Raw genomic sequence first — 72,089 nt, 5'->3', positions numbered from 1 at the left:
CAATAGGAATCAGTGGGTGTCTATGGTTTGCATATTAGAGTCAGAAATCCCTAATCATCTCAAATATGTTCATTATAGTGACTCTTTGGTCACCTTTAAAGCTATTGTAAGTTTCAAAAATCTATTATTCAAAACCCCATTTTGCTCTTTCCTTTGAATTTTGATTGCAGCTGAGTTTTATTAGCTTTTGTTTTTGAACATTGGTGAAGGAATACAATGCTACTATTGATTTCTACTGGGCACCATTGTTAGTTGAATCAAACTGTGACGATCCATCGTATCATCGTGTGGAAGAGCGCATAGTGAGAGTCAATATAGAGAAACATGCCAGAATTTGGCAAGATGCTGATGTGCTTGTTTTTAATTCCTATCTATGGTGGAGATTGAATTTGAAGGTTCTGTGAGTACATCTTTGCAACCTTTGGCCATTCATAAGAAACTATGTTCCTTAATTCTAGAACTTTAGGCATAAGGTGCTTCTTAATTATGATTAGGATTTTGTAATTTCAGGTGGGGATCTTTTGAAAGTGCAAATGCAAAGTATGAACATTTGGGGATGCTGCGTACATACGAGCTGGGGCTTCAAACATGGGCAGATTGGTTGGGTACTCATGTTAACCGCACCAAGACTAGAGTTTTCTTTGTTAGCTTGGCACCAACTCACAACAGGTATATAATATTGCTTCATCCGGTCCCAAATATTAGTCGATTAGCAAACTGAATTTGTTTCAACACATTAACAAGAAGTTACTGTATTAGTACTTTTTTCTCCAATTTACTCTTGCAATTCGAATTAGTGCATTGATAAATAAGTGTTGCATATTGGGAGATAAATGGTAGTTTAGACAACTACCTTACAACTAAACCTATTAACTAGTATCTTTCTTGACGGGTGTGCTAAAATCACTAGTCCATAAGCAGCATAATCGACTCATCGTTTTTACAAATGCCTTGGCTATTTCTAAAGAACCATTCCAACTTTAGCTCCCCCATCAACCCTTTCAAATAGTATATATTAATTGCATCTTTGAATGCATCAATATTTAACTTAGAACATGACAGCAGACTGTCTTATTCATACAGTTTCCTTTTTTTTTTTCTAAGCTGAACCGAGGGTGGTGGGATGGAAAGTCCAAGAAAATAAGAATAAATTAGTTGGAGTGATGTCAAGCCCCATTTAGGAACAAGTCTTTTGTGTTATGATATCATGTCATGAATCATCTTTTACTCTTGACTTCGGGTTTAAATACAACTAGTTGAATCTTAACTTTCAAATACTTTAGGGGTTTACACAAACTGACTAATAGTAGTACTAATTCACTATGGAAACATTTCAAACATAAAATGGCAGGGCAGAAGATTGGGGGAAAGCAAATGGTCAGAATTGCTACAGTGAAACAGAGCCAATTTCTAATGCAGAGTATTGGGGATCAGAATCAGATCCTGAAATGATGAGATTAGTGGAAGTAGCAATCAAGAAATTGAAAGAGAAGAGTGGTCTCAAAATAGATTTGTTGAACATTACTCAACTTTCTGAATATAGAAAGGAAGCCCATTCATCTATCTATAGAAAGCACTGGGATCCTCTGACAAAAGAACAGTTGGCAAATCCTAGTACTTATGCAGACTGTATACATTGGTGCCTTCCTGGTGTTCCTGATGTTTGGAATCACTTTTTATATGTATACCTTCTTTACTTGTGACCCATACAGAACGAGACTAATTGTTACAACAATAGTAAAAATGTAGAATTAGTTTATTCTTGAAAGGACTGAATGACTATCTCATTCCTTGGCTAAAATGATAAACCATGCTGTTGAAGGGAAAAAGCCTATACATGTTTATACCAAATCAATGAATGCAAGATGTATTTGCTTTTGTGCTCACTTTAATTTGTGACTTTTATAGCTAAATGGATCAGTTTGGTATAAATAGCGAGTGAGTAAGTTTTTTATTGTTGTTGTTAAGCACTCACGACTCAACAATGGATAGAGAGTACGCATTCCACATTTCATTTGAAACACTTACTGAGAAACAATCTGTGAATTGTCAAAGGTCTGTGTATTAATGATCTATATAATATTCAAATCAGCTTATGGATGGCTTATTTGTTATCCATGTTTGGCATTGTATGTTTTTCCAACATAGAAAACATATCGAATGTTTTAGATTCGTTTTTAAATAAGAGAATGGAATCTGCAGATTAGTATATAGATGAGAAAACATAACCCCTCTTCCCTTTTCTGGGTCTCTTGTAGTTTACATATAGTATTGTATTTAATGAATTGAATAATTCACAATCCATGTGTCAATTATCCGAAGAATGACACCATTGTTATTTCGGGAGTCAAATAATTTTTCTTTCAGTACAGAATTTTTTAAACCTTTTCAACTATAAAAATTGTGATTTGTAGTATATATTTCATGTAATTCTTAAATCTGTTTAAACTTTAGAAGAGCTAAGAAATCAAAGTACGAATTCATACAAAAAATAAATTGATGTGAAATTGCTAAAGCAAAAGACTGTTTTAGTGAAGTACGATTGTTGAGATGTGTTAAAGACTTAAAGTAAAGTACTCTAACTCTCAAATTGTTTTATAATAACACAGATGCAAAGCTTATTAAAACAATAAAATGTCAAAATTTACACTTGCATGTTGAAAATTAAATCGACGCGAGGTAGCTAGTGTAAACAGGAAGATTGTCTTGTACTTGTCCATCAGAAGTGATGGAAAATCTGGGACGCCATGTCTGGTCATTGTTCGACCTAATAGGACTCAAAATGCAGACACGTTAGCATTTTCTTATCATACCAAAGACCATTATCTTCTACTTCTGCCTAATTAATTAATTAGTTAATCCGATGGTCAATCCCAGCATGCTTTCTTTTATTTATTTACTGTTTAATTTGTATGCATCGATAGTATAAAATTAATTTATTTACATAACCAGATTACTAATAAAATATTACAAATAAATCTTTGTGATACCCATAAATTAGTAAAGATAAAAATAATACTAACTGATTTGCTATCTGTATACGATGAAATCGGAGGGTCCAATTTCTCGTCATTAAGGCGCTTCGGGAGATCACCTCGACGACTCGAGGCCGCGGCCGAGTATCCTCCCTCGAGGGTCGGCGACACTCGACCTCGGGGTAGTAATGATCACAGCTATAGTAGAAATGGAGAGTTCCCAAGGTATACGGCTAGGACTGACAGAGCCTAGTGGACTACTCTAAACCCGAATCAGGGCGTCATCCAGCTGTCCCATCTCCATATCTTTTTAATTAATGCATTTTGTACTATGTTGGGATTCCCTCGTATATAAAGGGGATCTTTGTCATTTTGTAAGGGCTTGTTGCTTCAGTTGCTCCATACGGAATATACAAGAACATTCTCTCTACTCTCTAACATATTCTCTTGATATTATTGCTTCCATTTACTATCTTCATTATTGTTTATCATTTATTGTTTATCATTGGCTATAAAGAGCCTTCATTGAATTTATTATAACTGTTAGTCATACTTCGACTACCTTCGATAGCTCCCAGTCGAGCTCCGGAATCGACCTCGAGGCCCCCGAATCGACAAGCTTGAGACCCCGATTGTTAGCCTATCGGTTTGGTTATCACCTTATTCCTAACTCTTATCTCGTCTCTAAGTCTCACACATAGCATCATCTGCTTAACAACTAGCATAAAAATAGATCACGTATTTTTAGAGTCCCATAATCAAATTTAATTGTTATTACCATTTTCACGGTAAATAGTTTAGCGCCCACCGTGGGCTAAAAATAATAGTTATTATTTGCTTGCTGGTTTCACTACATAACGCAAGTTATCTTTCACGCTTTTTCTTTTCCAAGATCTTCGATTTTAGGTCGAAATGTCTAACTCAGTGAACGGAGGTGAAAATGACAATCTTGAAGACCACGGAGAAAACGATGTGGGTGTTTCAGGTGTTGGTGTGCCACCACGAAACCCTGTGAATGTACCAAAATCAATCCCCGTGGATGCGGTCTCGCGCGGCGCCTAATAGGTTGAAATAAGCTCACATACCAACAGGAGTATACACCAAGGAGATCTATAAGAAGCTCAGAAAACCCCAACCAGGGAAGAACAGGAGGTTATCCTTCATGTTATTTTTAAAATGTTGTAGGCACAACAGCTGGCTATTGCTCAGCTGCAAAGTCACCAGAAAACTCCCAGCACAGTAGCACCAGGGACAGCTCCCCCGACCGAATAGGTACCAAAGATATCGAGCAATAACGGGTCGATAGCCGACCCTGTCATCGTAAAGATGATTGAGGATCTCACAAGAAGGATCGAATCGAGCGAGAAAATGATCGAAGCCAACAATAAGAAGGTCGAGACTTACAACTCCAGGGTCGACCAAATTCTAGGGGCGCCCCCGATCTTGAAAGGTGTAGACTCAAAGAAGTTTGTACAGAAGGCGTTCCCACAGGAAGCGGCCTCGAAATGCATTCCGAAGAAGTTCAGAATGCCAGACCTTCAGAAATATAACGGTACCTCGAACCCCAATGAGCACGTTACTGCTTACACCTGTGCAGTAAAGGGCAACGACCTGAAGGACGATGAGATCGAGTTCGTCCTGCTGAAAAAGTTCGGAGAAACACTTTCTAAAGGGGCAATGATGCGGTATCATAACTTGGCCCCAAACTCTATAGACTCATTTGCCATGTTAGCAGATTCCTTCATAAAGGCACACGCCGGAGCCATCAAGGTGGCCACAAGGAAATCTGACGTCTTCAAAATCAATCAAAGGGAGAACGAGATGTTGCGAGAATTTGTATCTCGCTTTCAAATAGAACGAATGGAACTACCACCGGTCTTTGATGATTGGGCGGTACAGGCCTCACTCAAGGTCTGAATGAGCGAAGCTCAGTGGCTTCGAAGCAGCTGAAAGAGAATCTGGTCGAATATCCCGCCGTGACCTGGTTGGACGTCCACAACCGATACCAGTCAAAAATCAGGGTCGAAGATGACCACCTGGGAGCCCCCCTCCCCCTCACCCCGAGCTTAGTATACCCAAGCAGGCTCCTGGTGAAGGAGCCAAAGCCAAAAAAAGAAAGATATCAGCCATACACCGAAGACAGAAGGACTGCCCCGAGGCACAACCCACCTCATAACGATCGAAGGATAGACCGATCTTAGAATCCTCGGGGACTCATCAAAAGAGCCGGGTTCGATAGGAATGCAGGGCCAACAGGGGCACCTCGCTTATCAGTATACAACTTCAATGTCAATGTATCGGACATCGTGTTTGCCATCAGTAAAATCAGAGACGCCAGATGGCCCAGGCCTGTACAATCGTGTCACGCCCAAAAATCTGAGGAGCGCGACCGGCGCTCAACCGAGTAAACCCGACTGAGCAAGCCTGATAGGTTTCATTCTACCCAAACAACTTAATGATTAAATAGGAAATGGACTCCTTTAATCAGATTTAGTAAGTATTTCATTAACAACTTCCATTAGCAACTTAAATCATAATTATCAAAATATTACAAGTTTTATAAATCCTTGCCAAACATCAATATTTCTATTTAAATTCCAACACCCGACACTACCCACAACCTGTCTACGGAGCCTCTAAATACAACTGAAGAATAATACGGAAATGCCGGCAACAATTCACAAACAACACAACAACAACAACAACAACAACAACAACAATTCACAAAGAACAACAACAACAATTCACAAAGAATTTCTATAGCTATCAATACTATTTCCATCATATTCAACAACTCATATGCATTTTATGTCACCGCGATAATTGCCAATACAAGCCATATATGTTATTACCACAGTTGTTCCAACTGTATCATTTACGATTTCCTTCCATCATTTGTTTCTCAACTCTTACCACATAACATATCCACAATCAGACATTTGGTTTATTGCCAATTACGTACACCATTATATCGGGAGACTTAACCACGAACAATTAAATCATACCAATCACAAGAATTCCACAAATAATCCACGTAGATATCACATACCAAATATTCGTACACCGAACAAAATGACTTTACAAAGGTCAAAGTTAGTCATACATACCTCGTTCGAGCTTTCCTTAAGTTACTACGACGTTTCGAAAATTCTAGCAATCCCAATCTACTTGAGACATAACAAAATTAACAAATTCTAGCAATCCCAATCTACTTGAGACATAACAAAATTAACACAAATTAGGAAGGTATTCATGGTTTCAGCTCATTTGAGCTTTTTATCAAACACTAGTTGAGCATCTTGATTTTAAATTCCTTTTACAAGATTTTCTTCTTTCCCCAACCCAATCTTTACTTATTTATATTCATCAACCTTCCCACAAACCTAATTTGTACATGCATATATACATAATACTATTACCCCAAGAATCATACCCCAATAACCCACCTCACAATCTCTACAATACCAACACAACCTAGGTTAGGCACCTATGACTTCCAATCCCCATCCCATGAGTTACAATACTTAATCCACACTCAGATTTCCATAATAACTCCATATATGTAAGTCTAAGGTGTAGGATTACCTCTTGTAGACCAAATCTTGAAAGACAAATTTGGGGTGTTCTTGAGATTTTGAAGAAACCCTATGAAACCCAATCAAAATCATGTTGTAACTAGTGATTGAGAAGTGAAATCACCATGAAAACACACTTAAAAACTCACCTTAGGTGTGCAATTGGATGCCTTGGTCGAGTTGGGGGTGTAGAGGAAGCCCTAAGCTTGATAAATGACTCAAATTCTCTTATTTCCGGTCTTTAGAATATTTAAAAACCTTCCAGGCGCGCGAGCTCGCGCTATGTTCGCGCGCGCGAGGTAGAATACTCAGCATAATGCTCGACTTCGCGCTAGAGACACCTTCCCGGTAAAATGGTCATACCTTTCCGTATACACCTCCAAATGACGAACGGTTTATTGAGTTGGAAACTAGACTCAAAGGGATTTAATTTGATAGGTTATGCATCACACAAATCCTTATATAACTGGAGATATGATCGTTCAAAGTGAGGTCTTGTGCGCACTCATTTACAGATTTCGTCTAATATGAAACTTAACTAACTTGGCTTAGACTTAGGCCTCTCCTTAGACCCCAATTTACCTCTAATATGAATTATATGCTTATTAACATATCCAATTGATACCCATTATATCATGAATCCTCATTTGCACATAAAATGAAATAATTAGCCTACCTTGGCACGACGAAATCTCAAATTACTTGGAAAAATTTTCCGGGGCTTTACATTCTCCCCCCCCCCTTAGGATCATTCGTCCTCGAATGAGGATCAAGATTCACTCATTAGTCATCCTTATATAACTTCTGCTTTTTCGCATTATGAAATATATCAACAGCCCCGAATTTGGCTAACTCCTTAAATTTTCGAAAATTTCGGCAGAGTTCCCTTTGTAACTAGGCCTATCCACCTGTCAGAGAATCACCCAAAACCATCCTAAAAACTCATCCATAGCTCGACAAAACACCATAATGTATATATCAATGACAAGAATCTCAGCATTACAAACACTACTTTATCACAATGATACCTGGGCATGGACTGCACATTTTTAAATCATATCACCTAGAAGGTACCTTTCAAATCAAAACCAACTACTATGCAATCAAGAGAAAATATTTTATTCTCACAACACTCTCGGCCCTCAATGGCCTCTCATATCAACAGACTTCGCTAGAACACATTCACGAGAGTAATTTCGAGCCCTAAACTTACTTAACAAGGATAACAATTAGATATTTCGCATAAGCTAACCATCCACTAACTTCACCTTCAATAATTTCCACCGGAATGAAACACAATGATATCCACCTACCTTCTTAGACATAGACATATGAATCCACAAGATATATGGCAGACAATTATGGGAACACTTCATACTCCTAGTGCGGCCTAATGTGGAATACACTTATGCAATCTTTATTCTCACATAACATCTTCAGGGGAAAATATTGAGAATAACCTGCTCACCCTCCAAACTCTAAATCCCTAGGCGAACACTCACACTAAACCCATGATGACCTTCAGCAATTACTCTAAGATGTGCTATTATAAACTGACCATAAAAATACATATCAAATATATATGTGATCACACTGCGAAGCTTCCTATTTGACTTGTATGATCTTACAATACCCAATGGACCTAATATAATGAGGAACAATAGAGTTCAAGATTAGGCTGGAGCTATTCAGGAATCCATTAATGAACTGAGTAGAGTTTTTTTTTTGAGGTTATATGCTAAGGGACACGAAAGTTACGACTAATAATGCTAACATGGTTAATTACTGTGACGAAGTCAATTATTACACAAATGAGGCATAGGTGTAAGTAATACATTGGTAATAGGAATCATTAAGGAGGAATATTCAAGTACATGACCCAGTCGTTTCCTAGGGTGAAGGGAAAATCAATTCATTCTCTGGTACCTTGAATGCGATATAGGATTCAAAATACATGAAGTGGAATTACACTCTTGACGTTAGCTGACACAAGGAATCTATGTCGTAAGCCCATGAGAATGAAAATGAAGTTGAACACTTATGAGATTGCCATATTTCAAACAGCTTAACCCATCCTGATAGTTGATCCTATATGATAGAACTAAAGATACGACAACTTGTCTTCCAAATCAATATGCTCATGATATGTGCAAAAATCTGAGGGCATCTAATCTCACCCCTCTTTCACGAGTAAAACCACATAGCTCGGACATCTAAATGTTGGGATGAAATCATGTACTGGTTAGAGGCATTTTAATAGTAAACATGATGCCCCGGGGAGAAAGACAAATGACACTCTTATTCACCCAAGGAGGTGTAATACCAAGGGTAGCAAAACTCCCCTCTCATGACAATGATATAGTCAATTATTCTAGAGGTCGAGTGAGAAGAAAGCCACATAACCCATCCAATCCGACCCATTTAAGACTTTAGAAAAAGGTATACACTTTGATTTGAAATTATGGCAATTAAATCTCGAACTTTAAGGAAAATCATTACTCACTTTTTTTTTGAAATCCAAGAGACAAGCCCTCGTAGTCCTAGAAAATCGTCAACAATGGCAATAAAGTACTTAAAACCATTACGAGTTGGTATGAAACAAGGCCTCAAAGTGCCCACATGGATAAGTTCGAATGAATAAGACGTCTTAATGCATTTATCGAGGAGAAGTAACCTGGGTTATCTAGTCACATGGATAAGCAGAGCAGGTAAATGGTTGTTAGAAGAACACCTACAAAGAATACCAACAATAATTACTTATTCCAACTAAAGGAATATGCCCCCTTCCTTAATGCTACCAGACTTCCTCTTTGATGCCATGAAACATAAATGAATTTTACAATGAGAGTTAATCAGATGAAATAGATATTAGTGTAGCAAATGTATAGCTCTGGAATTATAAAATCCAATTATGTTTAGCAAATCTACTTCATAATGAAGCACTACAACACACTTCCACACAACCAGCTATTGCAAACCACTTTGGGAGATGCTATAAGACTTAACGGAGAGAAAGGCTTTGACATATAAATGTGTTACTAGGTGTATTTCTCCTTTGTCAACCCAAAACCTAAAGGCGGGAGTTAGACTGATAAGCAGATCGTTGGACTAGCACAAGTGTAGATAATCCATTATCGGAAAGAGATCATTCAATTTCAGTAATTGCGGTATGCTATCAACCCTTGATGAACTTGAAGTGATATGAGATCCTAATGAGATAGTATAGAATAATCATTGAGGGTTTGCAGATGTTCATAATGAGTTCTTCATGGATTTTAACTTGAGAACTACCCATATGCTAATGAAATACAGAAGAATATGAGAAATAGACGTTGTGCTATAATAACCCCCAAATGTGTGCTTGGTCTTGACGGAGAGCCTAGTAAGGGTCCTTACGAGATAGAAAGTGTTACAATGACTCATAGAAGGATATGTTCTCTCATGGTTATCGAACAAGTGTAGGGAAACTGGCACAATGAATTCACTAACTAAAGAACACAATGAACATATGTTATGGAGGTGTAAGGAGAAGGTAAACATTTGTTATGAGATGGACATGCTTCTGCTATATTAACTCCCAACTGCAATATACGACCATGCCATGAGCAACCACAATACTAGGACAAAATGAGCTACTTACTACGGCACGTCCCAAGTGGACATGAAAGTTATGGCGACACATGATCTTCCTATGACGTGGATATGAGGATCTCAAATTTCAGAGAGACTTTATGCACACGGTGACCATTTCGATTGACATGCACTCACGTGAGGTGTTAAGGTATGCTCTTATGTTACCAGGCAGTGAGAAGTTTTCATGATGATATTCACAAGAGAGTAGATTGACTGTTCAAACCATATAAGCCATATACATAACTGAGTAAAAGAGTGACTCGAGCAGGATCGCAACGCTGGGACGCTTTGCATGGAACTTGACACCACATAGGTAAACTATACGACAGTGCAAATATAGGCACAAATGAGTAGATTTTGTCCATTTAAATAAAAGATTCTATAAGAAATTCATCGGATATAGTCCCTTGGTGAGAATTTAGGAAAAGCAAGTGGGAAGTATCAATCTTAGAGTTATAACTCAATTCAAGGGCATAATTATAGAACTTAATTCCACAAGAATGTAAATAAGAGAATTCATAATAGAGTGGATTCACGAATAGTGCGTCTCGTTCAAAGAGTCGATACACGCAATGTTTTGTTATTCAACACCTTGTTAAGACCATGTTTATGAGAACTCTTCAATATGGATGTACATATACAATGAGTAGAAATTTTCATTTGACTCCCTTAATGACGTTAGGTTGATAGGGCAATAGCTTAATCGATACCCATCGACTCCACATCCCTAACGTACGTAGGTAACATACTGATATACTATATGATCTGATGGTGAAGAGACATCAATAGGGACAAGGACAGTCCCCTCTTAGCGATATGTTTTACCAATCCGTCCATAACTCAATACATTCTCCTACAAGTCCTTGGGCAATCCACTCGGACTCAATGGTGGGATCAATCCCTCTTTTCATGCTTCTAATTCGCGGATTATGGTATCAAGGTTACCAATCTTGAGAATAAGACTTAGAGAGGAATTCAGCTCTCTAACTTGAGATCTATCGCACGATTGGAGTATCAAAGAAGGGTGAAATTCCTAAATGTCCGAATAGCCTCCAACTTATAGATGTGGTCGACAACACACCGATAAGAAGGACTCTACTAGACACGGCTCCGAGACATCCTAGGACACTTTAAACCTTAGGTTCTGATACCAAGTTTGTCACACCCCAAAATCTGAAGAGCGCGATCGGCGCTCAACCGAGTAAACCCGACTGAGCAAGCCTGATAGGTTTCATTCTACCCAAACAACTTCATGATTAAATAGGAAATGGACTCCTTTAATCAGATTTAGTAAGTATTTCATTAACAACTTCCATTAGCAACTTAAATCATAATTATCAAAATATTACAAGTTTCATAAATCCTTGCCAAACATCAATATTTCTATTTAAATTCCAACACCCGACACTACCCACAACCTGTCTACGGAGCCTCTAAATACAACTGAAGAATAATACGGAAATGTCGGCAACAAGGCTCCGATTGTACCTTACACAAATACCAAAATAAAACTCCGGGAAGAAAAGCGGCATGAGCCACGCAGGGCCCCGAGAGGAAAGGGGCTCACCAATACAACTGACGAAAAGTGGAGGAGGTGCTACTACCGATGGACTGGAGTACCTGCTATGGATCCACCTACAATCATAACATGAATGTAGCGCCCCCGGCAAAAGGGACGTCAGCACATTTGAATTGTACTAGTATGTATGAACAAACTTGCCCTAAGTAAACTCAAACCATACACAAGTAACAAGTAGTAATGGAACCAACAATCAAATAAACATGAAAGAAAACCATCAAGCCAAACAAGTTACAATCTCTCCATTTCCCTTTCAACATTTTCACATCAATGATTTCACAACTTTCTCATATTTTCATTTCAATAGTGATTTCGATCACGTTTCCACCCTTATTACCTCGGCCACCCTTATCACCACAACCCACACCTTATTACTTCGTGTTGCGGCGCGCAACCCGATCCCATCGAACAATCACAATTCACAAACAACACAACAACAACAACAACAATTCTCAAAGAATTTCTATAGCCATCAATACTATTTTCATCATATTCAACAACTCATATGCATTTTATTTCACCGCGATAATTGCCAATACAAGCCATATATGTTATTACCACAGTTGTTCCAACTGCATCATTTACGATTTCCTTCCATCATTTGTTTCCCAACTATTACCACATAACACATTCACAATCACACATTTGGTTTATTGCCAATTACGTACACTATTATATCGGGAGACTTAACCACGAACAATCAAATCATACCAATCACAAAAATTCCACAAATAATCCACATAGATATCACATACCAAATATTCGTACACCAAACAAAATGACTTTACAAAGGTCAAAGTTAGCCATACATACCTCATTCGAGATTTCCTTAAGTTACTACGACGTTTCGAAAATTCTAGCAATCCCAATCTACTTGAGACATAACAAAATTAACACAAATTAGGAAGGTATTCATGGTTTTAGCTCATTTGAGCATTTTATCAAACACTAGTTGAGCATCTTGATTTTAAATTCCTTTTACAAGTTTTTCTTCTTTCCCAAACCCAATCTTTACTTATTTATATTCATCAACCTTCCCACAAACCTAATTTGTACATGCATGTATACATAATACTATTACCCCAAGAATCATACCCCAATAACCCACCTCACATTCTCTACAATACTAACACAACCTAGATTAGGCACCTATGACTTCCAATCCTCATCCCATGAGTTACAATACTTAATCCACACTCAGATTTCCATAATAACTCCATATATGTAAGTCTAAGGTGTAGGATTACCTCTTATAGACCAAATCTTGAAAGACAAATTTGGGGTGTTCTTGAGATTTTGAAGAAACCCTATGAAACCCAATCAAAATCATGTTGTAACTAGTGATTGAGAAGTGAAATCACCATGAAAACACACATAAAAACTCACCTTAGGTGTGCAATTGGATGCCTTGGTCGAGTTGGGGGTGTAGAGGAAGCCCTAAGCTTGAGAAATGACTCAAATTCTCTTATTTACGGTCTTTAGGATATTTAAAAACCTTCCAGGCTCGCGAGCTCACGCTATGTTCGTGCGCGGGAGGTAGAATACTTAGCATAATGCGCGACTTCGCGCTAATGTTCGCGCTAGAGACACCTGCCCAGTAAAATGATCATACCTTTCCGTATACACCTCCAATTAATGAACGGTTTGTTGAGTTGGAAACTAGACTCAAAGGGCTTTAATTGGATAGGTTATGAATCACACAACTCCTTATAGAACTGGAGATATGATCGTTCAAAGTGAGGTCTTGTGCGCACTCATTTACAGATTTCGTCTAATATGAAACTTTTCTAACTTGGCTTAGACTTAGGCCTCTCCTTAGACCCCAATTTACCTCTAATATGAATTATATGCTTATTAACATATCCAATTGATACCCATTATATCATGAATCCTCATTTGCACACAAAATGAAATAATTAGCCTACCTTGGCACGATGAAATCTCAAATTACTTGGAAAAATTTTCCAGGGCTTTACAAATCAGATCCTTCACAAAGGAACCATAACTTAGTGTGTGAATTTCACAACACACACGGACACAGGACCAAGGATTGTTGGCAACTCCGGGAGGAAGTGGCCCAGTTACTCGACAATGATCACCTTCGGGAATTCCTCAGCAACAGAGCCAAAAATCAATTTCGAGAAAGAGAAACAACCAAAAAGAACAAAGCGGACGAGCCGCAACATGTCATCCACACGATCTTTTGAGACAATTGCCGCTAGACGAAACACCAAAGTCTCCACCGGCAAAAGGGACTAAGAAATAAACCAATGATAAGATAGCAACATGAGACACGCCCTCGGCTATATCCGAATAAAGGACTGTACCGCGTCCTCCAAACGAATGTCGAGGTTCAAAAGCACCATCACCACTAAGGTATAACCATCTCCCTGTTCATTTTATATTTCATGCTAACCTTTGTTCAGGCGCCAGACCGAAGCAGTCAAAACGCTAACCCATCTCGAAGACCTTAAGGTTTTAAAGCATCTGTTGTACTCTTTTCCTTCGGCCAAGTTTTTATCCCGAAAAGGGTTTTACCAGCAAGATTTTTAACGAGGCAACATCTATATGCTACCTAAAGAAGACTCAACAAATATTCAAGGTTTCTTTTGCAATCAACCTCGAACTCTGGGGGGCATCCCCCAGGAAATCCATCCACTCGGAAAGACCAAGAAATGCCAAATGTGGTCCCAATAGGAAAATGATGTATCAAGCCAAACGGTCGAACGAACTGTGTCCGTATATCCGGGCCTCCGACGGCAAAAACATGTACACTTGTACCAAGTAATCAAAGAATATATTTTATCTAAGCATTTCACACTCCAGAAGGAAGCTCGGCCTTTTTTGCAAAAAACTGGTCCAAAGCCAAAAGACGACCCGAACACACGGGGACTGGCATCAACAACTCACAAGCACGATCCTCGAGTTGGAGCTTTGAGCTCGTAAGCCCCCAATGAGGCAATAGTGAGATCACATTACGGCTCCAAATCCAGAAGATAACCCGAACACTCGGGGACTAGCATCTAAAATTCAAATGACCTCCGGGTCGAAAATTCCGAAATTGTAAGCCCTCAATGAGGCAATACCAAGTTTGCAAGTAATGGCTCCCGAGTTAAGAAACCCTTGACGACTCGGGGACTGCCGTCAAGCGCCACCTCCATTGACTCATCAAAACCCGAGGTCTTAAGGCCACACGCGGGCAGTCTCAATCTTGTAAGACCTACATAAGGCAACAACAATAACTGTAAGACCTCAAAGGCATGTAAAACTTGTAAGACCTTACTAAAGGCATAAACCCGATCTCAAAGTTTCGGCTATATATCGAACTGGTAAGACCCCTAAAAAGGCATACCCTCGATATAGATGCCGAAACTACTTCATTCGGGACTTAAAGGCTCTTGACGAACACAAATGACTCCGGTCATAAGGTTGTACCAGCCAAACAAACGCAACTCGGGGACGCCCGACCGTCGCTACAAAATCACAGGCCTTCAATTACTTCGAATCTACTTCGAAAAGAGCCGGTTAAATAGGCTACCCTCAACATAGGCAAAAGAGCTTCGACCATGTCAGCTCCAAATAACAGGCTTTGAGATACTTAGCCTTCGATCCAAACCTCCCGATGTGCTCGATTATCGCCATAGAACGACTCATAATCGAGGTTTTTTATCGAACCGTCGAAAAGTCAGGCAAAAATTATTTCAAAAAGTCCTTAACGAGGAAAAAATAAAGCCAATAAAAGGTCGCTTCGACCCAAGGTGTAAAAGCCATTATCTCCAGCCCACACTAAAAGGCCACATCGGCCCAAAACGTAAGAGTCATTGTCGCCAACCCACACAAATCCAAAACTTGAGGGTCGAATGAGCTCGAGTCGAAACCCGACTCGGAGACTGAACCCAAAATAGTTAATTAAATATGCCTAAGAGCAAAGAGTAAGATCCATTGTCGCCAACTTGATAAGCCTCAGGGCCACACATATAAAAGGTCGCTTCGACCCAAGGTGTAGAGCTATTGTCGCCAGCCCGCACAAATACAAAACTTGAGGGTCGAATGAGCTCGAGTCGAAACCCGAACTGTAGAGTGAACCCAAAATAGTTAACTAAAAAGGTCGCATCGACCAAATGCGTAAGAGCCTACGGGCCGGCCTAATGAGCCCAGGGCCATATCACGAGTCTAAGGATTTCTACCAATTCAAAGGCCAATTGATCTGGCTAAAATCTCAGCAAACAGAAACTCAAAAGATACAAAATTGCGAGGTTTCCCCCTTATACATACATGTAATAAAATACAAGCTCCATTTATAGCATACTATGAAAGTTCTATACATAGAGACAAGAAAGTAAACAAAAGTCCCCCTTGGGGACAATGGCACGATGGCCCCATCCTCGCCATCTTCAGCATCAGACAAAAGGTACTTGGCATCGTACTCCTCTGCCTTGGCTTGCTTGATCTCTTCCGAAAGATCGAAACCTCATGGCATGAATTTCCTTAAGAGTTTCCCACTGAGATTTGCACTTCATGTACTCTTTACTACTACTCGCACGACCAAGGGTTCTCCTTAGCTTAGCTCTAGCAGCGGCAACACTCTTCAAATTGGCCGCCACTTTCTAGCTTGCCCTAGTGCCACTCATTACAGCCTCGGCTCGGGCATTCACCACCTCGTCCTTCACCTTCGAAAGCTCGGACTCGAGCCTTGAGATCATATTTGCTCGGACAGAATCGTTCGCACAAGCACTCGGACTTGCATCTTGAGGGCAGAAGCCTTAGCCAAAGAACTCTCTTTGGCTGCAACTTGGGCATCTGCATGAGCCCGTAGCTCGTTAAACTCACGTTTGGCTCGGCCAACTTCACACCAAAGTCGTTCCAGCTCCTCCGTTTTACTCTCCAACTGAAATATCGAAACATTAATCTCCAAAAATGAAAGGAGGAGCATACGTCACCATGAACTACCGGATACCTGTCTTTCAAAGCGGCTCTCGCAACTCTGGCTTCGATCCGCCTCACACCGCAGGGATACCAGCTCGCTTTCCTTTCCAGTGCAAAGAAGCTTACAAGATTTCTCCCTATCCGAAGCTTTCTGCAACATATCCTCATAGTGAAGCCGAGCCGCTGAGCCTCGCCAAAGGCCGAGCCAATGTCCGATGGCTTAATGTCCCCCGAAGCGCCTTTGGTATGAAAAGAAGGAGGCACCACGTGCTCCTCTCCCTTCGAAGTACCCTCAGCAGAAACGGGGTATGTCCTTTCGAAAACCAAGGCCTCCGATATCGAATGATCGGTCGAATCACCTATTTTGAACAGCTAAGAAGGACTTGCCCCGCTGCGAGCCTCCTCACACCCCGGAGACCCTTTTCGTTTATCATCGACCCTCGACCCCGAGGTCGACAGTCTCTCCTCCTCCCCCAGAGGGCACGGCCTCATCTCGAAAAAATCTCTAATATCTGCGGCGGCTAAGTTAGTATGCTAAAAACAAAAATACTATTTTGGGGAAATAAGCCACCAAGCGCCTACCATGATGTTTTGACTCCCATCTCCCCTTGTATAGGTATCTCCACCTGTACTTATCATAGGTCAAACAAGCTGCCAGCTTATGAGACCACCCATCCAAATCAGGGACCTCATTCGGCAACCAAGGAGTCGCTACAAAAAATGAAACAGAAAAAGGGCGTTGTGGAGCCTGCCTCTAGACAAAGTGTTAAAAATACAGGTATGACACTTACGTGTGAAATTCCATTTCTCAGGAAATGGCAGAAACTCTCCAGGAATGATATCGATCGTCCAGCTCGAACAAATCGACTCATCAATCATCAGTCCTCGTTCTCTTCGCCGTCAACGGCAGGAGACCGGGTGGATCGACACTACAAAGTAATCAAACCCCGATAACGCAGCGGCCGATATAACCTCACGAGATGACTGAGGGTAAATTCGAGCTCGCCCTTATCTGCAAAGTACCTTATTGTCTGCGCTATCTTCCAAAGGGATGGGTGAGCCTGTGCCAAAGTAACCTGGTGTCTCCGACAGAACTCAAGCATGACCCAACTGGGGGGACCCGATGTAAAGGGACGCGTATACACACTCAAATATCCCTCGACGTGCGTCATGATGCTCTCCTCAGAGGAAGGTACTTGCAATATCACTTCTTCTCCCCATCCACAGTCTTTTCTGATCATTTCGAGGTGTTCCTCCCCTACTGATGAGATGAACCTCGACGCATGCTGCCGATGTCTTTGAACGTTGGGAGGTCTCTCCAACATAAAGTCTCTCCTCGAGACAAAGCATCTTGAGGCTGGCTCACCAGGCATCGGCGGTGTACCACCAACGGGACGCGGAATAGAGGCAGAACTCCCCTCTCCTTGATGGGCAGATGTCGACGTAGCAGTCATGGCTACGATTAAATAAGAGGAAGAGGATATAGATTTGGGCAAAGATTTTGAGTTGAAGCGACGGGAGAACTAGCACAAAACACCAAGTTCTATGGAAGAAATAGTTACTCAGAGCAGCAGAATCTCCATTGGAGAAGCAAGTGAATGAATATATAGGGGCAAAGCAGCGGCTGCTCGCCTACCCAGAGAGCCAATTAATTATGGTCATGATAACGTCACCTTTTCCTTGGGAAATGTACTGACAGGACTACCCCGGGGGTCCCTTTATCAGATCATACGAATGCTGCTATCCCACGAAAGTCGAAAGGCATCAAGACCTTGAAGGTTTCTTGATATCACAAGCACCGGCCCCAAAGAAGCTGTCGATCTAACTTTCAGACAGGACCCAATTTCGGGGTCCCGATCGTTCCAAATATGGGCTCCAAAGAGCTAATATTAAAATTCAAAGGTTAACTCCGCAAGAGGGGAGGGATATAAAGAATGGAAAGACTTGGGGCAGAAAAACCCTTTTGCATTAACAAAAATAAATTTACTAGGGGCGTCTTTACAAGACTCATTCCCCCGGGAGTACATACACGGAAAGAAAAAAGAAAAAGAGCAAAGCAACACAAGGTCTACTCTTCATTGCCACTATCCTCTGAACCATCTCCAGGATCCTCATCTGGAGCGATCAAGAGCACCGACTTTCTCTCCAATTCTTGGGCCTCCTCAATCTCGATTGAAACATCGACACCTCTGGCTCTGACCCCTCCAAGGCTTCCCTCCTCGCCTTCGCTCTAGCATGGTCGATAGCCCAAGCCAGTTTCAGATTGGCCTCTATCGATATATTACGGGCTATTTGATTCGCCGTGGCTGCGTCCTGCAGATAAGTAGCAACTTTTCCTTGGATCTCGGACTTGGCCGCAATCAGCACAACAACCTCCTTTCGAGCATTTTGGAGAAGATCATGGGTCGATACCAACTCCGAAGCTGCTAGCCCATTTCATTCCCTCAGCCCGAGGATCTCCACATTCATCTGCCCGATCAGCGAATCCCTTTGCCCGATCTACAAGGGGAAAGATAAGCTAGTTAGTATCGGCTTATGGGAACAAAGGTAAAATTCACGCATGGCAAATACCTGCTCAGCAAGATCAGCTTTTTCTCGGAGTGCTCCCTCCAAATCAGCCATGAGCTCGCCTGACTCTTTCTCCTTTCGAGCAGAGTAAGCCTCCGACTTTCGCAGTCCCAAGGTCAGCCTCTCAAGCTCCATTTCACGGCATGAAAGCTCCCCATGAAGCCTGGAGAGGGCATGATCATACATCTCCATACACTATGGAAAAACAAAAGAGTTAGAAGAATGAAGAAAAATGCTCGAGACTAAAGGAAATATGCATAAAATAGCTATCACCTGCTACTGGAACCTCTCCACTGCCTTGACGGCGTCGGGAGTGTCAAGATCGATGTTCTCGCTAACATCATCAAGAATGTTGCCAAGCGCTCCTCCCCCCTTTAGAGGACCCCCGACTTTGGGGGTATTCGCATCCCTTAGCTCCCTTGACGAGAATTGAGGGCCCGAACTGAAATCACCTATGTCATAGATGTCCCCGATAGGCAATTCCTGTCCTTGAAAAGCTCCGGGTCCCGACCCTTCAGGACCAGCAACAACGGTCCCCCCAGCGAAAACTACACCAAATCCGGTCATGGGATCTGAGACCACATTGACACCATCCTAGAAGGTCTTCGATGCACGGGGCTGACCTGAATCGGCCGTTCCCAATTCGGCAACCTCCTGCCAAGGTGCCTGTGAGGCTCCCGCGCCCGACCTTATTCTCCATACCAACCGGCACTCGCCCTCGTCACCATCCTCATCCTCAACGTCGAGGCTTGCTTTGGAAGTTGAATCTGAGGTCCTAATAATGGCTCGAGGCTCGCGTGACTTAAGTTTCTTTGCCACGGGAGGATCGACAACCGCCTTACCTTTCCTTTTCTTTCCCTTGGCAGGCTCTGAAGTCTCCATCTCGCCGCCAGGGGTGACCTCATCCACATCTCTCGCCGAGGCCTACACGAGCACAGTGACCGTAACTTATCAGTATAAAGGATACGGGGAGAAACATAAGGCTAAGACATAGGTGGCAAGGAAATTTTACCATGATTCTTGGCCACACACCGCTTTTTATCCAGGTCGGGCCAAGACTGAACAAGATATGGGAACGAGGTGTCCAACCGTTCGATCCATCCCAGCATATCCGAGACCTCTTCGGGATACTAAGCGGTAGCTGCAGAAACCAAAAAGAGGTCATTTTTCCAGAAGAAAGGAAAGAAAATCACAAAACATGTTCGAGGGAAAAAATGTTTACGCTGTGCGTTCCACTTCTTCAGGAAAGGCATCCTCCCGGTCGGAATGATGTCCGAGGTTTTCACCCAGATGAACCTACTCATCCACCCTCGATCCTTGTCCTCGTCGGTGTTCGAGAAAAATAATTTTTTGGATCGGTGGTGAAGCCTAATCAAACCTCGATAAAATCGAGGGTTGTACAACCTAATCAAATGGTTGAGGGTAAAGGTCCCGCCCTCAACCCCATTGGAGAAATGGCGAAGCATCAAGATTATCCTCTAGAAATAAGGATAGATTTGACCGAGCGTCACTTGGTATTTGTCACAAAAATCGAGGATAATCGCATCTATCTCCGGGGGAGGAGATTTAGAAGGATCGACAGGACCCAAAGTGAATGGGTAAGTATATACATGAAAACCAGCCTTGTAATCCGTTATGTTCTCATCGGGCTTGGAATCTCCACCTCCACTGCCTCCCTCCATCGGCAGTCTTTCTTCACCTTCCCTATATTGGTCATGATACTAATATACCAGGACACGTGTTCACATCGGCCTGGTGCGGATGAGGTTTTATCGATGATAAAGTCCTTCGACATGGCAAGCTCGGTGGGAGTACATTGTCCCAATGTGGGTATCACTTTGGGTTTCCCTTTAGATGTTTGATATGAAAAGGCAGCCTCGTCTTTCCGAGGAACCATCTTGGAGGTTCTAGCCATGATGATGATGAAATTTCTCTAAGAAAGTAAGAAGAAAGGATGTGAAAGGGGATGGGTTTGGCTTTGCAAATTTGAAGATGTTGAGAAAGTAAGAATTATCAAACGATTGGTGCATTTATAAGAGCTGAATGGGCAGAGGAAGGGACGAACTAATAGCGGTTCATGGGCTTCTCGATAGTCGCATTTGACGGCGAACATTGTGCGGTTTTTTGGGCATGGCATTTAATGCTCTGATAGGCTAACGTCACGACGATGATGCCCTCATAATAGAAGCTCAAAATCGTTTCCTATCACTTCATTCTAGGAAACGCGGGGACTATCTATATACGGTGAAATCATAGGGTCCAATTTCTCATCATTAAGGCACTTTGAGAGATCACCTCGACGACTCGAGGCCGCAGCCGAATATCCTCCCTCGAGGGTCGTCGACACTCGACCTTAGGGCAGTAATGATCACAGCTATAGTAGAAATGGGGAGTTCCCAAGGTACACGGCTAGGACTGACAGAGCCTAGTGGACTACTCTAAACTTGAATCAGGGTGTCATCCGGCTGTTCCATCTCCATATCTTCGTAATTAATGCATTTTGTGCTATGTTGGAATTCCCCTCGTATATAAAGGGGATCCTTGTCATTTTGTAAGGACTAGTTACTTCAGTTGCTCCATACGAAGTATACAAGAACATTCTCTCTACTCTCTAACATATTCTCTTGATATTATTGCTTCCATTTACTATCTTCATTATTGTTCATCATTTATTGCTTATCATTGGCTATAAAGAGCCTTCATTGAATTTATTATAACTGTTAGTCATACTTCGACTACCTTCAATAGCTCTCAGCCGAGCTCCGGAATCGACCTCGAGGCCCCAGAATCGACAAAGCTCGAGGCCCCAATAATTAACCTACCGGTTTGGTTATCACCTTACTCCTTACCCTCATCTCGTCTCTAAATCTCACACATAGTATCATCTGTTTAACAACTAGCATAAAAATAGATCACGTATTTTTAGAGTCCCAAAATCAAATTTAATTATTATTACCATTTTCACGGTAAACACTATCACATGTTAAAATTCACTAGAAATTTCATATACTACTACAACTAGATATTTGTACTGAATGAACAAGCAAATTGAACTAGGAAAACAGGGAAGGGAATGGTAAAAGCGTTTTACTATTAAGCAGCAGTCTTTTGTCAAGATATATGAGTCATAGCAGCTGATTAATAAAAAAGAATATCTACTAGCAAGAATTCTACCCAAGACTCAGTCTTAGGTGTTTTCCTCCCAACTTAGTCCATAAAAATTCATCCAAATTTGATTATTATAATATATACATGTAATGTGACCCATTGGGTAAGCAAATGTCATACTATAAGCGAAACTTACATGGACGGGGTTGGTTCGACTTTAAACAAAACCAAACCAAATCAATTGTATCAGTTTGGATTAATTCGGTTTTATCGGATTTTTCGAGTTTTTGTTATATATTTAGTAACAAATTGATAAATATATGATCTATTAAAATATTCTTATAGAAGAATTTTCTTAGTAACACATGATAGTTATTCTTTAATAGCCTGACAATAATTTTAAGGTTAACCGAATTTAATAATTAAAAATAATAATTAAATAAAAAAATTAATATGATACCTATATATAATGATATGTTCTATTTAATTTTAAATTATCGAAATACCATTTCAAATTCGAAAAAGATATAAGAATTTAATAGATCTTGACATATGAATATGGAAGAACAAAGAGATTGACAATTTCATTAACACTTGATAAGAAAGTGATCATACAACCCATTATTTAAGGTCAATAAATATGGAGCACTTCATATTCTATTAAAATTTATATTCCGCAAGAGAATCCCAAATATTTTTAGATATTTCTTTAAAGAAAATTCTATATAAAATCTTAATAGTATATATAAAAATTATATATTTATATGTCGGGTTAGGTTCGAATTTTTTTACTCAATACCAAATTAAATCAAACCAAACCTAGTCGGGTTTTTTAATCGGTTTGGTTTGACATTTCAGTTTGGTGCGGTTTCCCGGTACGGTTTGTACCGTAAGTGTAAGTGGAAGTGTTGGAATTAAGCAGCCATATTGGTATTTAATTACTAATTCCCTGTAAAACTCAGTTTGAAAAGTCTGCACACCCCTTCACTCTGCTCCCTATAAATAGCAACCTTCTCATCACTCCCAAAACACACAACTTTCATATATATCGCACTGAATTTTGTAGTATAATTAGAAAGAACGAAGTTTTGGGCAGTGGTTTTATTTTGTGTCTTGTCTGTAACAGGAGCATTGGCACAAGATGTTGGTGCTCTTGTTAGTAAAGACATGTTTGAGAGACTGCTACTGCACCGCAACGATGCCAATTGTGCTAAAGGATTCTATACTTACGATGCATTCATAGCTGCTGCTAGGTCCTTTGGAGCTTTTGGAACTACTGGAGACCCAATACTCCTAAGAAGGAAATTGCTGCATTTTTGGCTCAAACTTCTCATGAAACTACTGGTATTTCTTCATATGCATTAGTATGACAACCTTTAGTTATAAATTAATCTTACACAAGATATATACTAATGTTATGTTGATAAATAGGGGGGTGGGCAACAGCTCCGGATGGTCCATATTCATGGGGATACTGCTTCAAGCAGGAACAAGGCAACCCTCCAGATTACTGTGTCGCAAATCAACAATGGCCTTGTGCTCCCGGTAAAAAATACTTCGGTCGAGGTCCCATGCAAATATCCTAGTAAGTACTCTAGTTTTAATTTGTTAATTTAGCAGATTACCTACCTTATTTTTTAAGTTCTTGATCAATTGTTACGCTATTCGCAGAAAATCATTTATACTGTAGGGTGTAGGCTAACTCAATGAGAGAACTTAACACTATCAATCTATATTTTACTTAACATTTTGCATGGTTACCAACCTTATTTTTCAAGTTGCTAACATTTTGAAATTTTCAGTTATAGAATCCTAATACTACAAGAAAAGTGCTAATTACATGGGATTTTATTCTTATATAATACCTGCGGATTTTCATGGGAAACATTAGAATTCCTAAATTTAAAATATTTTACCTGTTTAACCAAAAAGTGGAATTTCGGTTAAACAAATTGGTTCCATTACCGGGAATCTAATAATCTATTCTTTTTTAGTTTAACTTTCCTTGTTGCATCAATCTTGTCGAACAATAATGACAACATTCAAGGAAACCAAGAAAACCAATAACTTCAGGGAAATTTACAGGATAATTACACCCCGGTCCCTTCTCCACAAAGCTCTACTCGGCGGTCTCGAGAAGGCACTCCTGATGGATCTCATGCAAATGAAAACGCTCAATTTGAAAATGTTGAAGCTATCGATGAAGCTTTGGAAAAATTAATTGCTAAACAGGTCAATAAAGCTCTTGAGGCTTTTGCTAGCCAGTTACCAGCTGCACCACCCACACCCACTCCAAATAACAACACTTTGGAGAACCCTCGCTCTGAGTTTGTTAATTTAGGTAGTGATGGAATTCCCAGCGAATCACAAGAGGGAGTACCAGGTAACTTAGTCAATTCTGATTTACAAAATTTGGTACTAACATTGCAGAAACAGCTCAAGGAGCAAAGTGACCGCATAGAGAAAATACTCGGGGTGCCGCCCATAATCAAAGGGATAGATATGGATAAATATTCGCAACAATCCTGGAAGCCAAGTGCTGCTCCCCTCCCAATTCCAAGAAAATTCAAAATGCCCGATATTCCAAAATACGATGGAACAACTGATCCACGAGACCACGTGACTGCATTCACAACAGGCGTAAAAGGCAACGACTTGACCAAACAGGAGATCAAATCAGTATTGGTCAAGAAATTCGGTGAAACACTCACTAAGGGTGCATTAACATGGTATTCTCTTTTACCCGAAAATTCTATAAATTCTTTTGTTGAGCTTGCAGATTCTTTCGTCAAAGCACACTCGGGAGCTCAAAAAGTCGGGAAAAAAATAGAAGATATTTTCAAAATCAAGCAAGAGGACTCAGAATTGCTTAGAGAATTCGTGGACAGATTCCAACGTGAAAGAATGAAATTACCGCGTGTACCTGACAATTGGGCAGATATAGCCTTCACAAGTAATTTGAATGAAAAAAACTCGGAAGCTACGAGGCGATTCAAGGAAAGTCTTTGTGAATTCCCAGCTACAACATGGAATGATGTTTACAACAGGTATATCACGAAGCTGAGGATAGAGAAAGATATTATCTCACGGTCTCAAAAAGAAGAAAAGGTAAGTTCGAGACGGGCGAAAATCGAAAAAAGGTCCTGTAAAAATAGGTACGAACCATACAAGGGACCAGCGGGAAAAGACTCACGGTCAAAACAGGACAATCAAAGGTACGATCACAGGTCGAGGAATAGAGAGTCGGGCTCGTCAACAAGATTTGGGAATGATTGAAACACGCGTGAGTCACGAGATGGTGATAGAAACTTGAAGGCGAGGTTTGGCGGTTATAATTTCAATGTGAGCACTTCCGAGCTCGTAGCTGTTTTGAGAAGCATGGGTGACAAGGTATGATGGCCAAAAGAGATGAGATCGAATCCAAACAGGCGCAATCCTGTTGGTGCAAATTTCACAACGATCACGGGCATAAAACGGCAGACTGTAGGTTTTTACAAAGTGAAGTTGGTCATTTATTAAAATAGAGTTATCTCACCGAATTATTCAGTAAGAAAGGAAAGCAAGCATACATGAAGAATAGGCAGGAGCCCTTAAACTACCTTCTCCCAAAAGGACCATCAAAGATATAAGTGGAGGTGAAGACATTAATGGTGTAATGTACACAACAGCCAATAAAATTTCCAAAGTCATAATTACCCGAGGGAAGCGAGTGCGACATGTCTTAGAGGAAGAAAGCATTACGTTTGATGATGCAGATGCGGATGACGTATTATCTCCTTATAACGATGCACTGGTAATATCTCTACTTGTACATGATACTAATGTTAAATGAGTTTTGATTGATTCAGGTAATTCCGTGAACATTATTCTGTTAAGAGTATTACGTGAGATGCAAGCTGAAGATAAATTAATACCAAAGGCTCATACTCTATCTGGATTCAACAATTCCAGTGTCGTGATGAAAGGAGGGGTAATACTGACTACATTCGCAGAAAGAGTTGTCAAAGATACAAAGTTTCAGGTAGTAGATATGGACATGGCTAACAATATGATCCTTGGGAGACCACAGATCCACGAGATGGATGCCGTTCCGTCAACCTTGCATCAAGTTGTTAAATTTCCATCACCATGGGGAATAAGTCAAATTCGTGGGGACTAACGTAAATCCAGGAACATCAACTCTGTAGCTGATTCAAGTACGAGAAACAAAGAAAAATAGCAATCACAAAATCCAGTTGAGGGTACCACAACACAAACCTCAACTGAACAAGGGCGAACAAACGTGGACTCAAGGCCATATACCATTCAAGAACCAGAGGAAAATGAAAATATCAAGACAACAATTGAAGAACTAGAGGTTGTGGTGTTATTTGCACAATGGCCTGATAGGAAAGTTTACATAGGGGCCAATCTAAGCCAGGACATGAAAGGTAAGTTGATTGAATTTTTGAAAACTAGCGTGAATTTTTTTTCTTGGTCCCACTCTGATATGACAGGAATACCACCGGAGGTAATGACTCACAAATTAAATGAAGACCCATCGTATCCTCCTGTCAAACAAAAGAAGAGAAAGCAAGGAACTTTCAAAAATTAGGCGATTCAAGATGAGGTTCAAAAATTACTAAAGATTGGGTCTATCCGTGAGGTAAAGTATCCTAATTGGTTAGCCAATACTGTTGTGGTACCGAAGAAGAATGGTAAGTGGCGAGTTTGTGTAGATTACACAGACCTTAACAAAGCCTGTCCTAAAGATTCTTTTCCACTACCGCATATAGATCAACTAATTGATGCTACTGCAAGACATGAATTATTAAGTTTTTTAGATGAGTATTCAGGATACAATCAGATCAAAATGGATCCGATAGATGAAAAAAAAACTTCCTTCATAACTGACAGGGGGACAAACTATTATAAAGTAATGCCTTTTTGTCTCAAAAATGCTGGTGCAATATATCAAAGACTAGTGACTCAAATGTTTCAAGAACATTTGGGGAAAACTATGGAAGTCTATATAGATGACATGCTCGTCAAAACTCAACATTCAAGGGATCATATATCACACTTGTCTGTTGCATTTCAGATTTTGCGAAAATTTACTATGAAATTAAATCCTGAGAAGTGTGCATTGGTGTTGCATCAAGTAAGTTTTTAGGTTTTCTTGTCTCTAACTGTAGTATTGAAGTGAATCCCACACAGATTAAGGCCATTGAAGAAATCCCTGATGTACTTACAAGTAAAAAAGAAGTGCAAAGGTTGACAGGAAGAATTACAACCTTGGGAAGATTCATTTTTAAATCATCAGAAAAGTGCTTTAAATTCTTTTTAGCTCTTAAAAAGCAAGATCATTTCGAATGGAATGAGGAATGTCAACAAGAACTCAAAAATTTGAAGACATACTTATCAAATCAGCCACTGCTCGCAAAACCAAAGGTTGGGGAAAGACTGCTCATCTACATTGTTGTCTCAGAAGTAGCGGTAAGTGCTATTTTAGTCCGAGAGGACCAAGGTAAACAATCTCCGATCTATTATGTCAGCAAATCTTTTTTAGATGCGGAGACGCGGTATCCTCAATTAGAAAAGCTTGCACTTGCATTAATCATGGCATCTAGAAAATTAAGGCCTTATTTTCAATATCATCCTATTGCTATTGTAACTGCTTATCGATTACACAATATATTACACAAGCATGATTTGCCAGGTAGGTTAGCCAAGTGGGCTATAGAATTAAGTGAATATGATATCACATACCAACCTAGAACTGCTATAAAATCTCAAGCGTTAGCTGCTTTCGTGGCTGATTTTAGCCAAGGGTTGCAATTAGAAGCAGAAAAAGAATTGCAGGTGCTCAACGGAGCTAACCCAGGAATTTGGACCTTATTTGCTGATGGTTCATCTAACATAAAGGGTGCAGGCTTAGGGATCGTTTTGGTGCCACCTATGGGTGAAACCATTCGACAAGCCATTAAAAGTCATTCTATAACTAACAATGAGGTAGAGTACGAGGCAGTGATTGCAGGTTTAGAACTGGCACGAGAACTTGGAATTAATCATATTGTAATCAAGAGTGATTCGCAGCTCATTGTTAACCAAATGCTGGGGGCTTATACCGCCAGGGAAGCACGAATGCAACAATATTTAGAGAAGGTACGGGATCTAATCAGGCAATTCCAAACCTGGAAGGTTACGCTAATACCAAGAGATGAAAATGTTGAGGCGGATGCCATAGCTAATCTCGCATTTGCAGCAGACGTGGCAAGCAATGAAAATGCTTCAGTAATACATTTGTTTCATTCAGTGCTCGATCCAGATAAAAATAAGGTAAATTTTAATAACCTAACCTAGGATTGGAGGAACGAGATTGTTGCCTTTTTGCAGAATGGAATCGTTCATGAAGACAAGAGGAAAGCTCACGCGCTTCAAAAAAAGGCTGCTCGATATTGCTTAAAGCAAGGCAATCTTTATTAGAAAATGTTCGGTGGTCCCTTAGCAAGATGCCTCGGACCTTCTCAGACAGAATACATGATGAGAGAAATACACGAGGGGCATTGTGGGAATCACGCAGGAGGAAGATCACTGGTAAGAACCCTAATCAGGCCAGGTTATTATTGACCCAAAATGGAAGAAGAAGCGGAAAGTTTCGTGGCTAAATGTGATAAATGCCAAAGGTACGGTAATAATATGCATAGACCTGTAGAGTTGCTATATCCGGTCACTGCACCGTGGTCGTTTATGAAATGGGGGATAGATATCGTGGGTCCACTACCACAAGCAAAAGGACAGGTAAAATTTTTGCTCGTACTCACTGACTATTTTACTAAATGAGTAGAAGCAGGAGCATTCAAACAAGTGCGTGAAAAAAAAGTTAAAGATTTCATTTGGCGGAATATCATATGCCAATTTGGTGTACCAAAGGAAATCATATGCGACAATGGCCCTCAATTTATAGGCATGCAAATCACAAAGTTCTTTCAAAGTTGACAGATCAAAAGAATTACATCCACACCTTATCATCCAGTGGGTAATGGGCAAGCTGAGTTAACAAACAAAATCATTATCAATAATTTAAAGAAACGTTTAGAGGAGTCCAAAGGTAATTGTCCAGAAGTGTTACCTGGTGTTTTATGGGCATACCGCACAACAGCAAAAACAAGTACAAGAGAAACACCATTTTCATTGGTTTACGAAGCTGAAGCTTTAATTCCAGTAGAGATAGGAGAGCCAAGTACAAGATTTACACAAGCGTCAGATGAGTCTAATAACGAAGAAATGCGCATAAATCTTGATATACTTGAAGGGAAAAGGGAAGCTGCACTAATAAGAATGGCAGCACAAAAGCAGGTCATAGAACGATACTACAACCGAAAAGCACGCCTAAGATTCTTTAAAATTGGGGACTTTGTGCTTAAAAAGGTTTTCAATCTATGAAGGCAGCTAATGCAGGGAAATTAAGTCTAACATGGGAAGGACCCTATAGGATTTATGATATTGCAGGTAAAGGAGCATACGAGCTGGAAACAAAGGATAGCAAGATACTACCTTCACATTGGAATGTTGTTCACCTGAAGAGATACTATTTCTAAGGAATACCCACGGTTAGGTATCCGTATTTTAAAATTTAATTTTTGAATTGTTAAATTTTACTAATGATTTTAAATGATATGCAAAAAGCTAGCCCGTACTAAATGATGAGTCACGACCTGCAAGGCACGTGGAATAAATTAAACTTCCCGGTCTAGGGTTACAATTATTTTGATAGAAATTCAAACGGGCTAAGCAGTCTTCATCTATAATCGCACCTCCGAGTCCCATATGTTTTTTCCTTTTCAGGGAAAGGACCAAATGAGATGAACAATCAAGTGCTCGAGGCTTCATACTTCAACGCTCAAACACGTGGAGGACTATATAATATACACATGCATGTGTATAAAAAAGGCAAAGAAGATTGGGAAATAATCAAAGATCAAGCCTGAAAAGTTCACTCAATGAATGAGTCAAGTACAGAGCAAAGTCACGATCTAAGCCTAAAGAAAGACCTTACCATAGCTAGGGTAAAGGCAATGTATTGAAACGGGTTATAAATAAAAACCTCGTGTTTATTTTTTCTTTTAAATCCGTTATGAGGAAAACAGTTACGAGAAAGTTATAGATGTAATTCAAATACATGTAAAGTGTTATTCAAAACTAGACAAAGTTCAAATAAAAACTTGTCAAAGTTATTTCAAGAAACATGTGTATCCCTATTTCTTTTATCGTATATTAACACCGTTATGAAGTTGAGACGTCTTCTTCATTAAGTGTCGAATATAAAAGGGCCCTCTTTTATAAAATTCATGATTAATTTAAGTATTCATGAAGTTAACAGAAGCATTTTTTGAAGAGTAAAAATGCAAGTTATTCAGTAAGTCCTTAGAAATAAAGGCAAGAATAAACAAAACAGAAGTTCAAATAGTAACGAAAAACTTATTAATATTAAAAGTTTAGACTAAGTATGAACTTAGTCATAAACTAAAAATTGTTTATACATATTGCTCCATAAAAGGTCTGGGGACTTAAGTTTCCAAAACAAACCCTCAAATAAGACCAAGGGTTTTAACCACAATTTTCCAAAAAGAAAAAAAAAGGCACAAAGGAATTCAAACAACTTAAACTTGTCACTGAGTAGATGAAGGAACTGAAGTAGGTACATCAACAACAACGGGTTCAACTTGGCTTGAAAGAGTGAGGATATATGTATCATCTTCAACATTTGCAGAAGCGTCGACCACAAGAGAAGGAAAATCTTGGTTCTGCTGAGTGTTCTCAATAGTTTCATTTATCTTAGCTAACTCAGATTCCAAGTTAAAATTCTCTTGGCTAGCTTTAACAAGTTTATCACGGCGAGAATTCAAAAACGCCCAACTCACTTCAATGGCAGACTTATCTTCAAAGATCTCATAATCTCTTTCCCAGTCAGCGATTTCGTTCTTAGCTTTTCATTTTCAGCCAAGGCAGATTCATAGCTTGAAAAGAAGCGTGGGAATTTTCTAAGGAGCAAACCTTATCAGAAGAAACCCAGAGGTCTTCTTGGGCTTGAGTCAAATTCTGCACGGGTTCACCAGCATAGGCTTCTTTTGCATCCAAGAGAGCCTTCAACTCTCTAATATCTTCACTTGCCTTGGAAAGCTTCTCGGAAAAAGAAGTTTCAAGATGAGCCTTTTCCTTGTCTGCTTGACTGGAGGAAGACTTTTTCAACTGCCAATTTCGAAGTCAAAGCCCGCACCTGCTTCTCCAAGGTACTTTTACTTTCTTCTAAGTACTTCACGTCGATCTGAAGACTTTCATACTGTTTTTTCCAATTATATGACTCCAATTGATAATCACGCACTAACTGCTCTGAGAGGGTAACCCTTTTCATCATCTTCGTGCCGATGAGATTGGCCTAAAATGGGGGAAAGGGAAGGAAATGAGAATCCCAAAGGTAGAAAAATGACAAAGTAAGAGTTAGAAAAAAGGAATACCTTTAAAGAAGCATGCACAATGTCATTCATCAAAGTCAAAGAACTATGGCTCTCTAGCTTAGCTCTCTCAACAGGACCAATTAAAGGCTTTAGCCACACATCTGCTTGACCGGATTTCCTTAAAAGGTTACCGTCAGCGGGGACTTTAATAATCACCTGCCTCATAGCACCACTCCTACTTGAGCAGCCAACCTCAGTACGGTGAGCAGATGGAGGAGGAATTGTCGAAGGAGGAATAGTAGAAGTAGTAAAAATAGCCTGGGGAGGAACGAAAGCAGCCATAATCGACAAAGTATGAGTCACATGCACGGGAGAAGAAAAAGAAGCCAAGGGAGCTTCATCAGAAACGGGACCTAAACTTTCACTACCAAACCCGCGGTCAAAAAGTTGCTCAACAGAATCATGAGCAGCAGCGGGAGCATCATCAACATCATCAGGGATCACTACCAAGAATTCAATAGATTTGGTAAGAGGAATAGAACAACGGGGGGATGCTTCTGCTTCATCATCAGAAATAATGCGTCTACGAGCCCGTGGCCTTGCTACCAAGGAACCCCCGTCTTCCTCTTCGTTGGAATCTTGGTCATCAACGGCTTTTCTTTTCGATGAAGAGACCAGAATTATTTCTTGAGCCCTTTCCAAAGAGATACGAGAATCCGCAACCGCCTCAGCAGTAACTCCTCGAATAGCAAATCCTGATAGAAAGAAGGATTGAGATAAGTATCGGAAAAAAACAATATGTAAAATAAAATAAAAGCTCTTACCATGAGTTTTTACTTTCCAACCAAAACGTTGAGAAAGGGTCTTCCAAGATCTACCATCCATTGGTGCAATACTCAACAACCTTCCTACCCAATCACGGAAATTGGGAACATCTTCCACAACTCTCATGGTTGCTAGAAAAGAAAAGTAAAATTAGAAAAATCAACAAAATTGAAGAAAAAGATACGAGAAAGTTAGAAGATTCACGTGCAAAATTCCACTTCTCAGGGAAGGGAACGTTTTTATCACCCACTAAACCAACAGTGGGGGCAGCAACAAACCTGGCATAACAGCCACGATCTTTGTCATCTTTAGGGCTAACTAGAACTCTTTTGCTCCTGGCTACTAGTGTAAAAACACCATTACGAAAGAGTCTAGGGGAGTAAAGATGAATTAGATGTGGGAAAGTAAAAAAGCACACTGGATATGTTGGTCAAGTGCCTCAAACAGGAAACAACCCTCCATATTATTGGGCCAATTGACCTAAGCAAATATCAAAGAAATGACAGAACACGAGAATAACAAGATCAATAGCAGGTTTGAATCCTAATGTGAAAGGGTACGTATAGACAAAGGAAAAATTGGTTAAGTAAGAGGTAATTCTTTGATTCGGATTAGGAATAATGATAGGAAAGTCATGATTCCAATGGAAGTATCTACGGACTAAAGAAATCAAACCTTTAGTAATTTGAGTGGGATAGATATCAGCACGATCTAAAGAAGATACTTGATTTCTAAGAGATTCTCTGTCCTTATAGAAAGATAGTTTCGCAGGAACTATCTCCTCTACTAGAGGTTCACGAAGAGGTTCAGAAGATTCTTTACATCTAGAAGAAGATATGTGTGAAAGAGAACCTCTAGTTCTAGAAGAAGGGTCAGAACTAGGCGAAGGAAGAGAAGAACCATGCAAGGATGAAGATCCTAAATTACGAAGCCTACCTTCTTTTCTGCTCCTACTGAGGGCATTAGAGAAGTTATCAACTATGGGGACCCTTCTTGGGTTAGGGTTTGATGAAGACATGATAGTACGAGGAAGAAACAAACAAAGATTCAAGAACTGAATATTTTGAGAACTTTATGTGATAAAGACAAAGAAGAAAACTACATTTATACTGTGAAGCAACCGTCAAAGGAAAAAAGTGCAATGATGGAAAAGTAGTAATGAGAACTGACACTTCGTGGTTAGTGAAGCCGTAAAAAACCTTAAAAAGCGCTGCAAAGTTGCAGAACCAGTAAAAGGGGTTCCACGCGTGAAGAGCATTAAATGGAAGTGACAAATGAAGCGTTGATTCTGCTATAGCATTAATGGTGACAAAAATTCCCGTTTAATGATTTCCACTTCCCAAATATTCAATTGATGAATAAATGGCAAGTAGGGAGGGACTATCTGTATTGGGAAAAATTGAGTTTACATATTAAAGTGATTGGAAGATGACATGTCATGACACGTAGACTGGTCAAAGAGTTATGATTGGCAAAGAGACACGAGTTGCAACATATACGAGCAGAGGCATAAGAGGAGACACGAGCGGATACTCAAAAGATTCAACGCGCGTACCTATTTAAGTCCAAGAATTAAGGAGAATGAATCTGACAGCACAAGAGAGTACAGATACAGTATTTAATGAGCATTAAATACTAAAAACGTTAAAAAATCTGTATTAAAATACAATAATTATGTAACGTAGCATTTAATGTCTTTAAAATTGTCTATAATGACCTTATTATGACAAAGGCAAAACGCATATTTCCAAGATAGCTATAAAAGGGAAAGAATGGGTCAATTGTAAACACACAAAAAATACAATCTGAATACATTGGTTTTACTTTGTTATCTTACTGTTGGCAAAAATCACTTTCCATTATTCATTCTTTGATTATCAGTAACCCGAGTTCTTCTAAATTAAGGCTTTAACCGAAATTTCACTTTTTGGTTAAATATTACTTGCGATAAATATTTTCCTGGGAAAATCCATAGGTAACTTTGGCGCCATTATGCACCAAAATATTACCTGGGAAATTACGAACGGAAATAAATTGGCAAGTACATTTTCGTAGGAAAATCCGCAGGTAAAAAAAATAAAGAAAATGGAAAATAAATCCTATATTAATCGGAAGGAAAATCCCTAGGTAACTTTACATGTGAATTTAGTTGGGGATATTTTCTTGGAGATTTGCTTATTTGGGAAATTATCTGGGGATATTGTTGCTGCGGATTTAGCTGGAGATTGTTTCTTGGAGATTTATCTTGGGATTATCTTAACTGGAGAATTACCTGGGGATATTATTACTACAAATTTAGTTAGGGATATTTTCTTGGAGATTTACGTGTGAATTTTCTTACCTTGGTAATTACCTAGAGATTTGGTTGATGCGAATTTAGTTCTAAATTATTTTTCTTTGGATTTACTTATTTGGTGGAATTATATGGGGATTATATTATTGTAATTTTTGCTAGAAATTTATTTTTGGTAATATAGCTTGGGATTTACCTAGAAATTTTATTACCTACGAAATTAACTAGAGATTATTTGTGTGGTTTTAAACAAAAATTATTTTTTGAGTATTTCATTATGCGGTTTTGATTGGGGATTTGTTCTTAGGATTTATATAGAAATTTTATTATTGTTGTTTTAATTTGATAAATAATATTTGGGAATTTACCCGAGGATTTTATAACTATATATTTAAGTTTAAAATTCTTTAAATACTTTTAAAATATTATTTAAATTTCTAAGAAGATGTTACCTTTTACATTAAAAACTATCTTTTTCTGAAAGTTACAAAAACTTGATATGTGAAAAATATCCATATGAACTAATTTTATCTATTATAATTTGTTCCCGATCTATGTGTAGGTAAATGTAAATTGTTGATCCTATATAAAATTTAATGATTTATATATATTTGGATTGGGCATTATAAGTCATTAAGCTTAACGTAGTCGGTTATTATTTTTTTCAGTAAATTCAATAACAAAATAATTACCACAAAGTAAATTATTTTAAGAATTAAAAATTAAATATGGTTAACATAAAGGACATAATAAAGCTATGATACTACTACATTTGACATATTTCAACTAATATCATCAGAAAATATACTAAGTGTAACAAAATGATTGACACCTATTCACTACTAGAAATTCGGGCAAAACCGACCAAAAAAACCGACCAAAGTTGTTCGATAATGGCAAATAACCTTCCAAAACGCGACCATTTATGTGTGGACTTTATTTTGAAGGTCGGAAGGGCATACCGACCAAAGTAGGTTGAAAATTACCGACCAACTTTAGTCGGTCAATTAAATTCAAAAAAAAGTTGACGAAAAAACCGACCAAAGTTGGTCGGTATTTAATTATGAAATTAAAAAATGCACCATCTGAGAATCGAATCGGGGTTTATACTGTGGTAGGATACTATTCTACCACTAGACCGTTGGTGCATTTTGTTTTAAGACTTTCTTTTATTTCATTTATACTCTTTAATTGTATTTTCGCACCAAAATAACTGACCAAAGTTTGCCGATTTTATTAAAAAATAGAATTACCGACCAAAGTTGGTCGGTTTTTTAAAATAATCGGTCTAATTAACCGACCGATTTCGATCGGGTTTTTTAATTTTTAATTTTTAATTTTAATTTCTTTTAAATGAAAAATCAGCCAAAGTTGGTCGATTTTTTGAAAAATAAATTTTGTGGGACTTAATAATAGTTTCCCGCATTTTTGCGCCAAAGAAAAGTTGATCGGTTTCGTAAAAAAAATATATTTTGAAAAACCGACCAACTTTGGTCGATCGACTGTGATCGATTTTTGCCAAATTTCTAGTAGTGATTTAAGTTTAATTTCTAAGCATAATTCAACTAAGTTTTATTGTGTCATTTTTTCACATGTATTTGATTACATAAAATTCAATTATAGCATATATAAAATGATATAGTTTGAGAATGTTAGTATTGAAACTTAATATCGAATGATCTTATAACTCTACTTTCTAACAACATCTCTTGATCAAATTCTACCATTATTAAAATAATTTAATCACATATATTTTATTAGGATTAGTGAAATAATTCTTACTAATTATCATGTATAATGTATTTAATTCTTGTTAATTAATGTATTTTTTATATTAAAAAAAACTAATATGTCATTCGAAAAATATAAATGAAAATTTGAAAAATAACTAAGGATACCTAAATTTGAAAGTAATATAAATATATTTTGCTATTACTTGGAAAAGAGTCATTTGATTTATGGATTCCTTACTTAATGCATCCTCTTACAAAACAAAATAAATAAATAAGAGGTAAGCATTAGTAAGTAAATGGTACTACATGGGGAAGCGGTAGTGGGATATTCTTGTCCCACATCGCCCAAGAATTGTAAATGTTTGCACTTTATATGCTAAGCATCTAGAAATAACTTCCCAGGTAAGGCTTGAGAAAACCTCAAATATGCAGGGTGGGTTACTATATATATTTAGGGAAGGTTTTTTAGTACTTTACTTTTTCATCATAAATGATATGATTGGATACTGTAGTATATATCTTGTCTGTAGGTGGGGAATATCTTATATATTATATATAAAATATACATATATAGGAGAGTTGACTTTATATAAAAATATAGCAATTCTAAATTTTTCGTCTAAAAATTTCGGCACATGCACTGGGGAATTTTCATGGGGATGGACTTGCAGTTATTTCCCTACAAAACTCCGCAAGAAAAACCCCAAGTTCCAGTAATTTTTTACCAAAACTTTCATGCGAATATCTAGAATTTCGTATGGAAAAATTCGTAGGTAATTTATATTTGAATTTAAAACCCAGTTAATTTTTATGCGGACTTAAAATCCCAAGTAAACTACCAGGGATTTCTACAATTAGTAGATAATAGTTACCTACAAAGGTTTTTCCATCGAAATTTTTTCAGAAGGAAAATTCGCATGAAACTTACTTTCCTACTAACTTTCTTACGTAATCCCAACAAAATTCCCATGTAATACATGATTTTGTAGTCAACTATCAATATTATGACATGTAGTAACTACAACTATGGACCAGCTGGAAAAGCCATAGGAGTGGATTTGTTAAAGAATCCAGATGCAGTTGCAAATAACGCCGTGGTTTCATTCAAGACAGCGTTGTGGTTCTGGATGACACCGCAGCAACCAAAGCCATCGGCCCACGACGTCATTACTGGTAAATGGAGACCATCAGGAGCTGATTCATCTGCTGGTCGTGTCCCTGGCTATGGTTTAATCACCAACACCATCAATGGAGGAATTGAATGTGGAAAAGGTTCTAATCAAAATATGGAAAACAGAATTGGCTTCTACAGGAGATACTGTCAGATTCTTGGAGTCGACGCTGGCAACAATTTGGACTGCGCTAAACAAAGGCCTTTTGGGCAGTAAATACCTTAGTCTGCTAAGTTATACTTACTATTATATATATAGTTCTCTTTCTACAAATAAGTTGCTACCGTCTATCTATGTACTACTATCATGTGTGGCATCATGAGGTATAAATATAAATAATAAAGTTTGGCCCATCCAAACTAAGATCGATCTCTTGCCTATTTCTCTAAACGTTAAAAAGAGTGTGTGGTGTTTCATGCATGTTCTCTTCCTGTTTCTTGTCTTGCATATGAGAATGAGTTAATCATCAATGCGGCCTGGTGAATGGTGAGAAATGTATTATCAAAATTAATCATCAGTACTATTTCTTTTATTTCGCTATGAAAAGCAATCTAATAAGAGCACAAGTATATATCCACAATGACCATAAAACGGAATCCTTTTAATTACATGGACGACAGATATAAAGTACAACCTTTTATACTTTGACACTGTTAAGAAATGCGTTGGTAACTACCCGCTGCCAAAATTTTAAAGCATGTCACCAGAATTATTTTGGAGAATGCAATGTTTTGCGGACCCTAATGATTACGATGAAAGTTTCCGGCGATTATCATGTTTTGTGGCAAATTCTAGTGACCACCATATGAAAAGTTATGGCAATTTACCATGTTTTATAGCAAATCTTGATGATCACTATATAATCTTTTTGTCTAGAAGCGGTTTCCAAAATTCGAGTAGAGGTTCTTTTCCCAATGTTTTCTTATCAAGGTCAAAAAATAAAGGGAAATTTTCATAAAATACTATTTTTTTAGTAGTAATTAGTCATCTATAGATATCATTTGCTATATTACAGATTATAGATACATTTTTTGTGGTTATAAGATGTATTTGATATATTTAATCTATTGTATTCATGAATACAATAGCAAAAATAGGCGTGAATCATGGAAGTCCAGCTAATCAGTTGTTGTATTCGAGCGTATTCAACTGCATTCATGGAGTGAAACATGGGATTACAGCTGGACAGATTATTGTATTCGACTGTATTCACGGCGTGAAATAGGGGATTATACTGTTTTTAAAACGGAAAGTGAATCAACTAACATAATAGACTCCTAATATAACTCAATTATAACACACAAAATTTGTATTTTCAGTTATAAAAAAGATTCTCAACCGAAAAATACCCCAAAAACATAGCAATCTTCAGAGAAATTATATAATACATTTGAATACATAAATTATATTAATTAAAAAAAATATGAATACATTCATGGTATATAGCGAGATAGTGAATACAATGAAATACATAGAATACAGCGAGATACATTGAAATACAATGGAAAAAAGATAGTGAATACAATGAAATACATAGAATACAACGAGATACATTGAATTACAACGGAAAAAAAGACAATGAATATAATGAAATACATGAAAATACATTGAAATATATTAACAGAAAATCAAGTTGCTCAACCCCAAGCTCTGTCGTCTTTGTTCAAGAACAAACCCTAATTTCCGGCGAATCCGTCGTAGCAACGTTTGAAGGTACAACACGCGACACCTTTAAGATTTGAAGGTACAACACGCGACACCTTTTTTCATTACCTGCTACCCAACAGATTCAATCTCGGTCGTCCGCTGTTCCATCGCCGCTGCTCCATCGGTCGTTGTATCCAAGGCTTTATATTTTGTCGGTGGTCAGATTGAATTAATTCTCTTTCTTCTCTTTGCTATCTAAGGTTCTTCATAGTTCTCTGTTTCTCTATTTCTATCCAAGGCTTTATATTTTGTCGGTGCTCAGATTGAATTAATTCTCTTTCTTCTCTTTGCTATCTAAGGTGCTTCATAGTTCATGACATCGGTTGTTTCTTTGTTTGGTTAGGGATTTGATTTGCTTTTAAATCGCAATTCAATATTCGGTGCAAGAATTGATCGGAATGAAAAGAAAATAGTGTGGGTGAGAGAATTTTGAGATTGAGCATCATATTTTCAGGGAATGGGGGAAGAGAATGGGATGTATCAAAGTAGAGAGAGAAAGAAATAGTATGACTGAATAGCGTATTTAGTGGCTTAGGGTTAAGAGGTAACCAAAATTAAATATTTTGCTATAAACCTTAAAAGGTATCTATAGAATATAATTTTTTTAAATAGTATTTATTTAAAATAGATAAGGTGGTAGCCTTTGCTATAGGAGGTAAAAATTCCAAAAATAAATAGGGGCATTTGCATCTATACCCGCTTTTTGTGTCACATTTTAACTTGTGCCCGCTTTGCAAAAAAAATTGCAAACGTACCCGCTTTTTCGCATAACTTCAACACACGGGGCTGAAGTAGCAAAGACAATCACGCAAAACTTCAGCAATCTAGTAGTCGGGCCTGAAGTTCAGCTCTAAAGCTGAAGTTTTTGTTTTGTAACTGGCGAACTTTACCTCTAGAGCTAAAATTTTTGTGTTGTAACTGGGACTTCAGCTCTAGAGTTGAAGCTTTTGTGTTGTAACTGGGAAACTTCAGTTGTAGAGCTGAAGTTTTTGTCTTTGTAACTTGGGAATCCCAATTCAATCCATTTATTGGAATTTGGAGTTATCGAAAACTTCGAAATGGACAAAAAGAAGAGAACTTTTGCACCTGCACTGAAAATGGTAGTCCATATGAAAATTCTGTGATAGCTAAAAAGAATTTTACAAAATCCCACAAAAGAAAGAAAGAAAAACTAGTACTACCAGTTACTTTGACAATTCTAGAACATGGATAAGGAGTTCCAAACCTTTTACAACGTTCACTTCTTCATGACGGAGTTGTGTTTCCAGACAATGAGGAAACTGGTTTTTAATGTTGTAATAATCCAAATGGAAGTCCTCAGTATATTTGCTTTAGCTTTATTAATCAAAGAAAGCAATGTTGAAGTCATCGTTGTAGAAGAAGAAAAAAGAAAATGAAGGAGGAGAAGGAGGAGGAGAAAGAGAGCTGAAGTTGTTTAAAAAGTGGGTACAAGTTAAAAAATTTTAAAAAAATGGATATAGGTTAAATGAGGGCGACGAAATAGGACGTCCCGTGCAATTTTTACAAATAAATAGTGGCATCAAAGTATGCTATTTGCGCAAATCTCCCATGTCCAGGAGGCCCTTTTGCAGGCTTCTTAGTCGAAATGGGCTGTTTGCAGTCCAAAGGGCCTTTTCTAATCTCTGGGCTTCTTTTGTCTCCCAAGAAAGACACCCAAATCTGTACTGCGTGAGTGCGTAGTTCTCTCCCTTGGCATACATACTGTACCGACAGAAGCTCAAAATGCTAAACCCTTGCAGAACCCTAATCTAGTCCTTTACCAGAAGGAAAAAACTGAAAGAATCTGAACAACAAGCTCAGAGAAGATGGGGAAACTACCACCTTCCTTAAGGTCAGCTAACTTTGCTGTAAACACTCTCATTAAAACTCCATCTTCTTCTGTTCCTCACCAAAAAATCCCATCTCCATCCCAACCCCCTACCTCAAAACCCCATTATTTCCCCAAAAAATCACATTCACCCAAGAAAAAACCCACATCAATTACTCAACAACCCCAGCTTCCATCTATTGTAGCCTTTGATTCAACAACTCTTTCTGATGCTAAAACCCTTTTCAATTCCCTCATTTCCAATCCCCAAAATGTACCTTCAGACACTAAGTTTTATAATTCAATACTCCAATCATTTTCCTCCAATTCTACTCTCCAAGATTCAATCTTTTTCCTCAATCACATGATCAAGACTCACCCACCCTTTTCTCCAGACAGATATACATACCATGTTCTCCTCATCCAATCTTGCAAGTCAGTTGACAATTCTTTATCCCCTGTTCATCAGGTTCTCAATCTCATGACTTCCAATGGTTTCCCACCAAATAAGGTCTCCACAGACATTGCTGTGAGGACCCTTTGCTCTTCGAACCGTGAAGAGCAAGCCATTGAGCTGGTGAAAGAACTTTCCTCTAAAGACTCTCCACCTGATACCTATACTTACAATTTTATTGTCAGGCACCTATGCAAGAACAGGTCTTTGAGTAATATGAATAGCTTTATTAAAGAAATGAGGGAGGGTTTTGATATAAAGCCTGATCTTGTTACTTATACTATTATGATCGATAATGTATGTAACAGTAAGAATCTCAGGGAGGCGACTCGATTGTTGGGGGTGTTGAGTGAGGAAGGATATAAGCCTGATTGCTATGTTTTTAATACAATCATGAAGGGTTATTGTATGTTAAGTCAAGGGGGTGAAGTGTTAAGTGTATACAAGAAAATGCAGGAGGAAGGAGTGAAGCCTGACCTTGTGACATATAATACATTGATCTATGGATTGTCGAAGTCGGGAAGGGTGAAAGATGCTAAGAAGTTTTTGAGTGTTATGATGGAGGAGGGCCATATTCCGGATGCAGTAACGTATACTTCGTTAATGAATGGGATGTGTAGGGAAGGAGATCCATTAGGAGCGCTGGCTTTGTTGGAGAGAATGGAAGCACGGGGCTGTGCTCCTAATTCGTGTACATATAATACGTTGCTTCATGGGTTATGTAAGGCAAGGTTGTTGGATAAGGGGATGGAACTGTATGATGTTATGAAGAAGAATGGTATGAAGCTTGAGACAGGGTCATATGGGACGTTTCTCAGAGCGCTCTGTAGGAATGGCAGAGTAGCAGAAGCTTATGAAGTTTTTGATTATGCAGTAGAGAGCAAGAGTTTGACAGATGTTGCTGCTTATACTACGTTGGAGAGCACGTTGAAGTGGCTTAAGAAAGCTAGAGAACAGGGACTTGTCATTTGACCCCCATTGCTGGTATCCTGATTCATATGAAGTGTTTTACTTATTCATGGGCATTTTTGTTCTTTCTTAGAGAATTTACGTGTTGTCATTTGATCCCTTTTATGTACTTTTTTCATATTAAGAAATACACAGGAGAGCGTTTGAATTAATTGTACATATGGCACCAATAAAAAAAATTAGTTGTTCATATGGCTGGAGTTATGTGTTGGAACTAATTTTACATATCACTAGGATTTATCAAGCTGGGAGAGTGATGGAACATTTACTATTTTCCAAATTATTTAGAAAATTTACACTAAATTTCTCTTTGTATACAGTATACTGCTGAGCTGAAACCCATATTGTCATCAGTTTGTAAAATCTAAGGCCATCTTAGCATCTAGAAATGTTTGGTGCTTTATCCTTGCAGCTACGAAGATGAAAAAGGCAAACTTCAACATGATGTTGTTTTCTGTTTGTGTGGGAAAGAAATAGAGGCCAATATAAACACATGTAGTTGTGTACCCAAGACTGTTATGTTCCTAGGGATCTGGCTCTTGACATATGTCATTAGTAGTTTGGGTCCTGAAATTTCTCAAACACTGAAGTAAAAGTCTTTTTGGCCTTTTTATACCTTTTTTAACATGATTTTCCTATCCTTTTGCCTCTTCATAGTTTTCGTGTTTACCTGAATTGTGCTAGTTTTTAACCAGCAAAAGTTTATTCTTTTGAAACACTCTGTATCTTTACTCTTTCATGTCAGCCATGCTGGTTTAATAATCATTTGAATTATGTGAACAGTGGCTCTCTGTGTCAATTAGTTTTGGCCTGGCATAAACGCAGAGCGATTGATTGAATGAATGACTTCTCAGCCGTTAAAGCTTAGATTATCTGCCAGCATTCTGTTCTCCCTGTGTTTTTCGGAAGCATTTCATAGCTTTTACTTACACCTTAGCCACTTGTGCACTTGTTTAGATTTTAGAAGCATATGAACGGAAGTTGGGTATACACTATAGGCATTCAAGAGATGTGCTTTCAAATGTAAGCTGGTTCCTTCATAGTCTAATGAGGTTAATAGCTGGGTTAGTAAGGAGCTGATTAATTATGGAAAGAGTTAGAGTTGCTGGAAGTGATCCCAAGATGTTGAACCAACATTTTAAGGCACAAGGCCTCAGCTTATCTGACTTGAAACTTAATTAACTTTTTCAATATTGACTTTGCTAATTGTGTCGAAATCTGAGTACACCTAGCACACTAAATTCAGAAACCATCTTGTTTTTGAATATGTGCTATCAGAGATTGAAACCACAAACAACCTTTATCCTGAGAAGGATCCTGATATGAAGCTGATTGAATAGATCGACAGACCATCATCAGTTTCTGTATGCTCCGTGTCATTTCTGAAATGAAGCAGGGGAGTCGATTTTAGCTCTGTTAAATTGTCCAATTTGGATCTCTGTTGCTTAGGATAATTGTGGATGTTGCTTGCAAAATTGCATTGTTGTAGCTCTTTGTGTCTGAAATTTCCTGCTTCTCCCTGTCTTATATATTACTTGGGTGAGACAAGATATCGTATCTGCGAGTTGCTTGTTTCAATTGAATGTTCACAGTATGTAGCCATATGGATCAGAAGGTAAGTAGATTTGAAGGGATGACATACAAATGGAAACCCTCAGCATTTTCCCTAGGAGCAAACTAAAACATGATTGAGCTTGCTCCTATAGCACATTTACTATATCCTTCTCAGTTTACCAGGCACAAGCTTAGCAATTTCAGAGCCATTTTACTTGCAATATTATTTTGTACAAGTTTCTTGGAAACCAAAATGATTTGGCTGATTAAACTAAGTTTTGACATGATATTTTATGTCTAAACTTAACTTCTGACTATTACCTTAAGTAACATATAAGTCAAATTAATAGAACGGGCCGGCCAACAAAAATGGTCTCAACTAAGTTTACATCAATTTTAAAGTAGATGCAAACGGTTTTTGATCATTTTATTGACGAGATTTTCAATGAAAGTTGAATTATGTCCGTAAAATGACAAAAATGGCCCACATTTTGTAAATCGATTAGATTGAGCCGGGTTACAGAATAGGCTACATTATCCTGTATTGCTCCATTTCATGAATTTCCGATTGAGATTTCCACTTTAGTGGGAGAGTGCTTATGACTCTCAGTCACATGTTAATGTCTCTTGCCTTGATAGAAATTGCGAACAAGAAATCTGCTTGATTGTCTCTTGGTTTCCTTTGCAGAATTCTGTAGAAATTCAAAACTGCAGTATGTACATTCATGGATAAGGTTCTATTCTCTGTATTTTCTGACACTGTTATCACATGTTTTGTTAATTATCCTAGGTTTCAGTGTACCTCTGTGCCAATGGGGTGTCTTGGTCCCTCTCATCTTATTTCTTACTAGACGCAAATTTAAGAACAGTTAAGCAAATTCAAGTATTTAACTAAAGATATTACTCTCAGCTCGAATCACCGATATGCATGCAAAAGAAATTTAAATATATAAATATATATTACTATCTGGTGTTGCTTCTGTTTCGGTTTTGTTACTGCTTTTTTCATGATTTTTTCATCACTATATTTCTTTTGCTTTATTGTTGCGAGTTTGCTGACCTAAGTCGGGGTCTATCGAAAACACCTTCTCTATTTGCAAATTGGATTTTTTATTTTTTATTTTTGTTGTTGTTGTTTATATATTGGATCTCATTCATTCTAATTCATTCACTAACTCTAAATTTAGAAGTAACACTAATTTGATGTACTCTAGTGAGGTAAAGCTGAATTAATGGCAAATTAATTCACTCACAGAAGCATGAATTAAAAAACAAATGTTTAATCTTTCTCTGTTGCATTTGTTACCCAACAAGTCGCTGCCCTCCTCCATACCAAATCTTTATTTATTCATGTGCTCCATAATCTTTTTAAACCTAGCTCAATTTTCAAGATACGATAATTACGTACATACAACCTAAAGTTATTCTTTGTCTACCCAAAACACAACCGATTACCCATTCAAAATATATAGAGTAATTCTTGTAATCAAAATGTTTTCCAGCTAATTAAATGATTCTTGTTCACCTAAAACCCTACGTCTAGCTCTTTCTCAATTCAACCCTAGGCTGTTTAACCAATCCAAATTTGTTAGAAATTAAGAAACGACAATGGGTTCAATGCATTTTCCTGATTCTCTATGGATTAATAATGTCTAGAAACATCAACCTTTCCCTATGTATGTTAAAAAAGGCTTATTTCAAAGATACGATTAAAATCCAAAAGAAGGGAATCTTGCAGAAAATTGTTGTGAGGAACCAAGGCATATGCAGCTCTAGCGCACTCTGTAGTCAATGATTGAATTCAGAATTCGTTCAATTTAGTAATGAATGCGAAAACGTTGCTAATTCTGAGGCCATAAGATGCAGGATATAAAATTGTAAAATAATTGCATATTGTTGGTAAATGATGTAACAAGATTACTAAAAAAATATTTGATTGCCTACGTTGTTGTCACATGCAAATTAATTATACAAAAAGGTCATGTCCCTATAAGTACATTCTTGAATCATTGTTACATCCAAGCTTCACCTCAAAAATCAACTAAACCTTTCTTCAAAAAACCAATGGCTAAGTCTAAAAATTTACCTTGTCCTGTTAGGTCCATTAGCTTGCCTTCCAGGTTAAATCCTAATGGACTAAAAATTGAAGCTGAATTAGACAAGCTGAAAAACCTCGAAACGTCGTCCCATAGTGCAGAGACAATTCAGGCTGGAGTTCTTGGGCTTGTACAATTATACAATTGTGTGCAGGAACTAATTCAGTGTTCAAACACACAAAAAGCTCTTGCCCAACATCAAAATGGGGCCATAGTAGAAGAGGCACTAGAGGGATCTCTTGAGTTACTTGAGTCATGTGACACTATTAGAAACTTATTTTGTATGATTAAGGAACAAATGCAACATCTTCAGTCAGCTTTACGACGAAAAGGTGCAGATTCAAGCATTGAGAAGGATATTAGCAATTATCTTAACTTCAGGAAGAACATGAAGAAGGAGATAGTAAAGAACTTGAGGAGATTGAAGCAAATGGAAAACAGAGTTGGATCTTCTGTTTTCTGGGACATTGAACAACACTTATCGATGGTAATTCGAGTGCTAAGAGAAGTAACAGTTGTTACTACATCTGTGTTTAAGGCCCTGTTGGTATTTTTGTCATACCAAGATACAAAAATAAAGCCTAGAGGGTGGTTAATGATTTCAAAGTTGATGATCACCAAATCATCAGCTTCTTCTCAAGGTGGCCAAATTTTCAGTGACATGGGCAGTGTTGATATAGCTCTTGACTCTCTTCGCCAACATATTAAGAACAATGAAACCAAGGTTGATGGCAACGTTGCACGAAGGAGATTACAGACGCTTGATATGAGCATCGAGGGATTTGAGGCTGGATTACAAAGCTTGTACAAGAAATTGATCCAAAGTAGAGTTTCGTTTCTTAATGTTCTGGCACTTTAATTATAACACAATCTTGTAAATATACAAGGATTTGGCTATATATAGGTCAAACACCAAAATTTTGTTATAGTGAAGAAGTATAGTTGACACGATGAAGTTATATTAATTAAATCTTAGCTTAAATTTTTGCACCATTCTTGTTAATCATTGTAGTCCAACAGAATTTAATGTTTGGCAGCACTGATCTATGAATATAATGGACTTAGTGTACGTGTTTTCCAACAGATGCAATTGTGAGATCCTTCCATTTTAATTTCCTCTTTGATCTTTACTTTGAGATCTGACTAGTAGTAGTACGGACGTCTTTTTGAATATCATGTCTGAAATAATTAGTGTAGTACTAAAAACATAAAAAATGAGATTAATATCACTCTTTTTTATTTAGCTGTACGTATGATTAGAAATTGATAACAATGTTCTTAAAAAACAAAGTTAGTGCTCATGATTGTATTGGGAAAAAACTGAGTCAGAATATTGAAGATGACGTGTCATGACACGTGGACTGGTCAAAAGGTCAAAACGCAATAAATAGCCAAGAGGCACGGGCGAGGGGAAAAAGAAAGCAACATAGGTGTGGACCGTTACTAAAATAGGTACGAGTCTCGTACCTATTCGAGTCGTTTAAAGATCAAAGATCAGAAGAAGTTGAAAACACGAATCTGATGACGTAAAAGAGTCTAAATACAGCATTAAATGTCAAATACGTTAGAGAATCTGAATTAAATAGAAATGATTGTGTAACATTTCTTTTAAATATCATTTATTGCTCATAATTGCCTCATTAAGACAAAGACATTATATCTTCTCCTAGAATCAACTATAAAAGGGGAAAGACTCAACATCTGTAAGGACACGAAATACTATTGAGATCTTACTGAAATATAAAACTATTTACTGCTTTATCATCATTCTCAAAAATATTTAATTTTCGTCTCCTGATTATCAGTAACCCGAATTTCTTTATAGCTTTGACCAAAGACTCAGATTTTTGGTTAAACAAATTGGTTCCGTCGTCGGGACTCTGATAATCTTTTCTTTTAAGCTACATCTTGTTCATTGTTATCACCATGTCAAACAACAACACCAACAATAACAATGTAAACACTTTGGGAAACCCTGAAAATCAAATCCATCAAAATCAAGGAGATTTACATAAGATTGAAGTGGTTCCCTCCCCTCAAAATTCACCACGTCAATCTCGTGAAGGCACTCCTGAATCTCGTGCTGATCAACAAGAACTATCTGAACACTTTGAAGGTGGTACAAATGAAACTTTACAAAAGCTAATTGATGCACAGGTCGGCAAAGCTCTTCAGGCTCTAGTTAGTCGATTGCCTGCTGCACCACCCACACCAACTCCTAATAATAATACATTAGAGAATCCCCGTTCTGGTCTTGTTAATTCTGGAAATGGAAGAACCACCAGTGAACCACAGGAAGGGGGACCAGGTAATTCAAATAATTCATATTTGCAAAATTTAGTACTAACCTTGCAGAAACAGATTAAGGAACAAAATGAACGTATTGAGCAAATCTCTGGAGTTCCGCCTGTAATAAAAGGAGCTGACATGGACAAATACTCACAACAACCTTGGAAGCCAAGTGTTGCTCCCCTTCCAATTCTGAAAAAGTTCAAAATGCCTGACATCTCGAAATATGATTGTACTACAGACCCACGTGACCACGTGACCACGTGCTGCATTTACAACAGGCGTAAAAGGCAACGACTTGACCAAACAAGAAATTGAATCAGTACTGGTCAAGAAATTTGGAGAAACACTCACCAAGGGTGCATTAACCTGGTATTCTCTTTTATCTTAAAATTCTATAAATTCTTTTGCTGAGCTTGCAGATTCTTTTATTAAAGCACATTCGGGAGCACAAAAGGTTGAGAAAAGAATGGAAGATATTTTCAAAATCAAACAAGGAGATTCAGAGTTGCTCAGAGACTTTGTTGATAGATTCCAGCGTGAAAGAATGACTCTACCCCGTGTGCCTGACAACTGGACTGCAATAGCTTTTGCAAGTAATTTAAATGACAAAAGTTCTGAAGCCACGAGAAGACTCAAAGAAAGCCTTCGAGAATTCCCTGCAATCACGTGGAATGATGTTTACAACAGGTATAGTACGAAGCTGCAAATTGAAGAAGATACCGTACCTAAGTTTCATCATGAAGAAAGGGGTGGTTCCAGAAGATCAGAAACCGAAAAAAGATCAGGTAAAAACAGGTACGATCCATATATGGGACCTGTAGGAAAAGACCCACGGTCAAAACAAGATAGCCAGCAATATGATAAAAAATCGAGGAATAGGAACTCTGGTTCTTCATCGAAATTCAGAAATGATCGGAACAAACAAGAGTCACGAGATGATGACAGAAGTTTAAAGGCACGGTTCGGCGGATATAACTTTAATGTCACTACCTCTGAGCTCGTGGATGTTTTGAGAAGTATGAGAGATAAGGTGCGGTGGCCAAAAGAGATGCGGTCAAATCCAAATAGACGCAATCCAGATCATTGGTGCGAATTCCACAATGATCACGGGCACAAAACTTCAGAATGTAGATTCTTGCAGAGTGAAGTGGACCATCTATTGAAGCAAGGGTACCTCACTGAGTTATTTAGTGAAAAAGGTAAACAAGCCTATATGAAAAATAGGCAAGAGCCACCAAAGCCTCCTTCACCCAAGAGAACAGTGAATGTGATAAGTGGGGGAGAAGATATTCACGGCATAACCTACACAGCCTCCAACAAGGTTTCTAAAGTAACAATTACACACGGGAAACGGGTAAGGCAGGTTTTAGAAAATGAAAGTATTTCATTCGATGATGTAGATACCGAAGGAGTGATAACTCTACATAATGACGCACTGGTAATATCTTTACTTGTACATGATACTAATGTAAAACGAGTTTTGATTGATCTAGGGAGTTCCGTAAATATTATACTACTAAGGGTATTGCGTGAAATGCAAGCTGAAGATAAAATGATACCCAAGACGCATACCTTGTCAGGCTTCGACAATTCACGTGTGGTAACAAAAGGAGAGGTAATTCTAACAACCTTTGCTGCAGGTGTTGTTAAAGAAACTAAATTTCAGGTGGTAGATATGGAAATGGCTTACAATATGATCATGGGGAGACCGTGGATACATGATATGGATGTTGTCCCATCAACTCTACATCAAGTTATTAAATTCCCATCACCATGGGGAATTTGCCAAATTCGTGGGGATCAGCAGACAGCTAGGAGTATCAACGCTGTAACAGGTACGAGCACTGTAAATAAAAAAAATAGCAATTACAGGAAACAGTTGAAGGATTCAAGGATCAAACCTCAGTTGAACAAGAAAAGACGGATTTAGACTCGAGACCTGATACAATTCAAGAACCTGAAGAGAATGAAAATATCAAAACAACAATTGAAGAACTCGAAGGTGTGATATTATTCGAACAGTGGCCTGAACGGAAGGTTTACATTGGAGCCAATTTAAGCTCAGATATGCGAGGTATGTTGATTAAATTTTTAAAAGCTAACGTGGACTGTTTTGCTTGGTCCCATGCTGACATGACAGGGATACCACCGGATGTGATGACTCACAAATTAAATGAAGATCCATCCTTTACACCAATAAAGCAAAAGAAAAGAAAGCAAGGGGCTTTTAAAAACCAGGTGATTCAAGATGAGGTCCAAAAGCTATTAAAAATTGGGTCAATCCGCGAGGTAAAGTACCCCAATTGGTTAGCCAATACAGTTGTTGTACCTAAGAAAAATGGTAAGTGGCGAGTTTGTGTAGATTATACAGATCTTAATAAAGCTTGTCCAAAAGATTCTTTTCCTTTACCACATATAGATCAGTTAATTGATGCAACTGCAGGACATGAACTTCTAAGTTTTTTAGATGCATATTCAGGGTACAACCAAATTAAAATGGACCCTAGTGATGAAGAAAAAACTTCTTTCATTACAGACAGGGGTACTTACTATTATAAAGTAATGCCCTTTGGTCTCAAAAATGCTGGGGCAACCTATCAAAGGTTGGTCACCAAAATGTTCCAAGAATATTTAGGAAAGACAATGGAGGTATATATAGACGATATGCTCGTCAAAACCCATCAGTCTCATGATCATATTTCTCATTTATCTGTTACATTTGAAATTTTGCGAAAATTTAATATGAAACTCAACCCAGAAAAATGTGCATTTGGAGTTGCATCAGGTAAGTTTTTGGGTTTTCTTGTTTCTAACCGTGGTATTGAGGTAAATCCTTCTCAGATCAAAGCAATAGAAGAAATTCCTGATATCCTTACTAATAAAAAGGAAGTTCAAAGATTAACGGGAAGAATTGCAGCTTTGGGGAGATTTATTTCCAAATCCTCAGAAAAGTGTTTTAAATTTTTTTCTGCACTCAAAAAGCAAGATCATTTTGAATGGAATGAAGATTGTCAACAAGCACTTAGAAATTTGAAAGTTTATTTGTCAAAACCACCGTTATTGGCAAAACCAAAGGTGGGAGAAAAGCTTCTCATCTATCTGGCTGTATCTGAAGTTGCGGTAAGTGCTGTTTTAGTCCGTGAGGACCAAGGTAAACAATCTCCTATTTATTATGTAAGTAAGTCCTTATTAGATGCTGAGACACGATACCCACAACTAGAAAAGTTAGCATTAGCTTTGATCATGGCATCTAGAAAATTAAGACCTTATTTTCAATGTCATCCCATTATTGTAGTTACTGCTTTTCCGCTTCGAAATATTTTGCATAAACACGAACTGTCAGGAAGATTAGCAAAATGGGCTATAGAACTAAGTGAATACGAAATCATTTATCAACCCAGGACCGCTATAAAATCTCAAGTACTAGCTGATTTCGTGGCTGATTTCGTGGCTGATTTTATTCACTGATGGTTCATCTAATATAAAAGGAGCAGGTCTGGGTATAGTTCTCATACCACCTACGGGTGAAATTATTAGGCAAGCTATAAAATGTCATTCTATAACTAACAATGAAGCAGAGTACGAAGCTGTAATTGCAGGTTTGGAATTGGCAAGAGAACTCGGCATAACACAAATTATAATCAAGAGTGATTCTCAACTCGTGGTCAATCAAATGTTGGGGACTTATACAGCCAGGGAAACTCGAATGCAAGAATATCTCGAAAAGGTACGGGAACTAATTAAGCAATTCCAAACTTGGAAGGTAATGCAGATCCTAAGAGATGAGAATGTGGAAGCAGATGCTTTAGCTAATCTCGCATCTGCAGCTGACGTAGCAAACGACGCAAATGCTTCAGTCATACATTTATTTCATTCCGTTCTCGAACCTGATAAGAATGAGGTAAATTTTAATCATCTAACATGGGATTGGAGAAACGAAATTATTGCTTTGTTACAGCACGGAACCGTGCCTATTGACAAAGGGAAGGCTCACGCGCTTCGCAAAAAAGCCGCTCGATATTGTTTTTATCAAGGAAATCTTTATCGAAAGATGTTCGGTGGACCACTAGCACGGTGTCTCGGATCCTCTCAAACAGAATATGTGATGAGGGAAGTGCACGAAGGACATTGTGGAAATCACGCAGGGGGAAGGTCGCTGGTAAGAACATTAATTCGAGCAGGATATTATTGGCCTAAGATGGAAGAAGAGGCAAACAGTTTCGTGTCCAAATGTGATAAATGTCAAAGATACGGCAATAATATGCATAGACCAGCTGAGTTACTACACCCTGTTATAGCCCCGTGGCCCTTTATGAAATGGGGAATGGATATCGTAGGTCCACTTCCACAAGCAAAAGGTCAGGTAAAGTTTCTACTTGTACTCACAGATTATTTCACTAAATGGGTAGAAGCAGGAGCATTTAAACAGGTACGAGAAAAGGAAGTTAAAGACTTCATATGGCGAAATATAATATGCCGTTTTGGAGCACCAAAGGAGATCATGTGTGAAAATGGACCACAATTCATAGGAGCTCAAATCACAGAATTTCTTCAAAGTTGGCAGATTAAAAGGATAACGTCTACGCCATTCCATCCAGTGGGTAATGGACAAGCGGAATCCACTAACAAAGTCATTTTCAACAACTTGAAGAAGAGGTTACAGGATTCAAAAGGTAATTGGCCTGAGGTATTACCTGAAGTATTATGGGCTTATCGTACAACGACAAAAACAAGAACTGGAGAAACACCATTTTCAATGGTTTATGGTGCGGAAGCCTTAATTCCGGTTGAAATAGGTGAACCAAGCACACGGTACGTTAGGGCAACAGAGGAATCTAATGATGAAGAGATGCGGGTCAACCTTGATTTGCTTGAAGGAAGAAGAGAAGCTGCATTGATAAGAATGGCAACACAAAAGCAAGTAATTGAACGATATTACAATAGGAAAGCACGCCTCAGATTTTTCAAAATTGGGGACTTCGTGCTTAAAAAGGTGTTCCAATCTGCAAAGGCTGCTAATTCAGGAAAGCTAAGTCCAACGTGGGAAGGACCATACAAAGTTCGTGACATTGCGGGAAAAGGAGCATACGAGTTGGAGACAATGGACGGCAAAGTTTTACCCACATTGGAATGTCGTCCATTTAAAGAGGTATTACTTCTGAGAAAGTACCCACGGTCAGGTATCGCCATGTTAAAATATTTTATTTTGAATTATTAAGGTTTTACTAACGATTTTAGATGCTAGGCAAAAACCCTAACTCGTGCCAAATGATGAGTCATGACCTGCAAGGCAAAATGGAGTGTTCTAAAATTCCCAGCCCAGGGTTACAATTAATCTGATGGAAATACACACGAGTTAGGCAGTCTTCATCTATAATCACACCTCCGAGTCCCGTATCTTTTTCTGTTTCAGGAAAAGGACCAAATAGAAAGAAATAAACAAGTGCTCGAGGCTTCATACTTCAACGCTCAAATACTTGGGGGACTACATATTATACACAGATATGTGTAGATAAACAGATACGAATATCGAACAAAAGTCATCCACAAAGAGACAAGTGTTGAGAAAAAGTTACGAAGTCTTCAACATTCATCATCGTGTTCAACAAACACAAGACATTCATCATAATGTTTTTCCCATGAGAACAACAGAGTCATCTCTCAAACTCATAAACGAAGTCACCTCTCAAATCCTTCTTAATATATAAAGATAGGGTCTTGGCTATGTACTAAAACAGGTTATGAAGAAAAACCTTGTTTATTTTATATTATGTAAAAATCTGTTACAAGAAAAAACAGTTATGAGAAAGTCATAGATGGATTTTAATACATGTAATAGTCAAAAAAAACTTGTTAAAGTTCATGAATAAAACTTGTCAAAGTTGTTTCATACAAAACATGTGTATTCTTATTTCTTTCATCGTATTATAACACCATTGTGAAGTTGAGACGTCTTCTTCATTAAGTGTCGATAAAATAAAAGGGTCCTCTTTTATAAACCTCATGTTAATAAGTCATGAGAAGAATCATAAAGCATTTTCAAAGGATAAAAATTCTAAACTATTCTATAAGTCCTAAATAAGTAAGGAAAAGGCAGGAATAGAACACATTGAAGTACTAACAAAACTTCTTAATATAATTAAAAAGACTAAGTAAAAACTTAGTCAATAAAAGTTTATACAAGTGCCCCATTATGATAACTGGGGACTTTCACCAAAAAATACCTTAAAAACTAAGGGATAAAACCATCATCCAATTGAAGGGTTAGCACATCAGAAGTTGCAATATTAATTTCACTTTCAGCCACAGGCACGGCGGCAACTTCTGAAGAAGCAGCAACAGGAACGGTTTCAGCTGAGCTTGAAATGTTAGGATCAACGAGGGAAGCAAGAGTCACGGAAGCTTCAACTTCCACAGACTGAGTCATAGAAGTTTCACCCTCTGAAGCTGGAATTGCAACATTTTCAACTTCAACTGCCATAGCAACGACTTCTTTAAAAGTTCTTCAGCCACGGGAGCTTCAATTGATAGAGAGGGAAAGTCAAGTGGTTGTTGGGTTCTCTCAATGGTCTCTAAAACTTTGGCCAACTCTGAGTTTAAATCAAAGTTTTCTTGACTGGACTCCATTAAAGCATCACGACGAGAGTTTAGAAAAGCCCAACTCACCTCTATGTTAAAATTCTCTTCAAGAAGTTCATACTCTCTTTCCCATATAGCAAGATCATTCTTTAACACTTGATTTTCAGCTAAAGAGGATTCAAAGGATGCTTCAAGGGAGGCATGAGAAATCTCTAAGGTACGTACCTTATCAGAAGAGATTTTTAAATCAGCTTGAGCTTGAGTCAAGCTTTGCACTAACTCCCCTGCATACTCTTCTTTCTTGGCCAAGAGTACCTTAAGTTCTCTGATCTCTTCACTACAATTTGATAGTTGTTCTGAAAATGAACACTCAAGGCGCTCCTTATCTTTCTCAAATTGGCTTGAAGAATCCTTGGCAACTGCTAGCTCAAAAGTCAGACCTCGCTTTTGTTGCTCCAGGAGATTTCTACTCTCTAGCAATTCTTCTATAGTTCCCTGAGCATTCTCAAACTGCTCTTTCCAATTGGTTGCTTCTAGCTGTGCTCCCCTGGCTATTTCCTCAGCCTCGTGGATAGACTTTTCAGACTCACAGGCTTTCTTTTCCAGAAGGGAAATTCTTCCCATCAATTTTGTACCAATGAGGTTAGCCTGCAGTGACAATTCATAGAAATAAATTTTTTTTTTAAAAAAAACTTGTTAGTAAGTAAAGGAAGAATACCTTCAAAGTAGAATGAACAATGTCATTCATCAAAGTTAAGCAGCTATGGCTGTCCATCTTCTTCTTCTCAATATCTCCAATCAAAGGCCTAAGCCAGTCATCTGCTCTACCAGACTTCCTTAAAAGGTTGTTGTTAGCAGGAACTTCAAGCGTAATGCTCCTCATAGCCAAGCTTCTGCTACTAGAACCCTCCTCTGCATATTGAACAAAGGAAGGGGGAGCTATAGAAGGAAGAGTGGTAGAAGAAGTGAAAATAACAGGAGTCATAGGACTCGAAGCAAGTAAGGGAGCAGAAGTAGGTAAGGAAGCATGAAAATAAGGAATGGGAACAAAGGAAGAAAGAGGAACTTCATCTAAAACTGGACCTAGTTCTCCACTTTCAAAACCACCAACGAAGAGACGATGAATAGATTCGTTGGTGTCCCTCGGAGTGGTTTCATCTTCAGAGGGAATGTGAACAGGTTCAGTAAGAGAGGCACAGATAGGGGTAACTTCAACTTCATTCTCGGAAACTATGCGTCTCCTGGCTCTTGGTCTAGCTATCAAAGAGGTGTCTTCGTCTTCATCGTCCTCAGAATCTTCTTCTACAACTTTCCTCTTTGACAGCCTAGCTTGCGTTCTCTCCACAGAAAGAGAAGTACCAGAAGAGGCTCGAAGGGCAGTAGCCATTTCGGTTGTCATTCCTCGAATAGCAAATCCTGACAAAAAGAAGGATTTAAAAAAAAAGTTAGAAAAATAAAGAACTTGTCATACGAAAAATGATAAAGAGATGCATACCGTGAGTCTTCACTTTCCAACCATGTAAATTGGAAATGGATTTCCACGTTCTCGCCTCCATAGGCACGACTTTCATGATTAAATCTACCCAACCACGAAATTAGGAACGAGTTCCACATCTCCCATGGTTGCTATAGAAAAGCAAAAAAGGATGAAATTAGAAAAGAAGTTTAAATTCTTAAGAGGTAAAAACGGTAAGTAAAAAAAAACTTACGAGCAAAGTTCCACTTCTCAGGGAAGGGGATATTTGTTTCACCCACCAAATCATCTTCAAGGCTTACTAAGACCCTTTTACTTCTTGCAGTTAGAGTAAAAACTCCATTGCGAAATAACTTGGGGTGGTAAAGATGAATAAGGTGGGGAAAGGAAAAATCAACACCGACTTTAACAGATAAATACCTCAAACAAGCCACTGTTCTCCATACAAGGGGACCAATTTGTCCCAAACAAATTTTGAAAAAACGACAGAAATCAAGTATGACTGGGTCAACAGCAGGAATAAATTCCAAAGTGAAGGGGTAAGTATAAACAAAAGAAAATCCAATCCTAAAAGAAGATATTCTTTGATTTGGATTAGGGATTACTATACGAAAATCACTTCTCCAGTTGCAATCTTTTCGAACAATAGAAACCAAAGGTTGAGTGATTAAAGAAGGAAAAGTGTCAACTTTCTCTAAATTGACAACTTGCTCACGAAGAGATTTCCTATCATTCTCAAAAGATAGGTCGTTGGTACTATTTCCTCAACTAAAGGCTCTTGAAGAGGCTCAGGAAGTTCTTTACCTTTAGAGGAAGATTTCTTAGTGATAGAACCTCTGGAAATAGTACCGGAGCTAGAAGAAGGCATGACAGAACCAGAGGCACCACCACGAACAGATCTTAGGCTACGAAGCCTGCCTCCTCTTCCTCTTCTATGTCTTACATGGGCATTGGGGAAGCTATCAAGAATTGGGATTCTTTTAGGGTTAGGATTCGGAAATGCCATTGCAGAGAAAAGGATGAACTCAAGGAGAAAGGAGTAGTAAAGGATCTGTTAAGGGTTTATGAAGAAAAGGACAAAGGGAAAAAGGGAAAAAGGATATATATGTATATAAGCAACCGTCAAGCAAAGAAGTGTAATGATGGAAAGCCTATAATAAAGGAAACTATCGCTTCGTGAATATAAGGGATGAATAAACCTTGGAAAAAGGCTGCAGAATTACAAAACCAATCGGAAGGTGACACGTGTGCAGAGCATTAAATAGAAAAGACATCTGGGGCGTTAGTACTGTCATAGCATTGATTATAGCAAAAAATTCCCTTTTTGTGAAGGTCCACTTCCCAAATATTTAATGGATAAATAAATGGAAAGTGGGGGGACTATCTGTACTGGGAAAAAACTAAGTCTGAATATTGAAGATGACGTGTCATGACACATGGACTGGTCAAAAGGTCAAAACGCAATAAATAGCCAAGAGGCACGGGCGACAACAGATAGGGGGAAAAGAAAGCAACATAGGTGTCACGACCCAAACTGAAGGGCCATGACTAGCACCCGACCACACTTGCCGAGCACCAACGTACATTTCATCTAACCTTCATTATTATCTTTTAAGGCTAAAGAGATCAATATAAATGGTAGACCTAGATCATGGACAACCAGCAATAAAATATGACGGCATGAACATACATAGCAGGGGATGACCAGACAATCAAGAAACTACATATAAGGTATGAGCTACCGCACTACTATGAAAAACTATACAACAAAAACTAGCCGACAAGGCATACCAAACTATACATGAGCCGACACTTGTCTATGAGCCTCTAAAAGAACATAAGTGTTGCAACATAGCCGGAACAGGGCCCCGACATACCCATAATGTCTATAACAAAAATTTCATACCAAGACCAAGGCAAGTCCGGAGAAGGGATCTCGCCAATCACCGCTAAACTGGACAGTCTACTGTGGTGGGGGAGCTGCACCTGTCTGTCTATCAGGACCTGCAGCACGACATGCAGCGTCCACAAATAAAAGGACGTCAGTACGAATAAAGTACTGAGTATGTAAGGCAAGGAACCATAAATACGATCAGTAATGTAAGCAAGGATAAATAATATACCACCTGTAACATCTTAGTACCTCTGAGGGCTACTTACATGAAATGCATGATACATATGTATAAATACATAAACCTTTAAAGCATTCGCCTCTGTGGGCATCATCATCATCATATCGTACCCGGCCATAATAGGCTCGGTAGAATCGTACCCGGCCACGTGGAGCTCGGTAAAACCCAACTGATCAGTGGTTGCACAATAGGTGCCGTACCCGGCCAACTATAGCGTGGCTCGGTAGAGTAAAATAGATACATATATATAATGCATGCTCGACTCATGGAATCACATTTTAAACCTTTCGGATGACGTAAGGTCGGTATCCTCTGTACACGTTATTAGGACTAACTCTTCACTATGAACCTTATAAGAATCAGGAAGTACCAATAACATTGATAACATAAGAATAAGAGAAGCAACATTAACATCAATCGTTCCATAAGAGGGAAAACAATGTAAGTACTGCTAGCTTCTAAGAGTAGAGTATCTTTGGAAGCTCGTTCATTACATTATGTACAATCGGAGTCGTGCAAAAGAAGGAAAGGGATAGCCTCACATACCTTATATATACTTCCCCAATCTCAAGCTATGCAATTGTCAAAACTCCTTAGTCTACAATAAGAGAAACGATACTATCATTATCATTTAAGCGTCATAACTATTATGTATCGACCACAACCTATTTTACGATGAAACGGACAGCACCTCCCCTATATATATGACCTCACACCATTCAAAATAGTCACCAAACAGCCCAAACAACATCAATAATAAACATATTGAGCCTCCCAATATAGTCCACACACAGCCTAATCACTCCATACATACGACGACCACAATAATCGTGTCAAACAATCTGGAAATGTTACGAATAACTATCAGCCCATAACCCTACATATATATGGTGTTTCCCCACACCCTTCCTCCTCCAAAACTCCACAAGATAGTAGTAAAATACGCAGCCCAACAACAACGCAAAACAGTCCACAAAACAATAACATTACTACCAAACCTTTCGATATATATCTCACAAGTTCTAGCTTCAATGGCTTAGCCGCAACTTGGATAATATTAAATACATATAGAGTAAGAGGTTCATTACCTTTATACAGAAAGAAAAACTCCAATTTGACCTTAAATTTCCATGAAATATCCCTCCAATGCTGCCACACAACAAAAAAAACGAAACTAGCGATCAATTAGTGTTTTTCGGCACTAGAATCACTTTAGAAGGCTTGAAATCACCTAGGATTGATATTAAGAACATGAGGGAGTATTTACAGAACATAAACCCTTTAAAACAACCTCCCACACGGGCTGGAACGACACAAAAATGAGCAACAACAAGAAGAACAAGAGACTTACTAGCGCCACGGAATTCCCGACACTTGATTTGTGTTGTTTGCCCTTTTTTGGGTCTTGAATCTTGAGAGAACCTTGAGAGGATGTTCCTAGGGTTCTAAGGTCTGAAAATAGTGAAAAGAAATGACTTAAAAGGGGTTGTAGTCATCCTATATAGGTCCAAATATCTTAAACCGACTTAGTGGGCCCCATAGAGAGGTGCTTGGCGCAGTCTCGCAAAAACGCGAATATCTCTCTACTCCGAGATCATATCGATGAACGGTTTAATGAGTTGGAAACTAGACTCATAGATACTTAATTTGGTATGTATATCACCTCGTAATTCCTTGTAAATTATGAGAAAATATTAGAAACATTTGACCTAATGTTTAAGTAAAATTATGAACCTAAGTTGCGACAACTTTTGTCGACTTTTGTTTCATAACTCGTTTGACTTCAAGACTTATGATACGGATATTATATGATTAAAATACCTTAATAAATGACCTCTTGAGTGTATTAAGCACCGCTAGATTACCTAAAAATACGAGTTACAACATCCTTGATTCGTTTAACTTCTAATACTGGTTAATCACCCTTATACACTCTTGTATCACTTAAGACCAATAGGATTGACTTCTTATAATCTCAAAGATAATTCCTTCTTGGATTTATGTTAACTAATATATGGCATGAACTAACACATGTGGATATGGGTTGTAACACCCTCCCCCCTTAGGAACATTCATCCTCGAATGTAAGGGTTTATGGGGAGTTTAAATCATCGTGGATTCCAATGGAAATTTCCGATCAATTTTCCCCTATAAAATGGTCACTAGCAAAACTTGCAAGTAATTAAGCCCAACATATGGTTTCACAAGTCTACACAAAGCATTATGCGTATTTACATTATCTACATATCATCATTTTGTATTAAGGAGGAGTATTCTCAAATTATTGCTTACCTCATAGAGCCGTTTCTTCTTCCAATGTATCATGTCTTCCACCAGCATCCTTGTTATCTTCATTCTGGAATAAGTAAGGGTATTTTGACTTCATCTCCTTTTCTGCTTCCCATGTCATTTCTTCCATATTTTTGTTCCTCCACAATACTTTGACGGAAGCTACATCTTTTGTTCTCAGCTTGCGGACTTGCCGATCTAATATCGCCACTGACACTTCTTCATATGATAGGTCCTCTGTAACTTGTACATCTTTGATAGGGACGACTCGAGAAGGGTCTCCAATACATTTTCTCAACATAGATACATGGAATACCGGGTGGACAAATTCCAATTCGGATGGCAATTCTAACTCATAAGCAACCTGTCCAATCCGTCGAAGAATTTTATACGGCCCGATATACCTTGGACTCAGCTTACCTTTCTTCCCAAAACGCATAATACCCTTCATTGGTGAGATCCTCAGGAAAACCCAATCACCAACCTCAAACTCTAGATCATGACGTCGGACATCAGAATAAGATTTTTGCCTGCTTTGTGCCGTCCTCAATCGCTCCTGTATCACTTTCACCTTCTCAATAGCTTGGTGAATCAAATCTGGCCCATATAATTCTGTTTCACCGACTTCGAACCATCCAACTGGTGATCTACATCTCCTCCCGTATAGTGCCTCGTATGGGGCCATTTTAATACTGGAATGGTAGCTATTGTTATAGGCGAATTCTATGAGTGGAAGATGATCATCCCAATTCCCTTTAAAATCTAGAACGCATGCTCGTAGCATATCTTCCAGTGTCTGAATGGTACGTTCAGCCTGTCCGTCAGTCTGCGGATGAAATGCAGTGCTGAGATTTACTTGTGTGCCTAAACCCTTCTGGAAAGACCTCCAAAATTTAGCCGTAAATTGAGCTCCTCGGTCTGATATAATAGATATGGGCACACCATGAAGCCTAACAATCTCCTTGATATACAACTTTGCATAATCTTCAGCCGCGTAAGTTGTCTTCACTGGCAGAAAATGGGCACATTTTGTAAGTCGATCAATTATCACCCAGATGGAGTCAAACTTATGATAAGAGCGAGGTAATCCAATAATGAAGTCCATATTAATCACCTCCCACTTCCAGGTCGGAATCTCTATATTTTGAAGCAATCCACCGGGTTTCTGATGTTCTATCTTTACTTGTTGACAATTGGGACACTGGGCTACAAATTCAGCAATAGACTTCTTCATATTATCCCACCAATACTGCTCCTTGACATCATGATACATCTTTGTCGAGCCGGGATGGATGGAATATCGGGATTGATGAATCTCATTCATAATCTTCTCTCGCAACCCTGCCACATTAGGCACACACAATCGGCTCTGGTATCTCAGTGCCCCATCTTTTCCGATCCTAAAAGCCATACTTTTACACTGTTGAATGCTTTCTCTTAATCGTACTAAGATAGGATCTTCATATTGTCGTGCTTTTACCTCGGCTACCAAAGATGATTCTGATGTATTCTGTACAGTAACACCTCCGTCATCAGAGTCTAACAATCTGATTCTCATATTGGCTAGCTGATGAAGCTCTTTAATCAACCCCCATCTACCTGCCTCAATATGTACTAAGCTTTCCATTGATTTACGGCTGAGAGCGTCTGCCACAACATTGGCTTTACCGGGATGATACAATATCTCGACGTCATAGTCTTTCAATAATTCAAGCCACCTACGCTGCCTCAAATTCAACTCTTTCTGCTTGAAGATGTATTGTAAACTCTTGTGATCTGTGTAGATGTCAACATGGACGCCGTATAAGTAGTGCCGCCATATCTTCAAAGCATATATTACTGCAGCCAATTCCAAATCATGGGTTGGATAATTCTTTTCATGCTTCTTCAATTGTCTTGATGCATAAGCAATCACATTCCCATGCTGCATCAATACGCACCCCAAACCTATACCTGAGGCATCACAATATACCACATAACCTTCTGTTCCTTCAGGAAGAGTGAGCACTGGTGCAGATGTCAATCGATTCTTCAACTCCTGAAAACTACGTTCACAAGTGTCAGACCACTGGAATTTGGTAGCTTTTTGTGTTAACTTAGTCAATGGTGATGATATAGAGGAAAATCCTTCTACAAACCGCCTATAATATCTTGCTAGCCCTAGGAAGCTGCGGACTTCTGATGGTGTTGTAGGTCTCGGCCAATTCTTTACTGCATCGATCTTCTGAGTGTCGACACTAATACCCTCATCAGATATCACATGGCCAAGGAATGCTACTGAGTTCAGCCAGAATTCACATTTGGAGAGCTTAGCATATAACTTACGATCCTGAAGCGTCTGTAATACTATCCGCAAGTGGCCCGCATGTTCCACCTCCGAACGAGAATACACTAGAATGTCATCAATGAATACAATCACGAACACATCAAGATAGGGCCTGAATATAGTATTCATGAGATCCATAAAAGCTGCTGGGGCATTTGTTAGCCCGAACGACATCACCAAGAACTCAAAGTGCCCATATCTTGTCCGGAAGGCCGTCTTTGGAATATCCTTCTCCCTAACCCTCACCTGATGATACCCTGAACGTAAATCAATCTTAGAGAAATACTTGGCACCCTGGAGTTGGTCAAACAGGTCATCAATTCTTGGAAGTGGATACTTGTTCTTTATAGTAGACTTATTCAACTGTCGATAGTCGATACACATCCGTAATGACCCGTCTTTCTTCCGCACGAATAGGACTGGTGCACCCCAAGGTGAAGTGCTAGGCCTAATAAAGCCCTTATCCAGCAAGTCCTTCAACTGCACCTTTAACTCTCGCAACTCTGCCGGGGCCATTCTGTATGGAGGAATAGAGATCGGTTGAGTGTCAGGCAACACATCAATGCTAAACTCAATCTCCCTTTCAGGAGGAAGGCCCGGGAGTTCATCTGGGAAAACATCTGGGAATTCGTTAACCACAGGGATTGATTGTAAAGTAGGCGGTTTCGCCTCCGCATCCCTAACGCGAACGAGATGATAAATGTAACCTTTTGAGATCATTTTCCTTGCCTTAAGATAGGAAATAAACCTACCTTTCGGTGTAGCAATGTTCCCTTTCCATTCAATGACGGGTTCACCCGGAAATTGGAACCTAACCATCTTCGTACGACAGTCAACATTTGCATAGCATGAGGCCAACCAGTCCATTCCCATTATCACATCAAAATCAACCATTTCTAACTCAAATAAATTTGCCGAGGTTTGACGACTACAAATCATCACAGTGCAACCTCTATATACCCTTCTAGCAATCACAGAATCTCCTATCAGAGTAGATACCGCGAGGGGTTTACTTATCAATTCAGGTTCAATGCCAAACTTATTAGCCACAAAGGGTGTAACATATGATAATGTAGATCCCGGATCAATCAGCGCATATACATCATAAGAAAATACAGATATAATACCTGTAACAACATCTGGAGACGACTCGAGATCCTGTCGACCTACTAGAGCATAGGTTCGATTTTGAGCACCACTCGAACTCGGCACTGCACCTCTACCCCTACCACGACCTGTCGACTGCTGAAAACCCCGTGCTGGAGGTCGAACTGATGAGGAAGAACCAGACACAGATCCAGTCGGCTGAGCCATACCATCACCTCCTCTATTAGGACAATCCCACATCATATGGCCAGGCTGCCCGCACGAATAGCATGCATCAGAACCTCGACGACACAGTCCAAAGTGGGCCTTGCCGCACTGATCACAATGTGGTGTTGGGGGTCTCATCTGACTAGTATCCATGTGATGTTGCGAGCCAGATGCCCGCGAACTCTGACCTGGACCAGAATAGGATCGATCATATCGAGGCCTCTGAAACTGTGGAGGAGCACTAGCTACAGGTGGCGCCGAACTCCTCGAAAACTGTGGCCTGATGCGGCCTCTGAAGTCATCAGAATACCCTGCAAATCTCGCCCTCTTATGCTGGCCTCTATCCTGCTCCCTAACTGCCCTCTGCTGGCGCTTACGATCCTCTAGGGTCTGGGCATAAGCTTGAATACGGGAAATATCCATGCCCTCCACCAAGGAGGCTGTCGTACACTCATTTATTAGATGTGGTCCCAACCCATTCAAGAACATATGCACCCTATCACTCATCTCGGCCACCATATGGGGAGCATACCTTGCCAAAGAATCAAACTGCATACTGTACTCTCGCACACTCATATTACCTTGTCTAAGGTTCAAGAACTTATCAGCTCTAGCTCGTCGTATCTCAACTGGCAAGTAGTGACGAAGAAAGGCCTCAGAAAATTCCTTCCACACAGCTGGAGGAGGGTTCAGACCCCTGGATCTCTCCCAACTATCATACCAGAGAACTGCTAAATCCCGTAGCCGATAAGAAGCCAACTCTACTGCCTCTGTATCACTAACATGCATAACCCGAAGTGTACGATGAACCTGGTCAATAAAAGTCTGTGGGTCCTCCTTGGGGTCTGATCCGGTAAACACTGGAGGGTCTAAATTAATAAAATCACGAACTCTTGTACTAACTGGTTTCTCAGCAGCACCTGTATTCTGCCTCTGAGCCGGAGCAGCTACCAAGCTAGTCAATAACTGCAAAGCACTCTGCATATCCTGGTCTGGAGTGCCAGACGGAGGAACTGGAGGCGCTGGGTGCCTTCTAATATCCTCTGGAGGAGATGGAGAAGATGAGGTATGAGAGGGCATCTCACTTTGAGCCTCACTTTGTCCTGCTCTGACTTGGGGCACCTGACTGGTACCCTCTCCCGCTGCTGTATCAAGCTGTCTACTAATCGTTTGCTTCCTAGTCGAAGGCATCACTGAAAAAACAACAAGGTGAATATTAGAGACAAACACTTATGACTCAACTCTACGCACGATCTAGATTCAGGAAGAAGGTAACAACCCTAGATGTCATGTAGCCTCCTGATTATAAATGTGGCGCGCTACACATCCATAATCAAGACTCTACTAGACACGGCTCATAGACAACCCCTAGGACAAACTTGCTCTGATACCAAGTTTGTCACGACCCAAACTGAAGGGCCATGACTAGCACCCGACCACACTTGCCGAGCACCAACGTACATTTCATCTAACCTTCATTATTATCTTTTAAGGCTAAAGAGATCAATATAAATGGTAGACCTAGATCATGGACAACCAGCAATAAAATATGACGGCATGAACATACATAGCAGGGGATGACCAGACACTCAAGAAACTACATATAAGGTATGAGCTACCACGCTACTATGAAAGACTATACAACAAAAACTAGCCGACAAGGCATACCAAACTATACATGAGCCGACACTTGTCTATGAGCCTCTAAAAGAACATAAGTGTTGCAACATAGCCGAAACAGGGCCCCGACATACCCATAATGTCTATAACAAAAATTGCATACCAAGACCAAGGCAAGTCCGGAGAAGGGATCTCGCCAATCACCGCTGAACTGGACAGTCTACTGTGGTGGGGGAGCTGCACCTGTCTGTCTATCAGGACCTGCAGCACGACATGCAGCGTCCACAAATAAAAGGACGTCAGTACGAATAAAGTACTGAGTATGTAAGGCAAGGAACCATAAATACGATCAGTAATGTAAGCAAGGATAAAGAATATACCACCTGTAACATCTTAGTACCTCTGAGGGCTACTTACATGAAATGCATGATACATATGTATAAATACATAAACCTTTAAAGCATTCGCCTCTGTGGGCATCATCATCATCATATCGTACCCGGCCATAATAGGCTCGGTAGAATCGTACCCGGCCACGTGGAGCTCGGTAAAACCCAACTGATCAGTGGTTGCACAATAGGTGCCGTACCCGGCCAACTATAGCGTGGCTCGGTAGAGTAAAATAGATACATATATATAATGCATGCTCGACTCATGGAATCACATTCTAAACCTTTCGGATGACGTAAGGTCGGTATCCTCTGTACACGTTATTAGGACTAACTCTTCACTATGAACCTTATAAGAATCAGGAAGTACCAATAACATTGATAACATAAGAATAAGAGAAGCAACATTAACATCAATCGTTCCATAAGAGGGAAAACAATGTAAGTACTGCTAGCTTCTAAGAGTAGAGTATCTTTGGAAGCTCGTTCATTACATTATGTACAATAGGAGTCGTGCAAAAGAAGGAAAGGGATAGCCTCACATACCTTGTATATACTTCCCCAATCTCAAGCTATGCAATTGTCAAAACTCCTTAGTCTACAATAAGAGAAATGATACTATCATTATCATTTAAGCGTCATAACTATTATGTATCGACCACAACCTATTTTACGATGAAACGGACAGCACCTCCCCTATATATATGACCTCACACCATTCAAAATAGTCACCAAACAGCCCAAACAACATCAATAATAAACATATTGAGCCTCCCAATATAGTCCACACACAGCCTAATCACTCCATACATACGACGACCACCATAATCGTGTCAAACAATCTGGAAATGTTACGAATAACTATCAGCCCATAACCCTACATATATATGGTGTTTCCCCACACCCTTACTCCTCCAAAACTCCACAAGATAGTAGTAAAATACGCAGCCCAACAACAACGCAAAACAGTCCACAAAACAATAACATTACTACCAAACCCTTCGATATATATCTCACAAGTTCTAGCTTCAATGGCTTAGCCGCAACTTGGATAATCTTAAATACATATAGAGTAAGAGGTTCCTTACCTTTATACAGAAAGAACAACTCCAATTTGACCTTAAATTTCCATGAAATATCCCTCCAATGCTGCCACACAACAAAAAAAACGAAACTAGCGATCAATTAGTGTTTTTCGGCACTAGAATCACTTTAGAAGGCTTGAAATCACCTAGGATTGATATTAAGAACATGAGGGAGTATTTACAGAACATAAACCCTTTAAAACAACCTCCCACACGGGCTGGAACGACACAAAAATGAGCAACAACAAGAAGAACAAGAGACTTACTAGCGCCACGGAATTCCCGACACTTGATTTGTGTTGTTTGCCCTTTTTGGGTCTTGAATCTTGAGAGAACCTTGAGAGGATGTTCCTAGGGTTCTAAGGTCTGAAAATAGTGAAAAGAAATGATTTAAAACGGGTTGTAGTCATCCTATATAGGTCCAAATATCTTAAACCGACTTAGTGGGCCCCATAGAGAGGTGCTTGGCGCAGTCTCGCGAAAACGCGAATATCTCTCTACTCCGAGATCATATAGATGAACGGTTTAATGCGTTGGAAACTAGACTCATAGATCTTTAATTTGGTAGGTAGATCACCCCGTAATACCTTGTAAATTATGAGAAAAGATTAGAAACATTTGACCTAATGTTTAAGTAAAATTATGAACCTAAGTTGCGACAACTTTTGTCGACTTTTGTTTCATAACTCGTTTGACTTCAAGACTTATGATACAGATATTATATGATTAAAATACCTTAATAAATGACCTCTTGAGTGTATTAAGCACCGCTAGATTACCTGAAAATACGAGTTACAACATCCTTGATTCGTTTAACTTTTAATACTGGTTAATCACCCTTATACACTCTTGTATCACTTAAGACCAATAGGATTGACTTCTTATAATCTCAAAGATAATTACTTCTTGGATTTATGTTAACTAATATATGGCATGAACTAACACATGTGGATATGGGTTGTAACAATAGGTATGGACCGTTACTAAAATAGGTACGAGTTTCGTATCTATTCGAGTCGTTTAAAGATCAAAGATCAGAAGAAGTTGAAGACACGAAACTGATGACGTAAAAGAGTCTAAATACAATATTAAATGTCAAATACGTTAGAGAATCTGAATTAAATAGAAATGATTGTGTAACGTTTCTTTTAAATATCATTTATTGCTCATAATTGTCTCATTAAGACAAAAGCATTATATCTTCTCCTAGAATCAACTATAAAAGGGGAAAGACTCAACATCTGTAAGGACACGAAATACTATTGAGATCTTACTGAAATAAAAAACTATTTACTGCTTTATCATCATTCTCAAAAATATTTTATTTTCGTCTCCTGATTATCAGTAACCCAAATTTCTTTCTAGCTTTGACCAAGACTCAGATTTTTGGTTAAACAATGATCACCTCGAGAAGATGGCTCTCCTAAACTTCGAAGGCAATCATGTGGTGCTAAAATTGTTAGTTATTCAAATATGAAAATGTGTCTTTTGTTTTCATGAGTTGCATCTATTCTTAGAAGGGTGTGGTAGTGATTTTCTCCACTCTTTATATATACCAAGAGTAACGAAAAAAGAAACTTACAAACTCTATTCAGCATCTAAGTATTCCAACTCAGAAACAGCTTCTTCAGTGGCAATTAATAAATCCCAGCAATTAAACTATTCCAAATCCTGCACTCAGAAAAATTTCAGCACCTTCTATATATATCTTCATCTGGTGGTTGTTTTCGTTCACAAGATTAATCATTCTCTTCATTTCCTCCAGTTTCTACAAAAGCAGTACTCAAGAGATTTTAGAGTTCGTTGGAACTTCTATTTGAGTGCACACTGACATTAGTGTTAACCATCTTTAGTGTTATTAATTCCAACAAAAATCTGATAGAGCTAACACCTTAATTATGGGGAGTGAGCCATTAGCTCATGCATGCTTTACTCCTTAAATTCTTCGACTCTTGCATCCTAAAAAACTCTATATGTACGTTTTACGTCTTAGATTATCCGCAATGTACGCTCTATACATTAAGATATTTCATTAACAAATTATTATAACACATATATTAGTATCCTGGATAGTAAAATCAGTTGAGCATTTTTTGTTTCTGACTACACATAATTTTAAATGTATTATCTAAAAAATTTTTTTTTTTTTTTTTGGTTATATTTTTGTTGTTTACCCCTATAAATAAATTATAAAAGATAATGGGACTACACTCAAACCACATGATATATCCTCGACCTTCGCCTCCACTTTTATGAAAAATTATAAAAGTTAATGGGACTAATTAACTTTCACAATATATAGTATTTTATATTTTTTATTCGTGTTCCAGAATCCATAAATTCGAATGCACTGACAATATTGGAATAAGATTTACTCCAAATTAAAGTAGTAGCCAGCAATGCTTCAGAGAGCGGATGTATATAATCAAAATTCATTGAATTAAGCTCAAATTATCAACAATTAACACTAAAACTACATGCATGAAATGCGTTGGTTGTTTTAGATTGTTTGGAACAATTTGAGTAGAATCCTCAATATCTTACCTGCTAAAGGACAATTTCTTGTACGATTATGTGAGATGGAAGCTATAACCAAAAAGAGAAGACAAGATGTATGTTTTTTTGTTTAATTATTTTCTTGTCTTATGGAAAACAATTAGCAGTAAACTAGCAGGATTAATTTATGAGAAATCACATGATAATGACAGCCACATGGGAACATGGATGACCATTGTTGATAAAACATGTTCAATTGTTTCAGTTTTTTTCTGTCCAAATTGTTCAAGGTTCATGGTTTACGGTTAATGCCGCTTCATTAGTCGTCATTTTATGTAGGATTAACAATTGGAGGGACAAGAAATGACAACAAAATTTAATTTGTAAGCCTGATCAATACTAACACTGAACCTGATCACCTGGACAAAATTTCATCTCTGCAAATCCACTTCTATTAGTGAGTTTGTTAGTTAGAACCTACGCTGTGGTGCTCCTATTCTTTCATAATAATGACAATGAAAGGAGCATCAGTAACGGTAGCGGCAGGGCGTACCTAGCTCATAAGTTATGGGTTCATATGAACTCAATAATTTTTTTTCAAACCCTATATATGTATTAGAAATTCACAATATATATATATATAATTGTAAAATATATAAGTGTTGTTGTTGTTGTTGTTGTTGTTGTATATATATAAGTGTAAAATAAGTTATTATTTTATATAACTTGATGTTGTGGTAGGCAGTGGCGGATACACCTTTGGACATATGGGTACTGAAGCACCCATTGGCTTTGGCCAAATTCTATAATATATTTATAAATAATACCTAAAAACTTCACTAATTGTACATGAACACCCACTATGACCATGCTTGGCCATCTAGAATTTAAATTAAAATCAGTGAAGCACCCACGACCTATAAATCCTGGATCCGCCACTAATGGTAGGAACTCATAAACTTCAAATCCTTGAACGTCTCTATAACAGAGTCATTAATTGTAATGACAGGGTTAGAAAAATACAAGGATGTTACATCTCGGATTCAAACTACCCACAGCCTAAAAAAATTTGAAATATTCTTGCAACTATACATTAGAAGGTTTTATGTGCAAGAAATTATTTTGATAGCATAATATAATTTTCGGACTATGTGGACCATGTAGCTCCACTCTGTGAACGTTACTGAGTTAAAACAAAATTCAGGAAACTGTTAGAAGAATAATGAAATATATAAAATAGTAAAGAATCAGAAATATTCCGAGTCCACAATTTTCTTGTGCGTCCTTAAGGAATTTTAATCTCCTCACACGTTGCCAAGGTAATGGATTAAATCCTCCCAGGATAAAACGGAATAAACCTTCCTGCAACAGTGGCAATACAAACTGCAGGATACCAACGAACTCAAAGAACGGAGCAAAATCACACTTACGAATTTGAGAGAGAGAGACTGCGAATTAGGATGCAGTATATTCAGAAAGAAAGAAGTTGTAGAGTCTTTTTCGTATCTGGAAGATGCAGCCTTGCCTCATAATTTATAGGCAAATATCAGAAGAGGTGTCTGGAAAGGTGTCTTTTCAGAAAATACGCGGCCAGAGAGCTTCTCTGAATCTGACTGCCGCGATTCTACGGCCGAAGCCGAAGCCGAGCCGAGCGAGCGACG

At 38.6% G+C, this 72,089-nt stretch overlaps 3 protein-coding genes and 1 pseudogene across 4 annotated transcripts in view; all 4 read left to right on the top strand.

Annotated features, from left to right (window-relative positions):
• LOC107760970 (protein trichome birefringence-like 34) overlaps positions 1-1,875 on the top strand; it is a 2,471-nt gene extending 596 nt beyond the window's left edge. For both annotated transcript variants that reach the window (XM_075250011.1, XM_016579121.2), the window contains 4 exons: positions 1-106; positions 210-400; positions 511-669; positions 1,352-1,875. The exon at positions 1-106 is cut by the window's left edge and continues 66 nt beyond it. In XM_075250011.1, coding sequence (XP_075106112.1) covers positions 1-106; positions 210-400; positions 511-669; positions 1,352-1,703 — 808 coding nt within the window. In that variant the 3' untranslated portion in view covers positions 1,704-1,875. The remainder of the gene's footprint in view (positions 107-209; positions 401-510; positions 670-1,351) is intronic.
• Positions 1,876-21,641: 19,766 nt separating this feature from the next.
• LOC107760969 (basic endochitinase-like) lies at positions 21,642-38,183 on the top strand (annotated as a pseudogene).
• A 3,033-nt stretch (positions 38,184-41,216) lies between these two features.
• Positions 41,217-42,974, top strand: LOC107760967 (uncharacterized). The gene has a single exon (XM_016579119.2). It carries the CDS (start codon positions 41,358-41,360, stop codon positions 42,783-42,785), a length of 1,428 nt encoding a protein of 475 aa, XP_016434605.1. The 5' UTR covers positions 41,217-41,357; the 3' UTR covers positions 42,786-42,974.
• Positions 42,975-46,400: 3,426 nt separating this feature from the next.
• On the top strand, positions 46,401-47,291 carry LOC107760968 (uncharacterized). Its single transcript, XM_016579120.2, has one exon. The coding sequence runs from the start codon at positions 46,401-46,403 to the stop codon at positions 47,289-47,291; it is 891 nt and encodes a 296-aa protein (XP_016434606.1).
• The last annotated feature ends 24,798 nt before the right edge of the window (positions 47,292-72,089 follow it).

Source organism: Nicotiana tabacum, chromosome 3 (assembly GCF_000715075.1).
Source record: "Nicotiana tabacum cultivar K326 chromosome 3, ASM71507v2, whole genome shotgun sequence".
NCBI lineage: Eukaryota > Viridiplantae > Streptophyta > Magnoliopsida > Solanales > Solanaceae > Nicotiana > Nicotiana tabacum.
This window is presented reverse-complemented; position numbering and strand designations above follow the sequence as displayed.

Bases quoted from the DNA above. Each gene is read 5' to 3' on its own strand.
- LOC107760967 (XM_016579119.2), top strand. From the start codon at position 41,358: ATGGGGAAACTACCACCTTCCTTAAGGTCAGCTAACTTTGCTGTAAAC.
- LOC107760968 (XM_016579120.2), top strand. From the start codon at position 46,401: ATGGCTAAGTCTAAAAATTTACCTTGTCCTGTTAGGTCCATTAGCTTG.